This window comes from Cajanus cajan, chromosome 3 (genome assembly GCF_000230855.2).
Source record: "Cajanus cajan strain Asha chromosome 3, NIPB_CcT2T_4, whole genome shotgun sequence".
NCBI classification, from domain to species: Eukaryota; Viridiplantae; Streptophyta; class Magnoliopsida; order Fabales; family Fabaceae; genus Cajanus; species Cajanus cajan.
The window spans coordinates 68,885,883-68,957,971 of record NC_138519.1 but is presented as its reverse complement, the minus strand read 5'-3'; the positions used below and the strand labels follow the sequence as shown (position 1 = coordinate 68,957,971).

The 72,089-nt window shown below is 29.7% G+C and overlaps 4 protein-coding genes across 5 annotated transcripts; 2 read left to right on the top strand and 2 right to left on the bottom strand.

The window, feature by feature from the left end:
• Positions 1-11,162: 11,162 nt before the first annotated feature.
• On the bottom strand, positions 11,163-14,132 carry LOC109795490 (GDSL esterase/lipase At5g45960). The gene is made up of 5 exons (XM_020355014.3): positions 13,775-14,132; positions 13,000-13,130; positions 12,362-12,595; positions 11,693-11,966; positions 11,163-11,614 (listed from the first exon to the last, which is right to left on the bottom strand). The coding sequence occupies exons 1-5, from the start codon at positions 14,043-14,045 to the stop codon at positions 11,421-11,423; spliced, it is 1,104 nt and encodes a 367-aa protein (XP_020210603.1). The 5' UTR covers positions 14,046-14,132; the 3' UTR covers positions 11,163-11,420.
• A 39,116-nt stretch (positions 14,133-53,248) lies between these two features.
• Positions 53,249-54,354, top strand: LOC109795311 (ethylene-response factor C3). The gene has a single exon (XM_020354768.3). It carries the CDS (start codon positions 53,513-53,515, stop codon positions 54,272-54,274), a length of 762 nt encoding a protein of 253 aa, XP_020210357.1. The 5' UTR covers positions 53,249-53,512; the 3' UTR covers positions 54,275-54,354.
• A 5,331-nt stretch (positions 54,355-59,685) lies between these two features.
• Positions 59,686-66,219, top strand: SNI1 (negative regulator of systemic acquired resistance (SNI1)). Of its 2 annotated transcripts, XM_083071157.1 has the most exons (17): positions 59,686-59,788; positions 59,925-60,066; positions 60,337-60,403; positions 60,569-60,662; positions 60,764-60,847; positions 60,961-61,050; positions 61,837-61,908; positions 62,330-62,399; positions 62,481-62,530; positions 62,763-62,987; positions 63,285-63,355; positions 63,476-63,545; positions 63,908-63,973; positions 64,125-64,277; positions 64,942-65,075; positions 65,217-65,293; positions 65,887-66,219. In XM_083071157.1, exons 2-16 carry the CDS (start codon positions 59,952-59,954, stop codon positions 65,287-65,289), a joined length of 1,434 nt encoding a protein of 477 aa, XP_082927283.1. In that variant the 5' UTR covers positions 59,686-59,788; positions 59,925-59,951; the 3' UTR covers positions 65,290-65,293; positions 65,887-66,219. The 2 variants fall into 2 exon arrangements, with proteins under 2 accessions (XP_082927283.1, XP_020205777.1); XM_020350188.3 differs by lacking the exon at positions 59,686-59,788 and having other exon boundaries at positions 59,795-60,066; positions 62,772-62,987.
• A 99-nt stretch (positions 66,220-66,318) lies between these two features.
• LOC109794923 (Peroxidase superfamily protein) lies at positions 66,319-70,089 on the bottom strand. The gene is made up of 3 exons (XM_020354351.3): positions 69,678-70,089; positions 69,087-69,287; positions 66,319-67,113 (listed from the first exon to the last, which is right to left on the bottom strand). Exons 1-3 carry the CDS (start codon positions 69,933-69,935, stop codon positions 66,535-66,537), a joined length of 1,038 nt encoding a protein of 345 aa, XP_020209940.1. The 5' UTR covers positions 69,936-70,089; the 3' UTR covers positions 66,319-66,534.
• Positions 70,090-72,089: the final 2,000 nt, after the last annotated feature.

The following is a 72,089-nucleotide window of genomic DNA, read 5'->3' as shown; positions in this document are numbered from 1 at the left end:
AAGTTTCCTTAGAGTTAGGTTTCCATTGTGTTCTTAAAGTTTTCAAATCACTTTCCATTGAAAAATCTTATAAAAACATTTATGATTCAAAATTTCAAGTATTTCTAGTGTATTATCTTTGGATTCAAATTTTAAAAAAAATATATATATTAAGGCTGGAAAAACAGAGTTAAAACAGAGCCTAAAGTGTTCAAAAGATCAAAAGAAAAGAGTTCATAAGGAATCCAAATCAAAACCTAAAGACTAGTGCACTAGTTTCTCAAGTTTACTTGAATTTTGACCTAATTTTTGGCTAACTTGTAGTCTCGATTTCTATAGCTTGGAATCTTAGAAAAATTTGAAACAAAAGGCAAATATACTCTCTGGACTCTTAACTTGAATATAGAAAAAGAAAGAATTAAAAAAAAATAGAGAAAGCATTTTAAAGTGAAAAAGCCGAGAGGTGTTCATTGATAAAAATCCATTTGATTCCTTGTTATTGTTTTGACTACTATTTGTTCTATACTTATCCAATTGCTTTCAAATTTTTTTTGTTTTGTTCATCTACTCTAGTACCTATCTAGGAACATTCCTAACTGAGTGCTAGCTTTATTTGGAGTCTTATTTTCCAGTTTTACTTGTTGAACCTCTTTGAGTCTTGTCATATATACATATTACTCTTAACTTTTGGTATAAGCCTTTCAAATTGTGCTTCTATTGCTTGTCTAGTTTTCTTTCAATAATTTCCCTGTGCTGGAAGTGGCCTCAAATCCTTGCTCAAGGATCAAGCATTGCTCAACAAAGAGTAGGAAAAGTTTGGACACTAAGACCTAAAAATTTGACCTAATTTAGTGACCAAAACTTCTCCTAAACTTCCTTCACTTGAGTGACCATTCCTTTCACCTTGTGAGGCAGCCACCATTAACCTTTTTTGTTGTGATTCTTTGCAGGTCCAGGAGCATCAAATTTGAAGGATTAGTGGCGGATTAAGACACTTAAACAAGTGTTAGAAAAGTTGAACACAAAAACCGTCACTAAATTGGTCACCAAAACCGCCATTTATTGCTTTCTAGGCTAGTTTAAATTTTGCAATCTCTCTTGTATTTTAAAATCAATTTGTAAAGCTTGGAGGGAGTATTAAGAAGCTGGTCAGGTATATCTAACTCCTTGTTAGCATCCTCACGTGTAGTGCTAGTGGAAGTGGCTTGGAAATTTCATATGTTTCAAGCTTCCACTTAGGATATCCGACTAGTTGCTTACATTGTTTCCTTTAAGTTCTTTGTCTTTTAATTGCTTTATTTTGTTGCCTTGAAACGTCTAGACTTGTGTAGATTTACTTGCTCACGTTTAGTTTAGTCTCAAAAAACAAACAAATTGTGAAAAAGCATTCAAAATTTTTGTGAAAAGTTTTGGGGAATTGGAGATACCACAAAGGAGTTTAGTGATTTCCACTTGAAAAGGCTTGGTTATTAAGTGGCTCTTTGTAGCTCACCTCCCTTGATAGTGCAACTTGTACACTTAGACTTCCAAGTGTTATTTTCATTCCTAGAAAATACCAAAAACATTTTATAACTTTTTGCATAGCATATACAAAAAAATTCTTTTGTTTAATCATGAGAAAATATTTCTCAAGTGGTAGTGAATTAAGCTCTCCAAAAGGTTTTTCACATTCTACTCAAAGGCTTAAATTACTAACACCTTGGACAAAGCAAGAAGCTTTAAAAAAAGAAAAAGAAAAACTTGAAAAAAAAGCACAAATTGCAATTTTAGAGGAAGAAATTCACATTATTAAACAAAAGAGAGAAAAACTTTTAGCAAAAGAAAAATTGAGAAAAACAAGAGAAAAAGAAAGAAAAAAAGGCATTGCTCTTAGGGAAGAGTAAGGAGGAAAATAATTCCTCTAAAGGACTTGTGAGTGAAGAGAGTTGTTCTACCACTAAAAATCATTTACAAAATACTCTCTTCATAAATAAAGACCTTAACTCTTACCCTAATCTTACCACTAGTCATGAAGTAGAGATTCAAGAACAAATCATTCTAAAGAAAAATGAATATCAACTTCAAGATGTAGTGAAGAAGGAGTGGACTACATTTAGTTCCACTTCTTGTGCTACTTCCTTGGAGGTGCCCAAGGAAGATAGCCTTCCTCTCTTTAGGAATCCTTCTACCATAGTTGTTCTAATAAAGCACCCAAATTTTGGAATATATTGTTTGATAGATACATCTTGTCATATTTCATATTCTATTTTTGATCTTATGGGAAGTTCATCTTTATTTGAACTTAATTTGCACCCTTCCCTACAAGACAAAAATAGTTTATATGAGTTTTCAAGATTTTCCAAGACATTTTATCTACCAAACAATATGATTCAAAATTGTTTAGGACATTTTCTAGTATTCTTTTCTTTATATTTTAGGAAAAGCATAGGCTACCATTTAGGGTATTTTAGGCAAGATATTGTAGTGTTTAAAAATCAGTCTTTTCAGTGTCTTAGTCATAGTGTTCTTACATTTTTAGGTTTTACTTCTAGGTTATGCTTAGAAGAGGAGCCTATTTCTAGAGAGTCTAATATTTTATCTTTCTTTGTTAGGTTAGATACTAGGACTCCTCTTAGGATCCATGATCTTTTATCTTATCATGTTACTTCTTATTCCTTGCATGTTTTATATGTAGGTGTTAATTTTTCTTCTTCCATTCATCCTCGAGATTTGAGGACAAATCCTTTTCAAGAGGGAGGGGATGATGGAATCATGCTTTGGAGTGCAAGAGGTGACATACTCAAAGAACCAAGAGGAGTTGGCTAGACATGAAGGTTTGGGCCAGTCAGGGTCCAATGGGCCTGATGGGCCTAGGAAGGCCCAAGTTGAACTTTTCATGGGCCATATTTTGTTATAGCTATTTTCATATGTTTTGTATACATCATGTTAGTATAGGTATCATATATTTTGGTCTTGTATTTTGGACCACATAGAGTAGCATTTTAAGTTTTAGGCTAGTTGGGCCTAGTTTTGGGCTTCATGGGCCTTTGGGCTTTTGGTACCCAATATTGGGCTCATTTTCATTCTTGTAATTTTTCCTTTCCATTGTAATTGTTTGACCAATGTAATTAGGTCATTAGAATAGGAAAATACAAGGAATACTAAAGTATGCTAATTAGGTTAAATTAGGTTTAATTTGGAAGTCATTTAAGTTACATTTGAGTCACATGTTTAGCACCATGGGTGGCTGAACATGTGCCACTCAAATTAACCCTAAATGACTCTCAAATCACACCTAAATGCACCTTGGTACCTAAATTTTCGGACTTACACATGTGCACCAAAGTTTGAATTCAAAATTCAAATTTGAATTCAAACTTTAGGCGCCATTTTGTGAGGCTTTAGTTTAGGCACCTATGGGTCACAATTCCGTGCATACTTAAGCCATTCTTTCACCTTTTGTATTCACTTTGAACCTTATATGAAATTTGAGAGCCAAGAGCCGAATTTCCTTTTCAAAGTCTTCTTGAGAATTCACCTCAAAAACCTAGGGAGTTCATCTTCTTCCTTCTCTTTGAAGTGAGTCTTCCATTGATCTTTGAGCTTGGATGCTTCCATCCAAGGCTTGAGCCTTCATCCATCCATGTTGCTTCATCAATTAAGTTCCATTTCATTCGGTAATATCTCCTTGAAGAGGATCCGTGGCTAGGAGGAGCTAAGGAGAAGAACATTCATCACTTCTCACTAACCTCTTCCATCACCGACATTGCAAAAATTTAATTTATTAGGGACTAAATTGAGACCAAAAATTAAAGTGGAACTAAATTGAAACAAACAATTATAATAAGGGACCAAATTAGGTTTTTAGCTTACAAGAAAACTTTCTATAAAGGTTGATGTTTAACCCGACATAGAAAACTCTTTTATGTTGAATGTAATTACATCTATCATAGAATGTATTGATAAAGGTCAACATTTAAGTTGATCTCTACTTTTCTATGACAATGCAATTAGATCTAACATAAAAAGAGTTTCATATTGTTCCTTGTAACCCTCCTTTTCTTCCTTCTCTTTGACAAGATTATTGTGTTCCTTGCATTCATGAACGTGTTTCCTTCTCTGGCAACTTCAATGCATGCATTTCGACCACCACCATGACCCAATGTCATTAGTTACTATATGCGTCTCCTTCTCTTGCATGTGTCTCATCCTGGGTTCATGGAGTTCTCCATTTTCTCTTTTATTTTTATTGCATTAGTATTGATTTGTTGGTGTTGTTTTATTGTTGTTGAATGATTTAGAGAGATGCTATGATAAAATGGTTGTGGCTTGGGGTTTGTTTTTATAATATTGTTGTTGAATGATTTAGAGAGATGCTATGATAAAATGGTTGTGGCTTGGGTTTTTTTTTTTTATAATGCATATCAAGTGCTCGTATAAATGTCGAAGCCAATTTGTGAATTATTGGCAAGTTGATTTTGATTGATTTTTGTGGATTTTAGTGAATTGATATTGATTATTTTTAGTAGCTTATTTTTTTGTTGATTTAAGGATTGATGATATGGTCTATTTGATGGGTGTTTTTGGTGAATTTGTGAACTGTTGGTGAGTGTTGAGAGCTGATTTGAGAGTTTTAGTTCATAGTTGATTTGGAGTTGGCATTGTGATAATTTATATGCACATAGGGGTTATTTGGTTTAGGACTGTTTATGAGCAATTTTGGGGACACATTTGTCACTTTTGTAACTCTTCATTATGGATAATTTGGAGCACTATTAAGACCATTGTTAATAAGATTTTGGTTTGTTACATTTTTTGTTGTTCTCTGGGTGGATACTTGATTATGGTGAATTTGAAGTCATCACTTTCATTTTGTATACTTAGGAACCAATGTGAAATGCCACTGAAATCTTGTCAAATTTAATGTATGAAACTTGACCTTTATGTATTAATCAAGTAGAAAGAATTATATTCTTGAATGGGTAGGGTCACACTTAGTATTAAAGAATGAGGTTTAAATGGATTATGTTAGACAAATGAAATGATAGATCAAAGCTAGATTAACTATTTATGCACAATTGTTGAGTATGAGAATGGAATGGAAGAGTGGTGATGATTTTTCACTCTTGGAAAGCGGACCAAGTTTCATTGTAGTAATTTGATATCGTCTCTAGAGATTTGGTGATGCTAGTAATTTTCTATCTTGTTTATGGAGAACATGGTTGAAATATTGATTTAAATTTATAATAGAGCAAATAAAAGCAATAGTGTAAAATTAATAGAAAACTTTATATGAGAAAGAGATTGGATTCAAATGTACTTTCTAACTCTTTAATCTTCATCAAATAAATATGATTCCAATTCTATTACTTCCACATTCATTAAATAACTTAACTAGATTCCTCAAAATTGAGTCTTAAGGTGATTAATTCTAAACATGATTCCTCTATGATTTAAGATTAACACCTTGCATTAAGAATAACAACTTGAACAAAAGTGGCTAACAAAATCAAGTCTATTCCTAGAACAAGAGATTGTTAGGTGTGTGATTCAGTTCAGACTTTTGAAAACGTTTCCCAACAGAGTTCAAAACCCAAAAATCATAAAACGGGTGATCAAACTGAATTAAGCATTAAAAGAAGAATCAAACACAAGTAATGGAACTGAATATCATATAAATCTAAGAAGAAACAGAGTTAGTAGTTATAATGAATCCAATCCAAGAAAAACTAGCCGCTCATGGTGAGGGCCATAATAAATACAAAGATGAAATTACACAATAGAAGAAAAAGTGAATATCGGTTCTCGTTCCCAAGCAATCCAATCTTCAAATATGATCTTCACGCTCTCTAGTTCTCCCAGAGTTTTTTCTCTATTTGTGTCTTTGTGTTCCTTTTCTCCCTCTTTAATCCTTTATATATGTTCTATCCAAAATAGGGGAAATTTGGGATTTTAAACCCAAGGCTGCAGCTCTGGATCCTTCACTACAACTTTAGAAAGTACTTCAGTACGAAGAAAACTCCATAGTTGCAGCTTATTTGAAATAAGGGTCATAGCTTTGGATGTCTAGATTGTCCACAATGTTCTATTTCCCAAGGCTGGAGCTCTGGCTTCGTGGCTAAAGCTTCAACTTTCTGGAATACTTTTTTTTTGGCTCAGATTTTGTGGTTGTAGCTCTAGCTTTGGAACTATAGCCTTAGATTTCCAACTTCATCAAAATCTACACAAAAGAAAGATATTTTCAGTTAAATAAAACTACACTCTTGTAACTTCTTAGATTAATCTCAATTTATCTACTTAGGGGGTCAAATACAACCAAAATTAATTACATCTCTCCCAAAAAGAGTGCTAAATTAAAGATAAGAACATGTAATTTAGACACTTATAAAAAAGTTTCTTTGTTTGCACAAAGGAATGTTACAAATAGTAATATAAGGTTTTATTGTTGTTGTGTGAATTTTTTCAAATTGCAAAAGCATCCAATAAAGGTTATACAAGAGCATGTTTTGTGTAACGCCCACCCACTTGTTATACCAAATGGAAAAAGACTCAATAGAAGAAATCAACGCAATACACATTAGAGGAAATTCAAGTTGTAGTAGAAAGGATTGTAAGTATCACGCGCCCTAATGTTTGATGAATTACTAATCATGGCCTTATTAACATATTTATTTAAACTATTGCAATGTAGAATGAATTAGATGAGCAAGTCATGCATGGAACATTTGTTCTGGAGGAGCGTGAAGACATTTTGATGGTTGCCATTGGTCGTCTAAAACATTCGAGTCATGTTCGTACAATCAGATGAGGTAAAGGCATTCACATTGTCTTTGGACCTCCTTTTACCTAGGCATGTTAATAGACTACTTATTAGTGATGCCAACTAGGAATGCCTTAAAGTTGAAGTTCAATGAAAAATGTATCAAGACATAAAGGTGAAGCTATTGGATAACATCATAGCAAAGCTTGTATCGATGGGTGTGTTTACAAAGCCTTCACAAGCCCCTTCTCCTTTAGAGATCTCATATTTCCCTAGGCATGTTAGCACGAAGGGGAGTTATGTTACCCCTGAAGCATCGGGGGGAGGATGTTGCCAACAATATCCTATTAGATTTGGATTATATGTTGAAGGTCTCTTGGAGAAATTGGTGGCCACAGGTAAAATGCACATCTTCGGATCAACCATCCACCACCAGACAATTCTAGATGATGTGGTACAAGTGGAGGTTGTCAAATTTAGAGAGCACAATGCTTGAGTCCTTATGTCCACTATAGAGGTTTAGACAATTGGGAAAACCTTGGGGTACCTTTATTCTAAGACCCACATGACTAAGGTAATCAATATTTCAATTTACTTGATTTAAAATTAATGTCTTGTGTTTTATTAACTTATTAATTTGCATTCTATGATGTTTAGGTTGATTTTTGAAAGGGTAAAGAGGTTGCTACTACAAATACAACACCTCCTAAGCTTTCTTTTCTCCAATGCCTGGTTGTGGCAACACTAGATATTGAGAGGCATGAAATAGAGATAAACATGCCTCCCGAATTCATTGGTAGGAAGGAGTTTATCCTTTCCTTTTTATGTTAGTGTGATGTCATGGACATCATTTTTGGTGACAAACCTCCTTTCCATATTAGTGATGCAATTTTAAATATTGTAAGTATTGATTGTAAGGATTTTTATGCTCATGTATTCAATTACAACTTCCTAACATTAAGTTTATTTTTCATAACTTAAGGTATCTTCATCACATCTGCATCGAGATGCATAATGCATTTTATTGTAGATTCATTAAACTTGTTGTCATCCAAACTATTGGAAATAAATACATTGATATTATTGACTTGTAAGTATCTAATTTGAATATGTACATATTATTTTTTCTTATATAATTTCATTATAATAATTTTATTCTTTAATTATTTATGAATTATCATTAATTGCCACAATTCTTTGGATGCAAGTTTGAGGTTGTGGGAGCTTCCTTAGATAGCTCGAAAGAAACTTCAATATATTGTCCCAAGAGTAAGTTAAATGTCAATATAATAATTAATTACAAATTTAAATATATTTAAATTGTATAGTACCCACATCAATAAGGGAATCATGAGTGTTACATTATAAAACACATGATCATCATTAACTCTAGGAACATTTTTAGAGACTCATAGAGGAAAGTAATACATATATAAGTCGAGTTACTTCAATTGATGTTTTATTGTTTAGTCATTGATTGATGTTTAACTTATCTCTATTTTCAATTTGTAGGTATTCAATAATCCAACTTCATTCACCAATGAAGAATTGGATGAAATCCGTACTAGATGGAAGTTGTTCAAGGTTTATTTGATACAATCTTTTTTTACATTATTATAGTTATTTAACATTATTAAAGTACTTGTTTACTTTAGTTTGGTGTATACTTGTTTTTCTTTGGTAACTTTGTATTTATGAAGTTTAAATTGTTTAACATTCATTGTATATTATTAACATAGTTATCATATATTATTATAGTTCATGTGTTACTTTATAGAAATATTATATATTCAGTACTACAAGAAAAATGTAAATTATCGATGAATAATTTTCGACGGATACAAATCTGTCAAAAAATTGATATTTTCAACAAAAAAAAATCGTAGGAATAGTTATATTATTGACGGATAATTTCTGACAGATACAAATTTGTCAAAAAATTTATATTTCCTACGAATTTTACCGACGGATAATTTATTACAGATATAAATCTGTCAGAAAATTTATATTTTCGAAGGATACAAATTTGTTGGAAAATTTATATCCGACAAATATATCTGTCGATAATTTCCGATAGATATATCTGTCGATAATTTTTGACAGATACAAAATTTATATTTTCGATGAAAAAAATTCGTAGAAAAAATTACATTACCGATGGAATATTTCTGACGTTATATTTGTTGAAATTGTAAGAATTTTTTACGGAAATTTTTTACAGATGCTTAAGTCAAAATTTTTCGATGGAATGTTACTAACAGATAATGATTTGTCAAAAATTTGATCGGTCAAAAATGTTTAATAATCTATCAGAATTTACATTCATCGGAAATGTTTAATATTCCATCGGTAACAATAAAGATAATTAAAATTGACAATCATATATTAAAAAAGATCAATAAATTTATATATATATATATATATATATAGAGAGAGAGAGAGAGAGAGAGAGTAAGAGAGAGAAGAGAAGGAATCAAATGACTCACAAAATAACTCTTGGTAAAGTTATTCCGCTCAATAACTCATGGTGTATGTTGAATTTTATCGATCCAAAATTGTTAAATTAAAAGTTATTAAATTTTACGAATAATTAATTTAGAAAAAAATTGATTAGCTTTGGGATAAATTATTTACTAATATAGTTGAAAAATTAATTATTTTAAATTATTTTACTTGAAGCTTATTGACAATTTACTATATGATCTTGATATTTTTATATAACTAATATCTGGTTTTAAATTTGATATATGATATAATTAAATTAAATTTTAAATTATTCTTTTATTAATGGTTGATAATTAGAAAATAAAACAAGGATAAATACATTTTTTAAATTTTATATCTTACATTTAAGATAAATTAATATATTAAGTTAATTAATAATTTATTTAAAATGTTAAAATTTAATTTATAAGTATGTAATAAATAAATATTTATAATTTTATAAATTATATTAATATTTTAAATTATAAAAATAGTATTTTAAAATATATAAATTATTATTTAAACTTTTAAATTTATAATAAATAATTTAAATTATATCATAATATTAATTTTAAATAAAAATAAGTAGATTGTTAATTATAAAAGTAAGTATATATACAAATAAAGAATAATTAAATATAATATAATTATTATTGATAATATAATTATTATATATATATTATATTTCTATAACAGTCCGGACATACCAAAATGAAAGGGATCTAAAGATAATACAAGTATGAGATTGTATAATTGATAATGACTTAAATGAATTAATTTGTACTACCTATACTAACAATATGCATTTATTTTTCGGTAGCTTATGTCATTAGAACTTTACATTAAGCGTGTTTGGCTTGAAGTAATATAGGGATGGGTGACTTTCTGTGAAGTTTCCCACAAATTATGCGAATAAGGACAAAGCATGCTAAAAAATGAAGTGTCGTGAAATGAAACCCTTGAGAGGCCAATATGAGAGGTGTTACATTAATAAATTTATTAAAATAAAACAAAAAATTTCCAACGGATTTATTCATCAGAATCACATAAAGATTTTCAAATAATTTCCGACAGATTTTTTTTCTGACGCCCCTTTATTCGACAGATTTGCATCTGTCAGAAATCTATCGAAAATTATCTTTTTCAACGGATATTCCTTTTTATCGACGGATTATGTTCGTAAAAAATTTGCATTTTTCTTGTGATGATTATATAGGGTTGTATTAAATTGGACAACTCTATATTGCATTTAGTTGTTTGGAAATTATTTTTTTGATTTATAGGTTTGAAAAATGTTTAAAAAGTATATAATATTTAAAATTAAAAAAAAAAACATACATTTATTATGTCGAGCAAAACTATATCCAATTGTCCTAACATAGAAAGTGATACTTATTATGTTGAGTGAGGCCACACCTAACGCATGTGACATATAGACTATGCTCATTCTATGTCGAATATGATTTTACCCAACAACATAGAATACATGAATATAAAATGTGTTAAAATATCATATTTGACACTTATATTATGACAAGTATTGACCACCTACCATAAAATGTCTGAAACACTTGTCATGAAAGGTCTCTAGCACACTAATGAAGAAAGTTAATAAAAATACCTAAAAACACTAATGTTAAAAAAACAACTAAAAACATTTTCGTTCAAAAATAATTCTTAAAAACACTTGAATTCAGGAAAATTATTCTAATTTACATAAAGAAAAAGATATCAAGAGGATCATTATTAATAATTATTATAAAATAATATTAAATTTAATTTTAAAAAAATGAAAATGATATTTTATTAAAGATACACAATTATGAAGAAATCCAAAAAAAAAAATGAACCATTTAAAAAAGAATAACTAATAGCAATCTTGATAAACAATAAAGTTTAAAACACACTCTAGTTAAAGATAGTTATTCTAATTCAATATAAAGAACTGATACAAAGTTAGTTATCTATAATAAGTAATGTTCACTTAAGAATTAAGTAAGAAATCAAAGTTAAAAGACAATTTTGTTTGATGATCTTGAAAACACACTACTAAAACATAACACCGAGTAAATGACGCTAGAAAACACAAGGGGTGACTTATACAAAATAGTTGTTCTTCTTTCAAATTTTCCAATACAACCCCCACCCCTTTTTTTGTTCTAATTAAGTATATCTAACTATTGAGGGGGCAGAATATATATCATTCATTGTAGGAATCTTAGTCGTTGATAAGGGCATCGATTTTGGGACGGGCTGCCAAAAATAGGTCATAATATGCCTTCTCCGTAGGGTGAATTGAATCCCAGAAGACAAATTTTGATGGATCAGAGCACACATACGAAATCCCATCACACAGAAAACTCGCTTCGATGTAACCACTTCCACAACAACCGCGATCAACCTCATCAAAACCTGCCACACAAGCATATAAGAAGATTAATTAATTAATTAAGGTTATCTAATTAGTAAATGGGATTAAAATTGTCTTACCTAGATTTTGACGCACTTGAATCATGTTGTCCAAGGGTCCATATGTGTCGATGTAAGAGATTTTAGCACCAGCAGGATTAGAGAAATTTAGTTGCATGAAGAACAATTCATGTTGAAGCATCATATTGTGATCTCTTGCAACAGATGAATACTTGTCTACACAACCACGTTCGAGAAAGACATTATGGGAATTGAAGGTGATCATGATCGGCAAGCATCCTATCGGAGGTAGTCCAAGCACAGCTATTTTTCGAGCACCTTCTCTCCATAAATTCTAATCATAAATAAACAAGACGAATTAATTCATCTAGCACCAATATCATAAAGCTAGTGTACATGAATGTCTCTAAATGATGTGATGAAAAACAAACACAAAATTGAACTTTACAAGTTATTGTATAAAATTATAAATACTACATCATTTTAATTTCTAAAACTATAGTTGCCCACTTTCTCTCTATGTATCGGATGAGTTAGGATTTAGGATACTGAGGTTTGTGATTTCAACGTTTGTTGGATCACATCAGCACTGTAACTACCAACTACTCACATTCTTTATTTCATATGGTATGGAAAAACTAAAAAAAGTGCTGTGTGTGACTCTATATGATACTATATCAAAAGAAAAAAAAGAAGCATGCGTGCAGTGTGATTCGACCAGATTCAAACCTGTATGAAATCTTTTACATGTTGAAGCAAGAAGTGGCCGTAGGTTAAGGTGGTGTAGCTTTCTCTTCGTATTGGCACCGGAAAATAATTAATGACGTAGTCGTTTGTACCCGCGCTGATGAAAAATACTGCATTCTTTATATGATTTTCGGTTCTTTGCTTACCAAGCACACCCTCTATCCTCTTTTTGTATGCTTTGAAATATTCCAACTGCTTTGGTATTGGAATTACATTCTGCCAACACAACAACACAAAACTAGTTAAGAATATTATTATATGGTATATATTAATATCACACGATACCAATTCATGGATAATGTATATATATTGTAAAAAATATATATAAAAAACACGTATCCTATTAATTAATTATTATACATACATCTTAGCTAGTAGAACCGCATGCACAAAGAAAATGTCTAATTACAAAAAGTCATCGTTATTTTTTGGACTGAAAACTTATGTCATCCATTTGAGGCAAATACACGGCAAAATGGTAAATGAAGAAAGCCTGACACTGTCATATTTCTTTTAACATGGTGAAGCTGATCATAATAAGTGTTGAACAGTTAATAACAATAATGGACACGCAAAACGGAGAAAGCTGAATGTAGAGAGACAGAGAAAAATAGTTATACTCCCAGAATTGGAGTTAGTGGGTCAAAGCCAGAACCAGCAGAGGCAAAACTGACACCCGTTACAAGTTCTTCGTCGCTGAGATTTGGATCCAAATATGGTGGCAACAAATCTTTTAGGCCTAAATATGAAGCTGCATCAAGCAAAGAGATATCAGTTTTCACCATGCATGGCCCTTATCAATAAGTTGCTATAACAATTTTTTTTTTTATGCAGTATTCTTTGAGAGACTAATTTCTTCACTCAATATTGTAAGAGATGTGTTACTATTTTCTAGTAAATAAATCATTATCAAAATAGATGAACTACTCCCTACATCTCATAATAAGTGTTGTATTTAAATAATAAATTTTTTAAGTGTCATGTTAATTTTTTAATGTAATATTAATTACATTTTTTTACATTTAATATACCCCTCATAATATTTTGTTAAGTACAAGATTCACACATACATATTTTCATATTGATAAAATATTATCCATTTTGAATCTAAAATCTTCATGATTTTATTTTTGATAATCTCTCAAAAAATTTATTACCAATGAGACATTCATACCATTATAAACTTATTTTTATCATCTTATTTTGGAGATGTGTGACTTGAATTGTAATACAACAAATTTTTTAGTAAGTTATTACTAGAATTGTGTCATTTCTAACAAAGAAAATTAATCATAAATTTAATTTTGTAAGATTTATATTCTCTTTTATCTATGTATTAATTTTGTGGTCACAACACTTAATATGCAAAGAAAATGAAGTTAGCTATGACTTTACCAATAAAATCAGTGCCAAGTTTGCCGTTGGTGAACCTTCCGGTGGGAGCTTGGTTAAGAAAATCTCTACCGTAGGGTGGAAAATCGCTTCTGAAAGCTGTTTTTATGAAGTTGTTGTTTCCTGGGTCTACTGTGGAGTCTCCAAACACATACATGGCTGAGGCTCTCTTTTTGGAAGCTTGAATTGTGACCACAAATAGTAGCAAGCAAAGCACGAAAAGGTGTGCATGAGAGAGAAAGGAATGTGAATTAGAGGCTCTCATGATAGGCATTCAGATGAGCAAGGGAGGGACCAGAATAAAGAGTAGGTGGTGATGGAAGAGCTTCCTTCCTCAATCCTGAACAATAAAATGAAGTTTTGGAATATCTATCTATCAATCTCTTTATATAATAATATGGGCATGCCGGTGTTATGGAGTGAGTGAAATACCGTGTTGATTTTTCCATGACCAAAACAACCCTCAAAGTTATGGGATATTTCACAATTTGTCAATTACTATTTACTAGCAAGAACTTGTGGGTAAGCTTTGGTTGTGGAAAGTTCACCAACATTTCAAAGTTTCTCAGCTTCTTTAACAACCGTGATTTCTTACAAATATGGATTAATTCATGTGCTAAAAAGTTTTTTCTTCTCTTTCCAATACTTAACTCAAATATTTATGTATCTAAATTTTTTAGTTATCCTATACTTTCCACAGGGATAATCTTTTCTTCAAATTCCTAGCTAGACTAGTTTCTGTAAATTAAAGAAAATACGATAATATATAGTTTAATGAATTTTTATCTTGCTAAGCTCTTAATTAATGCGAGCAGGGATTAAAAAACATATATATGTTTTCTGATCTTCCAAGAAAACGAAGTGATACTACACATATCATGCACCGAGCTAGAGTCTAAATTGTATAATTTGTCCAAATGTTGACGCGATGGATGGAAATGCTTCTAGCAGTGTAGAAAATGAGGAAGTTGGTCTCTCAAGTCTCAAGCCAGTGTACAACATCCTTAAATTAATATATAAGAGTATGTAATTAAAAAGAGAATCTACCTAGTAATTAATTCGAAGGAGATGTTCTTTTTATAACGTGACTTAGAAAGTTAGAATGACTTGAATGTCGAATATTTTCGGTGCGAATGACTTGAGTAATTAATATGACATGAATCTTTTATTTTGGAGTGTATGGAAGTATTGTAGAATACAGGACATGTAGTTAACATTAGTAGGTTAATTAATTTTTAGTTATATATACACTTCTTAAATTTCAACCCACTTAAGAAATCGGGCATAGAGATCTAGAGAGTCATTTTCTGGACTAATTAAACATTTTTTTTTCCTAAAGGATAACTTGATGAAGTCTTTTTAAAACTATTAATAATATTTTATTAAAGTTATTATATTTTTATTTAAAATTATTTTCTACATAAAAACACAGTCAGTTATTATTGTAAAAAATTAGCTGATAAAGAATTTTTTATAAATACTAATAATAAATAAGTTTTTGTTGGTGGGCGCAAAAACAAGAATTAGAACCGACCTGGCCACTTTAAGTTGAACTTGATCAAATTGGGTCTAAGCATGAAAATCTTGAATATAATATTTCTTCTTTCGTTTTAATAATACCAAAAATTCCATATAATTAACGTAATTTCTACCTGATCACAAATCATTATAAATAGTTAAATTATATAATTATGAATTTATGACACACTAATTTGATGATAAAATAATATTAAGTGATAAATTTAATAAATGTCATTATTCTTATTTAACATCTTTAACAATGTACACTTATCTATTTACATTTATTAAAATGTTCCTATAGATTAAATTAATATATTACAAAAATAATTTTTTTAAGAAAATATTATTATAGATAAGATAACATTTTTTTTATCTTAATACTATTTTTTCTAATTTTTCTCAAAATTAAGTTTTGCATCAAGTAAAATGCTAACATATAAAAAAATATATTTCTTCAATTTCTAATTATTTTTCAAAATTACAGTCTCGCATTGAGTAAAATAATATCACATAAAAAATACATATAGTCTTAGAGTGAAACTTAAGATAAACAAATTATGTAATGTAGATTTAGTAATGACTAACTTATGATTTCTTCTCTTGAAAAAAAAAACTAAAAATATTTTTAACTTTAAAGGACTTCTAGACAGTAATCATAAAATATATGTGATAGTAGAATTTATATTAATCTTAATTATCATGTTATAAAGTTTACAAAAACTTAATAAAATTATTAAAATGTTGCAAAATACTATTTTAGTAGCATTTCTAAAAATGTTGTCATTAATATATAAAATATTGTTAAAAAATTTAGTAACATAGATTTTATCTTACATTTAATAAAATGTTATAAAAGTATATTAGTAATACTTTCTCATAATTAAGAAATATTTTTTTAATATTACTAAAAGCTGGATAAAAAAAATTAGGTGTGTTAGAAAATCCTAATATATTGAAGGATTATATAAATTATATTCATTTTTTTAATATCGGATCCCTTATCAATGTAAATTATTTATATTTTTTCTGATAAAAAAAATGTGAATAGTTTGCATTTATAAAAAATTGTGACATTATTAAACGATGTTACACGTATCGGTCATTCAGCTAGCTATATATTGATTGCATGCATTAAATACAAAAAAGTGATTAGTCTAGAAAGTTCAAGTTCAAACGGTTGAAAACTAGTGGGTCTAATGTATTGGCAATAATTTTATTAATGTTTGATTTATTTTAAAATATTTATAATTTATAAATATTAAACAAATCATTAAAATATCTGATAAATTATAATGGTTGTGTTATTTACAAATATAGTAATTAAGATATATTTATTTACTATAATTTAATATTTATAATTTATTTTTAAAAAAGTTTTAAATATATTAGACTTATGAATTGTAAAAAAAAAAAAATAATAAATCAATGAAGCAACTATCACAAGAATTTACTATATATTATTTTCTTATCAAGATATCATAATATTTGTTAAAAAGGCTGAAAATAAATTTTTTAATTTTAAATATCTTACTAAATATTGTAATTTATCCTTCATTATCCTTTTTAAAACTTTAAAATATATTAATTACAATGTGATAAAAATAAGTTGACAAATAATATCTCTTATAATTACTTAAAGATTACATATAAAAGTTAGACGATAATGATTAAGAAATTCTTTGTTCGTTTTACTTTAACATTCATAAATTTCAATAAAAAATAAAATAAAATATAAAATTGTAAGGATAAAGACTTAAATATTCTATCTTAAAAGGAATTGAAAAATATAAGTATAAAGGATAAAAAAGTATATTTTAAACTATGTAACCTAAAAGATAAAGTAAGTGAAAGATAAAGTAAGTGAAAGTGTAAGAATTAAAAAAGTAATTTAATCCTTATTTCATTAGTGTAATTTGACTTTTCCATTAATTAAAAAAATTAATTTAATTTCTTAATTTTTGAAAACAATATAATATAATTTTTTTTCTAATTAAAACTAATGAAATTATTTTTTTCACATGTAGTGATATGGTATTTTTTCAATTGTGTTACGCATAAAAAAAAATCAAAAAGAATAATTTCACCTACAATCGACAATTTATTAAATAATTTTTTTTTATATTTTTCTCTATTATGTTATTTATTATATTATATTTAATAAATCACGTGTATCAAGTTTGATTATGAATTATATTTTATGGGTTAAAGATAGCTAAGGAAAAGGTATATATTATGGGTCATCTCTTTATGGAAACAAACTCAACCATTATAATTTTTCTACTCAATAACAAATGCACCAAGTTTCACCCTAACGTTATGTTGATGATTTTATTGTTAATTAATTTTTGCAAACACGTATTCAAATAGTCCAATCAGGTAATGAACAATAAGATAATATTGTCAAATATGATCTCAACATCAATGAAAAATTAAAGATACTTTATATATTGTTTGATTGTATCTATTTTTATTGGATCTATTTTTCTTTGTTTACAAATACAATAAAATATATTTCTTTTGTGATTTTTAGTTTGTAAGTTTTAATTCTTTTGTTTAAAAAAAAATTATCAAAGACAATTTTTTTCAGATTATTCATTCATTAAATGTTTATAACACTTAGTTTTTAAACTACGACCCTTACTTCTTTTTTTTTTTTTTTTTGAGATTTCAAAATATTTTCACAAGTATCACTTTACATGTAGACTATAATTTAGAATTCAATTAATCAAAAATATGTTTATCCTTTTAATGTATCATATAAAATGTTTTAAAAATTTATTCAACGTAAGCAATCAAAATATTAGATCAGTTGGTAAGATAATAAATCATTAATTAAACTATAACTCAATTTATATAAATTTCTTTTAAAAATAATTCATATCATATATATTTTATTTATAAATTTTTATAAAATTTATAACATGTCTCCCAAAAAAAATTATAATCAATATAATGTAGAGAAAACAATCAAATTATATAATCACAAGTCATATTACTTTTAAAATGTTTATATTTTGTGCCTAAAACTCATTATATATATAGTTTGTGCATCCATGTGCAAAAAATTAAAATATAATTATTAAATAATGTTAACCAATAATTCAACTCTTATTTCAAACAAAAAAAGTTGAATATTAAAATATAATTTAACTTTATAAATATTATATACTAATTAGAAATAATAATTCTATTACTATTAGTAAGTATTCTAATTAATATACAAAATAGTATAGTAATTAATTAACATTTTTCACATTCAAAAATTAAGAAAAAAGTAATCAATTTTACAAATATTTGCTATAAGGATAATTAAGAGAAAAAATAAAAATAACAATTCACATAATTTTAACCCAAGTCATATGGTCACTAATTGCGATACAAATTGAAAATCAATCTCATTAGAACCAAAGTTGTATATAAAAAAATTGAATCAAAACAAAAAAAAAAGTAAAATCTTTCATTAATCAAATTGCATATTCTACTCGGTGCTTATTTGCTTAAATTTGGTGTTGTTATAATAAGCATTTTCTAGCCAAATAATTTTGCTGATAGAAGCCAAAGTTCTAAAAGTACAGTGATTAAATATTACATTCATTGCACTAATCAAGTTTTAGACCCAAAAACCAATTATTTATTTTTTTGGAATAATCATTACTTTTTCATAGCATTTTCTTCAATCACTTCCACCTTTTTTAATGGAATAATTTTGTTAGCAATGGAGTATACATTAGTAGACAATATATCATCAATATATCCTCAAATATATTCTTCTTTCATTCTCCCAAAATGTACATGATCAGGTTGTTGCATTCTAAATGCTAATAATATATGTTCAGTGATGAGTGATTTAACATATTTGCAATCAAAAAAACATGCATGCCAAATTCACAACTTTGTCAATTGCTATAGTAACAAAAGATGCAATTCATATATTGTAATATCATTTTAGGCAGATGATTATCTAAACTAGAATTGCAATGAAGCAAAAAGTATATTATTACAAGTTGAGAGGGACTTGTATAACTTGAGCTATTATCAAAAGTTGCTGCTTCACAACTCCAGCAAATTCCCAAAATCATCATATTTTTCACAAGGTGAGATACTATTTCAAGCTAGAAAACAAATTATCTCAGAAGCATGATACGTGAATTTTCATCCCACATTCGTATCAGATATGTATCTGATACGGATACGTATCTCAACTGTATCTACAGTGATCTTATTAAAAAAACTTTATAGATTTGTTGTGATTCGTTGCAATACGTATCCGTTATTCAAAACTCAAGCATAAATAAGAAAGAAAAACACATAAATTTGAGACGAAGATCCTCGGATGCAATTTCAAAACTTTCGTTTGCATTGTTAAAGGCTTCCGCCAGCCATTAATGTGCTAACCGGCTCACAAGGCGAGATCAGGACGCGTTGCAACGTCGTTAATTAACTAGGCACTAGATCAGATTCAGCAAACAGTCAAACACCAATGACCTAGGTAAAGAAGTTCATCTCCGATTCTCCATTGTTCTTCTTATAAACTTTTTACAACACCTAGTTACCCACCCAACCCAGACACCCATTTTTCTTGTTTTTGTTGAAAGAGCATGCGTATGTTTTTGGCATTGCTGAGCACATGCGTGTGTTTTTGGTCGCGTGTAGTTAGTAGTGCTTTGTTGAGCATTTAATTTTCTCCTTCTGGTTGATAGATTAGATTGTTTTTTACCATTTGTACATGCCTTTGTTTGTTTTTTATTTATTTTAATTTTATGATTTATTTAAAAAGTTTTAAATTTGTGTAAAACTGTAAATTAATAATAATTAGAAATTATTTTTTTTAATTCTCTTTTAGCGTCTCTAAAAGGTATAAAAAATTGTAAAAAAAATTTAATTTCTAGTTTTTAAACTAACAAAATTCCAATCTCACATAAATGTTTTTTTTTAATTTTAATTATCTTTCTTAATTTTAAATTTTTAATATATACTAATTTAGATGAAATTATAATATTAAAATAAGTTAAATACTTAAATACTCAATATTTATATAATTTTTTATATTAATATAAAATTATAAATAAAAAATATTTGATAATATTTAATTTATTATTTTAATATTTTTAAGTTATAATACCTTTTGTGAAGTTACTTAATATTTTATAATTTATATTTTTATCATTCAGAGTGATTAAAATTTTTAAGTTGTATAACTTATTTAACAATTAACGATTTAACATAGATATAATTTTTTTTTGCAGAAGCATAAAAATTATTTATGTATAATGTCAACACCAAATGCTTTTGGTTCTGATTCTAATGTCAATTCTAAAATTTCAAGTACGTTCATTTATACCGATGTTGTACAAGATGATCATGCTCCTCTTTTGGTGTTATGTTAGCATATTAGATAAAAGTTCAGAAAAGGGAAGAAATAAGAGTTGGTCTTGTAATTTTTGTCAAAAGGTTTACAAAAGTTCTTATTCGGTAGTTAAAGCTTATTTGTTGAGGATTTATGGAACTGGAATTTCTGTTTGTGCAAATGTAAATGATCAATATTTGGTTGAATTGAAATTAATTATTGAATTAGCTGAAAATAAAGTGAAACCTAAGCATGTCTCATTGCCTACAGAGAAAAAGCATCAGAGTTCTTTATTGAGAAAGAGAAAAGTTGGTCCTTTGGAGAAAGCATTTAATTTAGAAGATAGAGATAATCTCAAAGCTCCCATTGCTAGAATGTTTTATTCTTCTGGATTATCCTTCAACCTTGCCAGAAATCCTTATTATCTGAATTCTTATTCATTTGTTGCAAATCACATGCTTAATGGTTTTCTCCCTCTTGGATACAATGCCTTGAGGACAACTCTCTTACAACAAGAGAAGGCACAAGTTGAGAGGTTGCTGAAACCTATTAAATCGACTTGCAATGCAAAAGATGTTAGTATAGTATGTGATGGATGGACAGATGTCCAAAGAAGGCCTTTAACTAATTTTATGGCTACAAGTGAACGGGGTCCAATATTTTTAAAATCTATTAATGCTTTTGATGAGATTAAAAAAAATATTATATGGCTGATAAGACAATAGAAAATATAAAAGAAGTAGGAGAACAAAATGTTGTTCAAATTATAACAAATAATGCTCCTGTATGTAAACGTGCTGGAATAATTGTTGAAATTTCTTTTTCTAGAATTTTTTGGACTCCTTGTGTTGTTCACACATTGAAACTTGCATTGAAGAACATATGTGCTGCCAAAAACACTAAAAGGAATGAGATAGCTTATGCTGAATGTAATTGGATTACTCAAGTTGTTGATGATGTTTCTTTTGTTAGGAACTTTATCATGAATCACTCAATGAGATTGACAATTTTTAATCACTTCTCACCTAAGCACGCTTTGCATCTATTCTAGTGATGTTAAAGAGATTTAAACTTTTGAAAGGTGTTTTGCACTCGATGGTTATTAGTGAAGAATGGAACTCTTATAGAGAAGATGATGTGGGTAAGGCTTGAGCTGCAAAAGAATGTATTTTGAATGATGTGTGGTGGGAAAAAATTACATATATTCTTAATATTACCGAACCTATTTCTAGTATGCTTAGGGCTTGTGACATAGATAGTCCCACACTTCATTTGATCTGTGAGATGTGGGATAGTACGATAGAAAAAGTAAAGACGTTTATATATAGATATGAAGGAAAAGAGTTAAATGATACATCAACATTTTATGAAGTTGTTTATTCTATACTAATTGATAGGTGGACTAAGAGTTGCACCCCTCTCCACTGCATGGCTCACTCTTTGAATCCTAGGTAAAATTAGCCTATCAAATATTTATTTGTTTTCATTATTTATTTATAAATAATTTGATAGTTACTAAATTTTTTTTATCTATTAACTTTTTTATTTATTCACAGGTACTATAGTGATGAATGGCTTCAAGAGGCTCTAAATAAAATTTTTCCACATGAGGATGAAGAAATTTCAGTGGAAAGAAATAAATGTTTAAAAAAACTTTTCACAACAGGTGAATAAAGAAGAAATGTTTCTCTTAAATATGTTAATTTTTCATCAAAAGCTTATAATTTTGCTTATTTCGACTCAATTGAAGATAGATGGACATTAGATGCTAAATCCTGGTGGGTAATGCATGGTTCTTTTGCCCCTCTCCTTCAAAAGCTTTCTTTAAAGCTTCTTGTACAACCTAGTTCTTCATCTTGTTACGAAAGGAATTGGAGTACTTATTCTTTCATTAACTCCCTAAAAAGAAATAAGTTGAATCCTAAAAGAGCGAAAGATTTGGTTTATGTACATACTAATTTGCGACTCTTGTCTAGAAAAAGTGAAAAATATATGCAAGGGAGTATTAAAATGTGGGACATTGGTGGAGGTGCATAGGGTAGCTTTGACGGTGTTGAAAATCTTGAAGTGACGTCATTATCTCTTGATGAAACAGAAATGGAAGTTGTCTTATTTACACATGATGGTCAAGGAGGGGATGAAATTGATACTATTCCTATTTGTTGACAATAAAAAATAATTTATAATTTTTTTAGTAATGTTTAAAAACTAAAAAGCAAGAAATGTATTCTTAATTTTAATTTTTGAATGATATTTATTTGCAATTACTATTTTATATATATTAATTTAATTTTTGTTAATATGTATCCTAAACGTATCATATTCTATATTTTCAAAAATTGACATATCGTTGTATCGGATACGTATCGTATCTGATATGTGTATCGTATCCGTGCATCATAGCAAATTATTGATGGTTGAGACACAATTCTAAGCAAAACAATATAATGTCAATGCAGTCTAAGTATATTAAATTAGCAAAACTAACTTATCATTTTGGGGAAAGTAAAGCCTTTTGGATTCACAAAGGTATGAGGATTTGGTAGAAGGTGGTTCCTGAGGTAATCCTTATGTCTTTGTAAGCATTAATGATGAAATGACACAAAAATTAGAGTTAGAAGACTCTCTTCAAAAAACAACTAGTACAATTGGGTATCATGGAACTAACCTTGGTTATCACACAATGTTACACCTTCTTAGATTTCTCCTCTTTATCCAAAGTATTTTTGCACTTATCCTTGTCAGATCCTTAGAAGGAAAATTAAAGTGTTAAGCAATATCATTAGGAATCATTAATATAAAATTATAAAAAAAATTATTAGAAATGAAAGGAAAATGGGGAAAAATTGTCACCAATTTAATGAATATCCCATCATTGTCTTTCTTGTTTGACAATGGTTGCATGGAAGCAAACTCCTTGATAGTGCCTACAAAACCTTCCTTCTCTCTTCCAACACTTTCTCATACTCCTTGAGTGTCCTCTCATACCACACAATTTAGATTCAATTTAGCAATTGATGAACAACCTAGATAATACAAATTTCAAATATAACAAAGAGAAAAACAAAATGCATGAGCAAGAATAATAAATGCAATTGACCTTAGAGTTTTGGGGTTCAAGGATAAAGTCTATGTGCCTAGTAATCCCTAATTAAGGAAGATGATCTTAGAGGAAGGACATAAGAGTACTCTTAGCATTCATTTAGGAGTTACTAAAGATGTATCATGACCTCAGGGAGATATTCTGGTGGCCTAAGGTGAAGAGAGGAGTAGAGGAATTTGTGTACTCGTGTGTAGTATGCTAGAAGTCTTTAAGATTTTTACAGCCTTTAGATGTCCCATTTTGGAAGTGAGATGGTGTGTAGATAGACCTTGGTTGTAGGTTTGCCTAAAGATGCTTAAGAAAATTGATTCTTTTTGGGTTATAGTAGATAGACTCACCAAGTTTGCTTGTCTTACCCTTATTGAGAATAGATATTCCTTAGAGAGACTGGTAGAGTTGTATATCAGTGAGGTAGTGAGGTTATATGGGTTTTTCTACTAGTATATTTTATGATAGGAAACATTTAGGAAAGTGTTATTTGGGAGTAAAGAGCAAGATGCATGAAGTTTATACGTTCTTATTTTTGGTAAATTTTGGGGACACTACTAGAAAGATTGTATTCTAAGTCGGTTATTTTGTCATATCTACATCGGTTCTAAAACTGACTTAGATGAAGGCGACGTAGATGAATGATCATATTTACGTCGGTTATGTAAAAACTGACTTAGATGTATGTGTTGATCTAAGTCAGTTTTCATAAAACAGTCTTAGATGTATGTGTTGATCTAAGTCAGTTTTTGACAAAAATCGACTTAGATATATGTGTAAATCTAAGTTGGTTTTTGTCAAAAACTGACTTAAATTAACACACACATCTAAGTCAGTTTTTGTGTAGAACCGTTGTAGATTATATTTTTTTTAACCAGGTTAATTTTTAAAATAAAACTGACTAAATTATAAATATGTAAAACTGATTCAATAAAACTAACCCAATTATCTAATGTGAGAGAAGTCACATCAAAATCCAACATAAACCAAAAGAGGCCAATATGAGATCCTTATCATTATAGGAATGACTCAATTACATCATTATCATTATATAATAAATAATACTAAAGAAGCCATATACTCAAAAATCAAGAGAGGCCTATCTGAGATCCAAAAAGAAGATTTTTTTCTTACAAAGAGAAGAAAAACTCAAAAAAATTAGGTCATACTACATTAGACATGTACTTATAGAATGCTAAAGCCATATTCACCTATTTCTAAATTTTACGTGTAATGATCTATTTCTAAATTTTTCTAAAAAGAAATTTCCCCAATGAATTGAATGTCTTCCAATTTGGTTTCCTCCAATGGTGTAGCATCTTCAAAAAGCTGCAACATATATATATATCATATATTAGTTACATCATAATAAACATTAAAAGAAATTAACAATATTTTTAAATGTACCTCACTCCAACCATTTGTCACACCCCCTTCAATTATTTCTGACATCCAATTCATGACATAGTATCCACATTCGTAATGTCCTTGTTGTTTATAACTCTAAAATGAAAACCAAAATTTATATAGGTTCGAAAAGTAGACTATCAACTATAGAATCTAGAAAAATTGATCGTTTTTAACTAATTTAACTATTGTTGGTTCAAAAGTTAATTATACCAAAATTATTAATTCTTTAATGCTATAGCAACTATTTATATTTCAATAAAAAAAAACAACTATTTATATATTTTTTTTGTTTTATTTCATATTATATACCAGTATTCTTGTTCCCATCTTGATTACATGCTGCTGTTTAAAAAATAAAATTAGGAATAAGCTATCTGTTTTAGTAGGATAATGATTTTATTATCATGGCAAATTATTTTTTAGTAGTATTTATATTTTTCTTCATATCTATTCTATTTTCACCCCAAACTCATCCCATTATGGGTAGATGAACATCATCAGTGTTCAAGGAGATAGCTTCTAGGAACTCCGTAAAATACAAGACGTGCTATTTATGTAATATATGCCCACACAAAAAGAGACCTAGTGCACTAGATGCGTTTCTAGGAACATCATCAGTGTTGAACGACCAACACACCAAGGGCACTATAAATTTGATATTTATTATCTCTTTAGGCCTCATTCTCCTTTTGATAATAATTTGGTTGGCATCATAAATTTATCTTGTTTACACTGGCTGTTACTTTTTATTACTTCAGTCAGTAGTTTAATACTATCCTCTAATTTGCAATCAGATATATGAAATTGGTGGTGGATCTGGAACTTGTGCCAAAGGTATAATGGACTACATAATGTTGAATGCTCCTGCAAAAGATTATAACAGTATGACTTACACGTACGTGCAGCCAATATAATATATATTTTATTATAATTTATAAAGCCAAATTATAATGTTAGACATAGTTTTTAGTTATTTTTGTAATGATATTGGGTTGTGCTTATATTTTATGTACCTCAATTTTCCATGTAATTCATTTTTCTATGCTACATAATTCTCTCATTAGTAACTAACTTATATTTAGGGCCATTCTTTAATTTTTGGACTTTTACTTTCTTTGGAAATTAGCTAGTTGTATCCCTTTTGATTTTACTTGATTCTATTATATTCCTAGCTGATTCAGACAGGAGGGTTTGGACCAATTCTGCTGGTAGTTTTGTTGTAATTATTCTCTCAACAAGAACTAGATATACTATGTCTTCATAAAAACTTCTCATAATGATCTTTAGAGTTGTGCCTACATGCCAACCAATTTGATCTATATTCCAAATCAAATTTTCGGTTAATGTTTCATCACAAAATGTGAATCAAGAGGGCACCAAACTTGAATGAAAATGAAACCAAACTTCATTAACAAACTTTGTCCATTCCCATTCCCAAGGCCAGAAAAGGGCTTTTTCCCAAAGTGACGTGTTCAATATTGTTTTAACACCATTCCCATTATCTTAGCTCAAGTTTTTGGGATACCTGATTCTTGTACAAATTACAAGGATTTAGGTAGAGAAGGAGAAAAAGAAAAACAAAATATACTATAAATAAGATTTTCTTGTGTATAATGGTGTTACATAGAAGACAAAACACTGACCCTTTTTATATTAATATTAATCCTAATTAAAAAAGAAAACAAATCATGAAATATTATGAAAGATGAAAACCATTTCCCCAGTTCAGAGAGACCATCTAAGATATTCTAAAAGTAGTTTGATTCAATTATGATATTTATGAGATATTTTCAAGATATTCTAACAATTCTTGACATTGATTATTGCAATTGTTGAAACAAAACAAAAAGGGTAAAAGAGAAACATTGATCCTGAGCATATTTTACTATATATCGCATCAGGGCTAGCTCTAAAAACACAACAATGAGAAAAAAGAAAAGACCTGTTCAAACTAACACCAAATTAGCTTAGACTCTACTACTCTGCAAGGGAAATTGGAACATCTAAACCAGAGCTTTTAGCAGATCTTGTCCACAATGCTTATAGGACTGTTATCAAGTATTGACACTCCATATCTTACAAATTACAGAGGAAACGAAACGTTTTGATTTTATTAAGTTGAACATTCGTCTATGAATAACCTAAAAACTCATTTGTATCGAGCATAAGCCATGACAAGAGCAACAATTTATATCAAAGGCAAAAAAGAATTTTGGACAAAAAAGATCATCAAAACCAAGACAATCTTAGACACATTTCCTAAAGCCAAAAGAAGTGAATAGATCAACTTTCAATTAAGAAATTTACTAATATGCCAAGCTGATCTACATATAGGAATATGATTCCTAACCTGTTGTTGTTGGCTACTAGAGAAAATGTAAGGAGACAATGGCTGGTTAATCCCTAATTTGATTCTTCCACAAACTTCAGTTTTAGTCCCTGCCATTCATGATATAAAAAAAAGGTGTGCTATGAAAACAGAATCCAGTATATCATTCCTGAAAGATTTACCAAATAAAAATTCAATGCTAACTTCCACTGTGTAAAGCACTCATAGACTTGCTTTATCAAACAATAAGATCAATTGGAGCTCAATAATTAAACTTCAACAAATCTAGGGCCTTTCAAGTTACTTTGGTCCAGGTACTTTTAGCTAACCTTGTGTATGGTTTTAATAACACTTGTTTGGTGCTACTATCCCCGGTTGAAACCCTATCACTTTTTACTCCACCAAATGCTTTTTCAGAGCTGGTCCATCATAAAATGAAAATGAAAAAAAAATAGATACATAAATACACATGGACAGTGGACTTGGTTTTTGTTTACACGGGATTAAAAAAGGAAAAAAAACTTAAACTGACGAGAAAAACCAACAGAAGTAATAAACGAAAAAGATAAAGAGAAATAATGATGCCTCCGTCGAGTAAATGTAGGGTTCCGACACATGTGGGAGGCGTAAGCAGAAGAACAAGTGTGAGAGCAATGCGAGCGTTGGTTCAGCGCATGGCCTGTGCCTTCGTCGAGGTCGAAGGCTGCATCGTCTTTGAGATTGGCCCCGACCTCCCTGTCCCGTTCAAAACACCTCCGGCCACCGTCACTGAGAAGTCACACGAAACGCAAGAGGTTGAGAGTCCTCGGAGGGCCGTCGCTGAGAGATTGCACGCAAGAATGTGGAGAGAAGTCAGAGAAAACTGAGAGAGAATGTGGGAGAGAACTGAGAACTGGGAGACCGAAGGGCGCGCATGGATTGAGAGAGGACGCGCGCGTTAGTTTTGGTCTCCATCTAAGTCAGTTTTACACAAAAACTGTTATAGATCACTTAACATCTAAGTCGGTTTTACTATAAACCGTCATAGATATATTTGTGTAGGCTATTCTACTACGGTTATTTTTTAAATCGTCGTAGATTACGTTCATTTTATTTACAAAAATGTCACCGCATCTTATTTTATATCATTTTATAATAAACCGTCTTAGATTAAGTGACTTACATGATTCAAATTGTAGCAGTGGGACAAAATTTTTAAAAGGGGGGAGAATTGTAACACCCTAGTTTTCATACCTTATAACAAGGGAATGAACTTCTATTATCAAAGAAAGGAGCTCTCAAAGCATGGGAACAACATGTTATGACATTAGAAGGCCCAAAGCCTAATAAGGGTGTTTTAGTAGCGCAGAAAGGGCTGTTCTAAAAACGGAACGAGTCGTTCCCAAAATTGGAACGAGGCGTTCCCAAACTGGAATGGGTCATTCCAAACTACTAAAAATGTCTAAAACCTAGTTGAGAACGGACCGTTCTAAACATGCACGTTATGAGTTAAACTCAACTCCAGAACGAGCTATTCTGGTTTAAGAATGGGTCGTTACGTATGCAAATTTAACACATGATGAAAGGATCCAGAACATGCCATTCCAGATCGGAAACGGGTCGTTCTGGCCACTTCTGACATCTATAAATAGCAGACTCTGGCACTGCTCCTGGACACAGTCTTTGAAGACCAAGGAGAACCAAGAGAAGGATATCAACTAGATTTTGCGCTAGCTTCATCTTTTGCTTATCTTTTGTTTTCTGATTGTTCTGTTGTGTTCCTTGTTGAATGAAATGTATGAATATGTGATTAATTTTGAAAATAGACAAGTTTTGATATGAATTAGAATGCTCTGTGGGTTCTTGTGGGAAACCCTTTGAAGTAAAATTAGGAATATGACCTTTGGATGATTTTGAGGCAATATATGTAAAATTGATGATGGCTTCATGTTTAATTTCTTGGTATGATTTATGTACTATTTTGATGTATATGATTGCGAGAAGTTTCTTGTATGAGACTATGTGAATATGACGTGAGAATGTGAAAGGTAAACATATGATATGTGATATGATATTGTGAAATAATGTGACATGAGATATGATGAGACGTGATAAGTGAAATGTTGAGTCAATGAAATAGTGAAAGTGTGACATGCATCATGTGCATATATGACTCCAGGTGTGCCACTTAGGCCGCATACCAGTGATGTAACAAGCTATTCCAGGTGTACTTTGGGTCACTAGTGATGAAATGATTTATTCCAGGTGTGCTGCTTAGGCCGCATACCAGTGATGTAACAAGTTATTCCAGGTGTACCTTGGGTCACCAGGGATAAAATGATTTATTCTAGGTGTGCTGCTTAGGTCGCATATCAGTGATGTAACAAGCTATTCTAGGTGTACCTTGGGTCACCAATGATGAAATGATTTATTCCAGGTGTGCCGCTTAGGCCGCATACCACTGATGTAACAAGCTATTTCAGGTGTACCTTGGGTCACCAGTGATGAAATGATTTATTCCAGATGTGTCGCTTAGGCTGCATACCAGTGATGTAATAAGCTATTCCAAGTGTACCTTGGGTCACTAGTGATGAAATGATGATAAATGTGAAACTTTCGTATGGCGGCGCCGCATGCATGCATTTATGAGTCGAGTCCATGACATTATTGCATGATAAGTGAATGTATATGCATTTTAATGTATCTATAACTTGAGAGTTATGCTTGGTTATGTGTAACTTGTGTGGTATTTTTTATGATTGTGTAAGCGTTGCCTAACCTTTATTTCTGCACCTAAACCTGAGTGAGATGTTTCTCACTCCCTTGTTGTTCTATGTGTATTTTATTGTGTTGCAGGTAATCATCAACATGAGGATGTTGGTGATGAGGCTTAGGATTCAGTTGGGCATGCTCTGATAGGATATGTGACATCGGGGCGTAGTTAGGACTAGTTTAGAATGTTGTTTCCATTGAACTATTTTGAAAACTTCAATTTCTTTTCTTTGTAATTTCCACATTGAAGATATTGTTTATGAGTTTATGAATGTGAATCCTCTACATAAGATATTTGAGAATTTGGTTTCATTTATAAAAGATTTTAATTATTCCTATTTATTGCGTAATCATGAATGTGGGGTAAAGGGTGTCACAAACATAACTAAGAAACATACTCAAATAAAAGGAGTCCCATGAGTCTATAGAAAACTCACATGTGGCTTAAGGCCATCCGTTAGCAAAAAATTGTTCACAATTGAAATCTAGACTTGAAAACACAAATGCAATCTGAAAAACACACAAACATAAAGAAAAAATTTTGACCCAACAACTTTAATCGCATATATAACTAAACCAAAATACCCATCATGTCACTACTAACTTTCGGCCAAGTCTCAAATTGCTAAGAAAATACACAACTCATATCCAAGTTGTAACAAACAGACAAAATCATAGATCAAACAATGTGAAAGATAACCCAAATTCAATGTACAAATTAATGGATTAACCTAAAAATCAAATAGATCAAAAAGGTGAAAGTGAAATTGCTGAATAAATGAAAAAAAAAGCTCCCACTCATTTATAGCGAAGTAGAAGATCCATGACAGAAGATGAAATTCATTCCCATGACAAAGAACGCTTCCTCCGCACACAAAACTATTGTCACACTTCGTGACATGGTTTTCAACTTGTTAGCTAGAATTGTATGCTTACAATTCCTCAACAACATTATTCCATCGTAACTCATGTTCATCGACAAAATCTCTTGAGTGCCTTCAACAAAATGAGGGTCAATAATAAGGCTGACAGAGTCATACTCCATTAGTCCCACCAAAGGATGCACGACCCACTAACCGACCAATGCACTACCCACTGATGCAAACCCTAAACCACCATGTAAAAGCATCGACCAACACCTCCAAAGTGAACATTGTATGATACCCATCGCAAAGATAAGGATTGAAAACAATCTAAAGTCAAAAACCAAAAATCGAGTAAGAAAATGTATAAGCACGAAAATAGGGTACGGAACTTGTTAAGAATGTGAAGAAAGACACAAAAAGGATATGTATGAACTTTGCATTCAAAAAGTCAGCACAAAAATAGGGAACAGATTAAAAAATCAGGAAAAGGCACCACTCAAAGAAAGGAAATATTTTATGGACAATAATGCCCTTTAACAAATAAAAAACACCAAAAAAGTCCCCAAACAGTAAAACTATACTAACTTAAAAAACATTGGATTGTATGTTGTATTTGATTATTGAGTATAGTTGTACAAGTGAGTGTGGATGGATCTCTTTATCTTTTGTTCTTTTTTATCCATTTTTTTTTATATAGAATTAGTTATTTAAATCTGACTAATCAAAATCAAATATATTAAAAAGTGGTTAGTTCAAGTGAAACTAGTTCAATTCCTTTAAATAAAATTTTGAACTTGAGTATCATAAATAAATAAAATGTGGTCTTAAAAAAATGGGAAAATATCATAAAAGATGGTCAATCATATTTTTAAACAGAGATTATTAGTCATCTACAAAGTAGATAAATACAAATTTCAATATATAAAAAGTTAAAAATATTCAAAAAAAATTCTCGTTGAAAAAAAAAAACACATAAAAATGTCTTCCATAAAAAGAAGTCCTTGAAAACACTCATGTACAAAATAATTATTTGCATTTAATGTATACTTTTAAATATTCTTGTGAATGTTAGAGTCATCAAAGGTGTCTTCCCCCACACCAAGATAGAAATTAATCGTATCAAGATCAAAATTTAGATCATTTATTATTGTCTATCTTGTACTCTATCTATCTCATAATAATTGTTTTGTTTGAGGAAATTTTTTTCCCAAATAATTGTCATATTAACTTTTATAATATATTATTAATTACCTTTTTTATTTATTTTTGTCATAATATATATTATATAGAAAGAAGTTATTGTAATCTTTATTGTGTCATTTCTAATAAAAAAAATTAATCACAAAGTTAATTTTGTAAAACTACTATTTTTTTTATAGTAATTTTATATAAAATAACTTACTTATTATGAAAAGAAAGAAATATTTATTAGAAGTATTTAAAGTTAAAGAAGGATGATACTCCTAGGCCTTATATTCTTCATTAACAAGTTTTGAAAATTGCATTTGTTTCCATTTCTGTTTTGAGACAACATGCTAAGATTAGTGTCTCATTCAAATTCCTATATATTGTTTCTCGAACTTATTTATAAGAAAAATATATAAATTCACATATGTTAAAAAATTAGTTAAATTTATTTAATTTTATTGATTTCATATATAACCTCTCAAAAAAAAATTTGATTTCATATATAAACTAAATTTTACTTCTTAATCTACCCTTAATAATATTTATTAAAATAACAATCACATTTAATTTAAAGGATATTTTAAAAATTATAGCATTAAATAGAATCTAGTTAACTAGAATTTACTTATATTTAAATTAAAAAAAATTTAAGTCCTTTTTTACTTATATATATATATATATATATATATATATATATATATATATATAGAGAGAGAGAGAGAGAAAGAGAGGAGGGTTCAAACGACACCGGTGTAACTTTTACTAAGTGTTACGCCACTCAATAACTTTATATTAAATATAAATTTTGTAAATTCAACCGTTAGATTGAAAATTCATATCACTTTATATGTGTATATCAAATTTTGTTAAAATTGAACAACAACTTGAGGGTAATCAAAGTGTTCATATTTTAGTATATATATTTTGAAATAAATATATTATGTCAATTTTGTTTTATAAGAATGAAGTATCAAATCATCTTGGATTAATATAAAACTTTGTATATATGATTTAAGAGTAAAAAACTTTCAATCTAACGGTTGAATTTACAAAATTTACATTTAATATAAATTTATTGAGCGGTGTAACACTTAAAGTTACACCAATGTCGTTTGAACCCTTCTCATATATATATATATATATATATATAAGGAGGGTTATAATAACATCAGAGTAACTTTTACTAAGTATTACACCGCTTAATAACTTTATATTAAATGTGAATTTTGTAAATTCAACCGTTAGATTGAAAGTTCATATCACTTTATATGTTTATGTCAAATTTTGTTAAAATTGAACAACAACTTGAAGACAATCAAAGTGTTCATCTTTTAGTATATTTTGAAATGAATATATTATGTCAATTTTGTTTTATAAAAATAAAGTATCAAATCATCTTGGATTAATATAAAATTTTGTATATATGATCTAAGAGTAAAAATCTTTCAATTTAACGGTTGAATTTACAAACTTCACATTTAATATAAAGTTATTGAACAGTGTAATACTTAATAAAAATTACATTAGTATTATTATCTCTCCATATATATATATATATATATATATATATATATATATATATATATATATATATATATATATATATATATATATATATATATATATATATATATATATATATATATATATATATATATATATATATATATATATATATATATATATATATATATATATATATATATATATATATATCTGTGTGTGTGTGTGGGTGGGTGTGTGTATCCAAAGGGAGTAACTTGTTATTTATGATGAGCCTCGAGAGTTTGAGAAGGAAGTGGTGAATGTCAGATGGAAACACTAGTGTAAACAATGAATTCTACAACAACCTTTTATATGTTATAAATGAATGATATAATATGAGACATGGTGACATTTATGAAATTATTTTCAAATTATACTACATTGACTATAATTTTGTTTTCCATCACAAAATCTATTTTTTGGTTGGTTTTGATGGTATGTTCTATTGCTTGGTTGAATTTTCTGGTTGTGAATTTGTGATATTTTGGTTTGTTTTCAATATTTTGGTTTCATTATTATTAGTAAGGTGTTATTTTGTTAGTTTTGATAGATGCACGTGAGTTTTATATATGTTAAAATATCTCTAAGAAAAAAATGGTAAAAAATTTAATCCGCCAAACTTAGTCTATAACTTAGTTACATTAAACTATATTAAAATAGCCACCATAAACTCACATAAACGCAGTGTTTTAAAAATCAGATCGGACCGGCCAATTGGACCGGTTGAACCGAGAACCGGTGGTCGGTTCAGCTGGTTTGAATCTTAAGTTAGATTGGTTATGCATTCGACTCGTTTCAAATTGGATTGAACCGGTTAATTTTTTGATCCGACCAATGAATCGGTGGGTCAAACCGGTTCAACCATAATTTTTTTTTAATTTTTTTTAAGAGACCACAAACCACAAAATTAACAATGAAAATTAAATTTTTTAATGGAAGAGCAAAAAGTCTTATTGAACATAACAATAACTACTTATTCTAACGTATTTGTTTGTAAAATATGCAACTTAAATAACTTTTATAGTATATTATCAATTTTAATTATATATTTAATAATATAATATCTATGTAGATATTACATATATTATTTTGTGATATCAATTGCAAGCATATTATATAGTACATATTATTTATATTTTTAATTTGTATTAATATACAATTTAACATGTAATTTTTTTATGTATTTCTTTATGCAAAATAAAAATAAAGATAATTTTAAATAAGTTGGAAATTGAAATTTAAAATAAGATATGAATTGATTGAAATTTATAAGTATAAAATATATTTAACATAAATATTTTTAAAAAAATTAATAAAAATTGAGTTATGCAATTTAATTAGTGACCCCTCGGTTCAACTTTTGACCCATTGACCCAGTACATTAACCGGTTTGATGACCGGTCTAGTTTTTAAAATCATGCATAAACATATATAATATCTATTTGATCTCATAACAAATGTCATCTTATCTTATTTTATATAAATAAAAAATATAATAAATAGATATATAAAAGTTTACAAAATTAATCTTAAGATTATTCATCTGTGTTATAAACTATCTATAACACAATAACAACTACGTACTTTTTAAATAATATTACGTCTCTTTTTATGTATAAAATTCAATTATGTGATTTATCAAAATTAAAAAAGTAATTAATTTAGTTAATAACAATAAAAATTTTCCTATTTATATAAAATAAATTTATAAAAATATCTTATACTACTTTTTTTTTTCTTCTAATTAATACTTATATATCTTTTAATCAATTAGAATGCATCAAATCATTTTTCTCTCCTAATTAACATTTATCTTTTTCTCTAGTCGGTTAGAGGACATGTTCTCTAAAGAGTTTATAATTAATAAATTTTATCAAATTAAGAGGATCAAGAACACACTATAATTATAAGTATTTTAATATAAAAATAATTAATATATGAGATAGTATGAATTGAATCTTATATAAAAGAACAATCAATTATTCTAAATTGGATATAATAAATAAGAACAAATATGGTATTATTATTAGGGGTATAACTTTAAAAAAGATACTTAATATTATATTAAATAGCTAACATACTATTTATTTTGGAACTTATTTTCTCTTCTAACATGACACTTATTATGGAAGAGATAAAGTACGAGACAAAGTATCACATTTTGACACCATTTTTTGACAACTATATAATCATCATAAAACAACCATAAATTTTAGGTTAATTAAAGATAAAAAAACAAAAGCCAACAAAATTTTGTTTTGCAATAACACCAATAACATAATATATATATATATATATATATATATATATATATATATATATATATATATATATATATATATATATATATATAGGGAGTGTATCAAGTAAGAGGAAATTTATTATGAGAGATGAGAGGGTTAAAATATAACTCTTAAATTAATTTTATGAATCCCCAAATTTTAGCATATCAAGCAAGAGAAAATTAATCTAAAAGTTATATTTTAATCCTCTCATCTCTCGTAATAAATTTTCTCTCACTTGATATGCGCCATATATATATATATATATATATATATTAAACATTCTAAATCATGAATTCATGATGAAGTATATTACAAACTTCGATCTCCAATGTTCAAGATTAAAATAGATGAAGTAGAGACAAAGTCACTATTAGAATAAGAGATGTAAATGTCACATTATAAGAAAAAATTATCTTGCAGTGAGATATATACTACAGTAACATAATATTTATCACTAAAAATTACTTTTTTATAATTATATTTTCATAATAAAAAAAGTGTAAGTATAACTTATAATGACACATAATATATGTTGTTGAATCTTATTCAAAATTAATAGTTAAATTATGTGTAGTTATATATCAAATAAATTTACATCTATATATATTATATGCATAGTAACATTTTTTATATCACTACTTATAACATTTTTTGTAATGTTGCAACTATCACTAGTTTCAAATGCCTATGTATACACCTGGGCATCTTCTTGAAGATACAAGAAGTAAGTGTAAAATTGTAAAAAAACTATTGAAAATCTCTTGTTTTCTACAAATACCTTTATGCACTTCATTGTAATATTTCAATTTTTTTTAACTCGATAATTTTTGTTAGTTTTTCAAAGTACTTTGTAGGTGGGAGAAACATAGAAAAACTTTGTATGTTAAAAAAATACTTGATTCTTGAAGTTCACAAAGATTTTGTGTAAAAATAATATCTTTGTAGAGTCACAAATGAATTGAGAAAGAATACTTGTACAAAATTGTATTTAGTGAAACTTGATCAAAAATTAAATGCAATCTTAGTGATAAGAAATGAATTAGAACAAAACTCCATACCATTTGTTTCACATGTTATGATAGTTGAATCATGTTCTAAACATGTACAATGGAAATAAAAAGATCTACTTTATGCTAAAATTATACATGATAATTAATAGAATATCTATGAAAGCAAGTAAAGTTTACCCGGTTGAAGTTTGAAATTTAAAAAATTCCCTTCAAAATCATGAAGGTCCCACGTGTATCCACACCGAGACTAATCTTTGCTTGTCAACCTCTTAACCGAACAATTTTTCAGCCAAGAATGACAAGAGAGAAAAGAACTAATTTTCTTATATTTTTTTTGTGTCTTCATCTTCCACAGTGGAGCTGTATATTTATAAATACGTAAACATATTTATTCTCTTAGCAACAACATCCATATCCTATCTTCTAAAAAATAGGAATAATCAAATATCCAAACAAAAATTAGTTTTACCTTTTCTTATCAAAACCACTTTTGACTAGGTCAAAATTCAAATTGAATCTTTCAATTTGAAATTGAATCTTTCAATTTGAAATTGAAAAAACTGACGTGTTTTTCTATCTTAATAGAAACAAATATTATTTATATTTTGATGCTAGTCAAAAATAAATAAATAATATTTTATTTATAAGAAAAATAATTATTTGATATAATCAAATTATTTAATTTAATTATCAAATAATAAATTTTCTTAAGCAAAGATTAGAACACTCGTTAGTGTGTGACCATGTAGGTTCAAAACTAAACTGATAGTAAATTAACTACATTAATTTACTAATTAAGGTTGGCGTCTAGCAACACTCCTTAACGTCCGGATAGTATGAAATAATATTTCCAAAAACCTTTAGAAGATTAACATAAAATTTTCTTCCATCATTTTACGGCTCTAAATTAACTTTAGAATATGGTTTAATTGTCAAATTCTAATAAGTTAACATATAATGAAAAATACAAGAAAAACCTCTTTTTCTTTATTATTTCAATTACCTTGGCCAAGGTCCTTATTTTCATTATAAAGCTCAAACTCATTACCAAGAGTTGATGGATCCTTTCTTGATTAATCATTTAATTCTACAATAATTTAATTACACCCAATAATCATTCAACTAACACCTTTAGGTATTAGGTGTCCGAAATCAAAGTATAATAAATATCTTGTTAATTATTATGATAATCTCAAGTCTAAAGAAATTATATATTTCTTCTTAAGAATTTTCTATTGACAAAATTTTAAGGTAATACATAACCACTAGGAATTCTCCTTTATAGAGTTTGTTCAATAATTATATCCCTATATGCACTATTTATATGAGTAATTTAATAAATGAGATCTATTAATCTCTATCCAATAAAGACTATTACACATATATTGATCTATGTGGATTAATGATGTCCTATCCTCAATAATTCTACGACAAAGAATAATTTAGATTAAAAAATACTTGTTTTTCTCATTATTATACTCTCTATTATAAATATATAAAAAAAAAAAAAATCTTTAATTTTAATCAATGACTTTATCATATTAATTATTTCTCATAATCAATAAATATGAAAATAAAGTACAATCTTATTAATGCATATAAGATAGATTGGATCTTGGGCATACATCTTATTCTCAACATGTTATCTATATCTGTTATGAACTTTGTTTGAAACTTGTTAGTAAAAGAAAAGAAAAGTTTAAGATACTATTAACCCCTGTTAGTGTTACTTTTAACCTATGGATTTAACCCAAAACCTTTAGTATTGCTAGATGTTAACACGAGTAGCGAAACCCTTCACATACACTTGTAAACAATGAATCACATCTCAACCAAAAGTAAATTTGTCTTGTTGCTACACTATGACATGACATTTTTTTTTTTCTCATGAGAGGCCTTGAGCCCCATTCTAGGAAGTCATATTCATCTCTAACTCTTAGATATACCACCAACTTCACTATATGTATATATGGTAAGCATTTAATACATATCGTTATTCTGATGAAATTCTTACTATATTCACTCATTTGTCACAACTTCTTAGTCTCAATAGAGTACTAGCCGAACTCAAGAGATTTCAAATTATGGTCCACTTGAATCAATACATTAGAGTCAGTGCCTATTATGTAGTCCAATCTTGAACCAATTGTTCATCTTGGCACATCACCAATATATCTCAAGCACATCATGATGTCTATCTTGAAATAAAAATATAAAAATTAATAAGAGAAAAATTCGAGAAAAAAAAATAAACATTCATATGAGAATCCAAAATAAAATATTTAATTACTAATTAGAGGATGATCCTAAAATAAAATTTAAAGATTGAAAGAACAAAATGTATAATTCAATAAATCTAATTATTTACTTATCTTTTAACTAATGGCTCAGCTAAACGTCTGAAACTTCATTTGCTAATTTTGGTAGCTCGTTAGTTGTCCATAACATGTGCCATACTTCTATTATTTGAATAGTAACTACCATTTACTACATTTCATTAATGGTGTACAATCTAAAACATACAATGCTTCCATGATTTTGTATTTTTAACATGGAGAAAAATGTTATGAACTAACATTGTAATCAAATCATAAACTATCATGTAGAATAAATTTATTGATTTTATAATTGTTTTAAAAGTTATATATATTAACGATGATTTTTTTAATGAATTGAAAGTATAACTTTTTTTTACACTGAACCTCTATCACCATTAAATCCTTTAACAAAACGAAAATGTTATTAATATTATTAAAAGAATCAGCATATATTCGGTTCAGTTTTTAAAATATTATTTCAACTAATACTAATTCTTTCTTAAATTATCATTGGTTCACGGATAGTTCTAGAATCCAACAACTACATATTTATATCTTTACATTCACTGGTAGCTCAGCTGAAGGTCTTTCACTTTTGCAAGGTTGGTAGTATTAGTTGCCATACATGAGGCATTGAATTTACTTACTCGTTTTGCATTTATTGCACGGTGAGAGTTTCTAAACCGATCGATGCCATTCATTATTGTAGGATCTGTAACTTCAATTTGATTGGCACCATGGTTCAAGGATTTGGTAGCGTTTGTTGCATGCAAAAGTCATTGAATTTACTCAACACTCCCCCTTTTACATTTATTAGTCACCTCGTTTATGGAGTAGGAACTTCCATGTGTACGTTACCTTGTTTCCATGCATCTATATATGATTTTGTATTACTAATATATACTATTTCAATTTCCTGATTTAAATATATTTAAAAGAAGTTTAAATATAAGTTTAATAATATTTTTTTAAAAAAAATTGAATATAAAGAGTTTTTTCGATTTAAAAAACTCTATAAAAAAATCTCTCTTAAACTTGTATTCAAATGGACTTTTAGTCTTTCTAACTACGTTTCTTTTTTTTTGTTTCTATAGAAAAAAAAAAAATTGTCTTTTATCCGGGACGGTTCAAAAGTATGACATAGGAACATATTTTTTAAATAATAAATCATAGTCATTAAACTATTTGAGTCAAAGTTTAAATAATATACATAAGATCTTATATTTAAATTTTGATATTGTCATTATATTTTTTATGGATAAAAAAAATTATAATCATTAAATACATCATGTTGTTTATCTAACTTATAGATATCATTCTTTTAAATTATAAAATTCATCAATAATATATAATATGTTACAAAATTCAATTAATCTCTCAATAAAAAGAAAACAATTAATTAATTAAAATTTATCACTCATTTTGTTCTTAAACTTATTTGTCATTATCTACAAAGTTAAAAGTGACCTCTCAATTATAACAAATAAAACATGAAGAGTCAAACTCAAACAAATTAAAGAATAAATTAAATGTTTTCCGTAATAATTGCCACATTAGCAATTGTAATAATGTCATCATACCACGTTATTAAGGATGTCATAATATCAATAATCTATAAATAAATACACATAAAATAATTTACAAAGATTAGAAAACAAAAGGTAACATATTTGTAAAAACTTACATTGGTGTTCATTGGAAAATAATCTTCATTGAGTATATTGGTGTTCTGTTATAGCACATTCACTTTTTTTTTAATAAAAAAAAGTACATTGGTGTTCATACAGCTTTCCATGCTGAACCTATTTGCAATCAATTTTGCGCATGAAAAGGGTTGGAACAACTTATGACATGAATGTGATTCTATGTTGGTGGTGGCGGCTTTTGAAGAACGCAATCTTGATCCTCGAATCATTCGTCGAAGGTAGAAACTTTGTTTTTCCCTGACATCACAAATGCAATTTTTAACGTCTCATATTTTCAAAGAAGTAATCATTTTGCATATGCACTTCTTAAACATTATTTAGTTTCTCGGGTGAATTTTACTTGGTGGGAATTGCCTCCTCTCGTGTTAGGGATACTTTTCATTGCAACCATATTGGATTGCTATCTTTTAAATTTTGTTAATTATCTTTAGTTTTGGCCTAGTCTCCTTAAGCTTTGTTTGTTTTTTTCTTAATAACATTGTGGTGCTTGGCAAATGATTGTTAGGTTTAGATATATTAATTTAGTTGGGTGTCCTTACCCTATAGTGATTCCATTTGCACCTCAAGCTTTATTTAATATATATATATATATATATATATATATATATATATATATATATATATATATATATATATATATATATATATACCCGCACGAGGGTATTTCGGTAATTTTGTTATTCATGTTAGGTCTTCATATTTCATGATGTGTCCTAGGAAAAGAGTGGAGTACCGCTACATAAGACACTTCAATGCTTAAGTCAATCCTCAGCATCAAAGATCTCAATGTTAACTCAAATTGATAATTATGAAAACGTACTTTTTTCGTTGTTGACTACTTTTATTTATATTAACCTTAATGAGCCCAAGCTCATATGCAAGCCCATGAGAGGACATTAGAGTTTATTTATAACAACAAGTTAGGTAGGTTATTTTATCGGGTTGATAATTTTTTGGTGTAATAATATTGAAGAGTTCTCGATCATCTTCTTGTACTAACTTGATATTCATGCCTCTATCCAGTATAATATATATATATATATATATATATATATATATATATATATATATATCAAGCCTTAGCATCGGTCGGCTACGGCCAGTTTCGGACCAAAATTCTTAAATTCGTCCTAAACCGATTAAGAAAAATCAAGGGTCATCTCTGACCGACGAAGAACTCGGGTTTTGGTGGGTTCAATCCGTGCGGGTTACAGGTTCATCGATTGGGTTCATCGCTTTGAGAAACTTCTTCTAGGGTCTCATGTCGCCCTCCATCGTCACCCTTCGCCCGTCTCCGTCACTGCTTCGTTGGGGGAAATCGCTGAGTTTCAGAACTCTACATCACCACCCTCGTCAACCAGCAAGAACAGGAGGCTTCTCAGCGGTGGTAGCCATGGCAGGGAAAGGTTGAAGAGAAGAGGATGTTTACAGAGTGAAGAAGAAGAAAGAAGACAAAGTAACAGAAGATGGAACGGAGTGAAGAAGAAGAAAGAAGAAAACGAAGTAACAGAAGAAGATAAACGGTCAGATTCGGGTTTATCGGATGAGAAAATTTCAACACCGAATCCGACCGTTCAAATCTATTTGAACCCGAAAGTTGCATCTGAAAAAATTCGAAATACCTGAGAATCAATCCGTTTCATCCAATCTGACCGTCGGTTTGATTGGATTTGGATTGGTCAGAAAATTTTGTCCAGGCCTAAAATATATATATATATATATATATATATATATATATATATATATATATTAAGGTTAAATTAAATATTAAAATAAATGCTTAAATTCCTATCATACGAAAATTGACCCACACAACTATTAATACTCTTTCATACAAAATAATTTTGGTGGAGAATTTTGGACTGCACCCACTTTCTTTAATTTGAATAATTGAGTCACCATGAAAAGCTTCGACATCAAGCTTATGCAAATTCCCACCCTAGTCCTTAACCATTGTATCACCCTTAAACATGTCAAAGAATATACAAATGACTTATAACTCGCTAAGCATGGTGATATCAACGGAGAAAGGGAAAGGGATTGAGTTTAATTAAAGGAAAAGACAAAATGGAGAAGGAGAAATTGAGTTTGAGAAATTGGGTTTAATTATTAATATACGTTGATTTGAGTTAATTCAACGATATATTAATTAAAATAATTTTTAATTTTCTTAAAAAATTATAAACTTGATCTATACATTAAATTTTTTTAATTTAACGATTGGATCATTAAAATTTAATATAAATTATGAATTATTGAATAAAGTAAGTTTAGGTAGATTTATTTTTAAAGTAACTAAATCTCTCCTTTTAATTTTAAAGAAAAAAATTTTGGACCTTGCAAGCATGTCACTTTTTTTAATATATTTTTTAATTAGGAGAAACAAAATATTTCATTTGTATGTTATTTTTTTTATTTGTTTAATCCAACCTATCCAATTATTTTTTTTATAGAAAAAAGTACTTTGATCAAATTGGATGGATCGTATAATTAAATAGATTGATAACACACTTATTCTATCTTATTTTAAAATTTAATAGATAATTTAATAACACTTTATGAATCAAAAGTAGTCCAACATAATTTCTTTTCATATTTGTTTACTAAGTTTGTTGATGATAAGTTAGGAAACATGCATGATTAACTACTTTTAGATAGGTTTTTTTTCTTTCAATTGTTTATTTTATCTAAACAACTTGAACTTGAGACCTTATATAAAAATTTAAATCAAATTTTATTCAATCAAACAACAATTTTTTCTACCATAATACATAGGGTGACAAAATGGGTCGTGACCTATAAGCTAGCCCATTGACCTGTCAAAAATTGGCGGGTTAGGTCCTTCATTCTAATTCGTCAAGTCTGTCCCGTCAAGCCCGCCAACTTGCTGAGCCAAATGGTGGGCTAGTCTGTCACAACACGCCAAGCCGCATTTGAGGTTCTTGTTAAAAAAATAGTAATTTATAATTTTGTAATTTGATTTTGATTTTTTTGTAAGTAGACTAATTTTTATTTGATTTTGTTGTAAGTTTGTAATTTGCTTTTGTTGAACATATATTATGCACAATATATATGTATTTTCAATTTCATGTGGTTATATTTATTTATTTGTAATAATTTTTTTATTTGAACATAAAATACATTTTTTTTTGCAAATATCTTTAATGGTATGTGTTGAGATTTCCGTTGAAGTGCTTTTGTTAATATTTGTAAATTCGTTTAATTCTATCAACGGTCTCAAACACGGCAAGTATACCGGCCGTTCAAGTAGTAAAAATATCGTATCCACAGGGATTAGAAGGTAATATAAGCATTTATTGACTATTCGTGACTAAAGAATAATTCCAATTTCATAGTTTGTGCAGTGAATTCAAAGTTGTGACTATTGGAATGAAAGCTGTAAATAAATATTGTTTTGTGAGTGCAAAAGGTAAGGAATGGTATTGTGGTATTGTGAGGTTGTGGGGGTCAGATTTCACCAAACGTAACACTAATGTATCCTTAATCTCTTGTTGAATTCATTGCTTAGTCAACCCAAGAGTTTACTCAAACCTAATCCCTTAGAGAAAGAGCCTAGGTGCGGATATTGAATATCAATCCCTTGAGTACCCAATATCTACACCCGCATTACGGGCTAGGGTTTAAGACTACTAATGGGTCAAGCTCTATCCCTAGATACAATCACCACTAGGCATATGTTTCAGAACTAGTTTCAAAGTTTATTTTCCAATACCCATGGAACCTTAAATCATGCAAAGGGTGATCAATCCAAAGCAAGCATTAAGAATAGAAACAAACACAACAAAGAATAAAACAACATGTATATATATCATTAAAACCGTAAAGATTACAATAGAGTACGTTGGTTACATCTAACCCCACAAAATGGGTGAAACCACTCAACAAAGAGGGCAAATACAAAATAGAGATGGAAGAGGAAGTGAAAAACCGAAGGAAAGATCCGCACACAGACGATCCCAAGCCCTGGGAATCCCTTCCGCAGCTCCTAGAGGCGCCCAATGTGAGAATGGAGAGAAAGATCCCCGAAAATGGCTTCAAATACGAGCCTGGGAGATCAGATTAGGGTTCCGCGCTCGGCGCACAATTCTTCGCGCCTGGCGCAAGTTCTTCCAGAGAAGTCAAGCACTCTCTGTCTCAACACAAGCCCGGCGCAATTTCTTTTGCGCCCGGCTTAATTCCTTTTGCGCCCGGCTTAATTCCTTTTGCGCCCGGCGCAATATAACTGGCAGAGATGAAATACTCTGTTTTTGTCACGCCCAGCGCAGGTTATATTGAGCCCGGCGCAGAACCTCTTCTCTGCTCCTTAGCTTCTTAGGTTTCCAATCCTAAGAGTCTTCAATCCTCAAGTCACTAGCTCAATACCTGCACAAAAAATGAGGTGTATTAAGGTATTGTTAGCTGAATTTGGGTTAGTTATATCTGCACACAAAATGAACCAAAAAGAGAACAATTATATTGCAATGGTTCAAAGGATGAGTGAAATTTGTTCAATAAGTCTCATCCAAAAAGAGGTAAAATTGAGACTTAACAACTCCCCCAAACTTAGAACCTTGCTTGTCCTCAAGCAAAAGGTAATTAATCTAGCAGATAACAAGCAATGCAAGTGAGTCAATTTCTACATCCTAGTTCACTTGTATCTTCTTTTCGCAAGCATGAACCTCAGATGAATTTCCAATCACAATTATTGCACTAGAACATGACAAGGTGCAAACAAAGGTTTCAAAAGAGATCAAAGAGCTGAGAAGAGTAATGACTATATGTGTAAGCATCCTCACTAGAAAAATGTTTCTCTCTATGTACACTAGTGTATCAGGGTGAGTGTTTCTCTCTAGTCTACTACTCACGCCACATAATTCAACTTTGCTCTTCGTTTCCAAATGAAACCAGTGGTAAAACAAATGCAGACACTTATCACAAGGTCTTTATTAGGGCAATCTGGGTCAAGCAGGGTCAAGCGGTAGCAGTTTTATGGTTTTTCAAGGATTGAAGGTGCTATAGCTTAAGAGAGAAAATAAGATTTTACAATGATGTCCCTCTCCATACCCCATTACAACAATTTGGCACATGCCCTTTACCTGATCCAAGCCATTAGCCTTTATGAGATGCATATTTACATTTTTGCATCTTAATATTTTTGTTTTTGTTTTGCTTTGTTTTTCTCTTCTTTTTTTTTTTTTTTTTTTTTTATTTTGTTTTGTAATGGCTGACCACATACTTTCTTCTTCCCAAAATTCCCCATTCTTCAACTCCCCCAAACTTATTTGATGTCATCAGTTTGCTCTCTTAACCAAAGCAAGGGTTATGGTTAATTTTTCATGGTTTGGGACAAGTGGAAGGTGTGGTGTTTAGGCTTAGAAAGGTATGGGTCAAGTGAAGAGTGGAGATGGCTTTTTGGCTTAGATGGTTACAAAATAGAGGAGTATGAATGCCTTGATCATATAAGTGCACAACATAAGCAAACCACCAGGGAAACTCAAGCAAAGTCTATCATGCAACCTAAGTGTAGTTCACTCATAGGTATTTAGGCTCACACCTCCCCCGGCTATGCATGCACAACTATCAAACTCAACTCAGTTCTATGATCAACATTGAAACCCGTATGCAACTAGTTATGAACTAAAGATCTAATGTGACTTGAAAATGTCTAGGGTACATGCACCATAACATCAAGCAAACTACAATCCAGAATTGACCACAAGCAACGCAAGTATCAACAAGATTAAAACCTGTGCTAAAACAGAATATTCACAAAAAGAACCAACAGTGTAATCACCAAAAGAGATAGATATAAAAATAGTTAAAATACTGAAAATAAAAGACAGAAAAATAAATTGCAAGAAACAAAGGCAAACTAAGGTGAGCTCCATCTGCTTCCATCTATGGGGTCTGGTCATCATCATCTCCAAGAGCTGCTCCACCATCATCAACTCCATCAACCTCAGCAGCTCCACTCCCCCAAACTTAGGAGCCTGGTCCCCAGGCCAACCAGTATATGCCTGAAAGTTCTGGTAACCAGAAGTGATTGCGGAGTATAATCATGAAAGAACATGGTGAGCACAAAAATTATACACATTGATGACCAAGCAAATATAGCAAAAAATGGAGAATATCCTTAGACCAAAATTAAGCACAACATGCATGCACACGAAATTGGACGATAATAATGCAACATAAAGCACACAAACATACAACATACAACAGAACATAAAGAAACATGATTGAAAACAGATAAATATTGGGTGTCAGGGGTGTGGTGCGCCGGGCTTAACACAGATGCGCCGGGCTTCATATCAGCGAAAATCAACGAGGTTTCAAAATCTGATATCGCGCCGGGCGTGCGTTAAACGCGCCCGGCGTGGTGGTTCCAGAGACCAAAAATTGAGTACTAGGCCGGGCGCAAAAGAGTCACGCCCGGCGCGTAGTCACTTTAAAAGGTCAATTTGCCCAGGTTTTAAATTAGGATCAGGTCTTATTTCCACCTAGACACAGAATTGCCTCATTCCTCACATTCCAAACAAGATGTACCCTATATTTACCCATTCAAACATGATTCTAACAACTAACACATAACACAAACAACATATACCACAAAACATATAAAACAAAACACAACACATAATACAAAACAACACTTATAACACAGGACAACATGCAACAAAAATCTAAAACACAGTTCAGATCTCTGGGTTGCCTCCCAGGAAGCGCTTGTTTACTGTCCCGAGCCTGACGGTGACCAACTTGAAGTGCTCTACTCTCCTTCTCCTCCTGTTGCTCTAGTTCCTCCTTGCTTTGTGCTCAATCTCATGATTGCTCAACAATTGCTCAGAGGGATTGGTCAATCTTGTTCATAGTACCTAGCATACAAGAGAAAGTAGAGGACTAGAGCGCCCAGGTCAGCTTCAACAATTCATTGCTACCATAAAATGAAAATAAAAGTAAAAGAATAAGTCACAAATAGCTATAAATACTAAATCGCCATTCTAATCCCCGGCAACGGCGCCAAAAACTTGTTGAGATTTCCGTTGAAGTGCTTTTGTTAATATTTGTAAATTCGTTTAATTCTATCAACGGTCTCAAACACGGCAAGTATACCGGCCGTTCAAGTAGTAAAAATATCGTATCCACAGGGATTAGAAGGTAATATAAGCATTTATTGACTATTCGTGACTAAAGAATAATTCCAATTTCATAGTTTGTGCAGTGAATTCAAAGTTGTGACTATTGGAATGAAAGCTGTAAATAAATATTGTTTTGTGAGTGCAAAAGGTAAGGAATGGTATTGTGGTATTGTGAGGTTGTGGGGGTCAGATTTCACCAAACGTAACACTAATGTATCCTTAATCTCTTGTTGAATTCATTGCTTAGTCAACCCAAGAGTTTACTCAAACCTAATCCCTTAGAGAAAGAGCCTAGGTGCGGATATTGAATATCAATCCCTTGAGTACCCAATATCTACACCCGCATTACGGGCTAGGGTTTAAGACTACTAATGGGTCAAGCTCTATCCCTAGATACAATCACCACTAGGCATATGTTTCAGAACTAGTTTCAAAGGTTATTTTCCAATACCCATGGAACCTTAAATCATGCAAAGGGTGATCAATCCAAAGCAAGCATTAAGAATAGAAACAAACACAACAAAGAATAAAACAACATGTATATATATCATTAAAACCGTAAAGATTACAATAGAGTACGTTAGTTACATCTAACCCCACAAAATGGGTGAAACCACTCAACAAAGAGGGCAAATACAAAATAGAGATGGAAGAGGAAGTGAAGAACTGAAGGAAAGATCCGCACACGGACGATCCCAAGCCCTGGGAATCCCTTCCGCAGCTCCTAGAGGCGCCCAATGTGAGAATGAAGAGAAAGATCCCCGAAAATGGCTTCAAATACGAGCCTGGGAGATCAGATTAGGGTTCCGCGCCCGACGCACAATTCTTCGCGCCCGGCGCAAGTTCTTCCAGAGAAGTCAAGCACTCTCTGTCTCAACACAAGCCCGGCGCAATTCCTTTTGCGCCCGGCTTAATTCCTTTTGCGCCCGGCGCAATATAACTGGCAGAGATGAAATACTCTGTTTTTGTCACGCCCAGCGCAGGTTATATTGAGCCCGGCGCAGAACCTCTTCTCTGCTCCTTAGCTTCTTAGGTTTCCAATCCTAAGAGTCTTCAATCCTCAAGTCACTAGCTCAATACCTGCACAAAAAATGAGGTGTATTAAGGTATTGTTAGCTGAATTTGGGTTAGTTATATCTGCACACAAAATGAACCAAAAAGAGAACAATTATATTGCAATGGTTCAAAGGATGAGTGAAATTTGTTCAATAAGTCTCATCCAAAAAGAGGTAAAATTGAGACTTAACAGTATGCAGGCTAGTCTACTGATTTGCCAACCCCCCTTTAAGTAGGATATGCCAACATTTCCAACCCATTTTTCGATGGCTGGCCGGCCCAACCTGATCCGTCTTTTGTGGGCCATTGATAGGTCGAGTCAAAATGGACGATCCATTTTGCCATCCTAATAATACATCTTTCATTATAAGATTTAGAATTAAAATTAAGTTAGTCATATATTTCTATTATTTTTCAAATGATGATTTAAATTTAAAATTAACTTTATTATAAATTGATGTTGATGAATCTTTTAGACAAAGTAGGATGCAAGTCTCTTGTGTTGATATTTTAAGAAATGAAAATGGTAATTGGCGTGGTGGATTCTTGACAAATTTTGGGATCTACTAATAATGTTGTTATGAAGAGCTACTTATACTCCTATTTCTATCATGGAATAAGGGGTGAAGAAACTTGTAATTGAGTGATTTAATTGTTATTCTGTTTGTCAGGAATGATGTGGGAAGGTCTTGTAGGGCCCGTTAGTCCACCTGTTACTCCACCATAGTATGATATTGTCCGCTTTGGGCCTAAGCCCGCACGGTTTTGTTTTTGGGCTCCTTCCCAAAAGGCCTCATACTATGTGGAATGGTGGACACTTATAAACTAGCCAATGTTCCTTCATTTTACCGATGTGGGACTTGGGATGAATCCCAACAGGTCTCACCTTATTGGTCTTTAGTCCAATTTATTAAAGATTGGACCCGAAGGGTATGGAAAGTTAATTTTTCTCCTCTATTTAGTGATATTAATATGATAGTTGACTGCATGATTTCTTTAACTCATTATAGGCTAACATACATTAGATAATTCACCTACGGATTGTTTACTTTGTTAATAAGAGATGAAATGGGTCTTGTTGTGACACGTAGTATTCTAATGTAATTTTTTTTAAGTCTCGACGCTCCTTAATATTAAAAATAAAATCATATTATAATGATTTTTTCTAACTTTAAATAAAAATTCATAAACTCGTAGTCCATCTTAATTAATTAAATTTTAAAAAATTTAATATTGATATAAAATTGACTAAATTATGTTTTTGTCCTTTATTTTATTTATTAAATTTATTTTGATTCTTTATCTTTTAAATATTTATTTTGATTTATTATTTCTTAAATTTGGATCAATTTAATTCTTTTTTAAATAATAATAATTTTTTATTTTGTGACATGATTTCAGATTATTTTTTGACTGATATAAGATTTGAAACTTGATCTATTAGATTCACTTATATAAAAACTATTAAGTTCAAATAAAGAAAATGTTACAAATATAGTAACAATTGCATAAAAATAAGTTCAAAAAAATTAAAAATATTAAAAATATATATAATTTCATAATAATTTTTAGTTGTTTATAAGATATATTTTTCATACAATTTTCATTATGTTTGTAGTCTTTTGGATTCGAACATAGATTGAATTTCATAATTTGAATTTAATGCTTCAAGTTTCATGTTATAAATCAATTGAAAATTAATTCAAAACTATGTCACAAATTTTTTTAAAAAATTATTATTATTTTCAAAGGACCAAATTAATTAAAATATAAAAAATAAGTATAAAATGAATATTTTAAAAGAAAAAAAAAATATATATATAAATAAAATAAAATTTAAAAATATTATTTAAACTACAAAATAATATTTAATTAGCAAAAGTTACACCACACCAACATAAATTAATCTTTAATTATTAGTTATCAATCAATGCGTAGATTGTATATATAGAAAAAAAAAATTTGTTCTTATAACTAAAAATACTACTTTATTTTATAAAGATTGATCCAATAAAAAATAGGTATTCTTTCATATATATATATATATATATATATATATAATTTGTGAATAAAAATAAATTATCTTTGTGGTGATGGTGAGTCTGATGACGTTGTACATTTCTATTTTTATAATACCACCGTGCCTCTTGGCTTCTATTTTATATATCATCCACCAATTATCAATCAATCCCTTTCTTAATCAATCTCTCCTCTTGGGGTTACTTCTCACGCCACCTTGTTTTGACTTATAATTCATTCAAAATTATTTAAATTTATGTGTACACACCCCTCCTGACTCATGTATATATGGAGATATATAAGCTATAAACATGTAATGGGTAATAATATAAAATAACTTAAGTGAAGTGGAACAATGCTTTTTTAAAAAAAAATTCTTTTACTAGCGATTGTTATTTTTAATCAATGTAATTATTAATTTGTATTTTTTAAAATTTATTTAATATTTTCATATTCAAAGACTATGAATCTATTTATGTACAGTTTAAAAGAGTTTATGAACTTATATACTAAAAATAAAGCGTACTTTTTTTAATGAAAAAACTTTTAAAAGTTTTTGGAAACTTGTATCAAAACATTCTTTAATACAACAACATCTTCTAAATTAAAAGATCAAAATAATCAATTACTCATTTTTTTTATTTATAAAATTATAAAGCCAATCTTCTAATTTAATTATGATAATAATTAAGAACACAAGGAAGTATTAAACTTTCAGCTTTTCCATCACGTGGTCTTCTACCCGTCCATATATATTCCATCTAAACAAAATATATTATTGATGAAACTATTAAGATCTAGTGATGAAATTAAAGTATATAATATCGTAATTATAATTGCTAGCTATCGAAAGACGTATCATTGACGGACCAAGCAAACATATCATTGTGTAAGCAATGTTCCACTGCTAACATTGCTCTGATAAGTTATACAATACAAAATAGAGTACTGTTTGCTACGGATACTTCACTAGAATATTCTATAAATTCTATTTACTCTACATTTTATTTGATAATTATGTAATTTAAGAGTTAAATAAAATTAAAAAAACTGACAGAAATCATCCCACATTATTACGTATGACACTTGTACATTAAATTTTTTTATAACAATTAACCATCATTCCCCTACAAAATAATTAATTTGATTTAGAATGTTTGGTGATGCAACTACATTGATGGCTTGAAGTGATTCACACGATGATTCAAAAGAACGATGAGGAGTATCAAGAGGTTGACAGAAAAAAAATAAAAAAACATTATATGAATTAGGTAGGAATAATACTTGTGCAACGGTTGTGATGCTCATTTCGAGTCAAAGAAAATCATTGGATTAAAGTAATGTTTGATTGTCAATTTTAAAATATTATATAATCATGTCCATATATATATATAAATGAATTATGTGGGATAATATAGGAATGGAAATGACTTTTCTTAATATGTGTAGCTAGTTTAAACTTGACATGTATTTATCTCTCGGGTATATATTTAGTATTTATCTAGGAAAAAAAATGGACGTGAGATTTGAGTATCAACTTGTATTGTGAAAATTTGACATGAAAGCATCCATTGAGTTATGTTGAGATGATGGGGGAAGGAGGGTTAGCATCCATTGAATTATGTATTAGCTGTTCTAAACCAAAGAAAAAGCAACCAAGTTCGCTGTCGCCAGCTTTGAAATGCTTCTGCCCCTTTGTTTCTGAATGTTTGATCGATCCGTGTTAGCTTAGCTAGACGAATATATTCCAATTCAATGCATAAAGCACGCATATGATATGCATGGGGTGAAGTTCCAAATGATTGAACAAGCACACAAGTCAAGAAGGAAGCAATAAAATATTAACAAAACCATTACCTCAACACCTTTCTTAACGTTGAAAATCCTCCTTATATGGTCTATCTGTGGATTAAAACACAAGTTTCCAACTAAGTTTTCGTTCATTTAGCATGATAAACCCACGCTGAGCTGTCAAAGAGCCTCCACATTTCAAATATATATTAATTTCTTCCCTGACATGATATATATTAAAGACTAATTTCATTTACGGTACTACTATTAGGGAAAACGACATAGATAAATATATCCTTTATATATCTTCACATTATATATTCCTTCTCCTATCTTAATCTTATTCACTTATGTGACAACCAAGTTCACATGGCTATTCAGGCATCTTCTGAAGAGATTCTAGAGAATGTGTGGGCTAAAATTATGAGCAGTGACAGAAGAGGTGATGCATCAGTAGATTCTCCTCACTCTTTGGAAGAACAGCCTAACCCTGATGGAAGAGAAGGGTCAATGGAAATTCTGAAAAGGCTTCCAAGTTTAGGGAGATGGATATCAATGGGGGCTGATTTCTGGGAACAAAGTTTATATAGTATTCTAACTGCTGCAACCAATACAGAAGATTCTGGTGACACCATTATGGGAATTGGCACTGCTACTAGACACAAAAACAAGGTGGAAGCTGATGGTGTGAGAGGAGAAAAGGTGGTAGCAAAACACTATAGGGGAGTAAGGAGAAGGCCATGGGGTAAATATGCAGCAGAGATTAGAGATTCATCAAAGAAAGGTGCTAGAGTTTGGCTTGGCACATTTGAAACTGCTGAAGAAGCAGCTCTGGCTTATGACAAGGCTGCTTTGAGAATTAGGGGTCCAAAAGCATACCTCAACTTTCCACTTGAGACAGTTGTTGTTGCACAGGCTTCAGAAACAGGTCAGAAAGGAGCAGGTTGGGACACAGAAAAGAGTTACAATGGCATGAAGAAGAGAAAGGAAGGGTTTGTGGATGTGGTGAATGAAGAACCTGTAACCAAAAAAATGGCAAGGTTGGATAGGGTTCTGGAAAATGAACTTGATGTTTTTGTGTTTCAGGACTTGGGGAGTGATTACTTGGACAATTTGCTCTCTACTTTTTAACATAGTGATTAAGATAGTCATTGAAAGTGGTTACTCAGAAATATTTGAAGCAATTTATCACTCACATGTATTCTTTTTAAGTTTGTTTTGGTTAAGTTTTCCTTTTTTTTTATCATTTATTTATATATATATATAGTTAATCACTTATATACTACCGGTGTAAAAAATTTTTACACTGGTAACCAATTAGATCTTTTAATTGTGTTATGTCACTGTTAAAAGTAAATGTGTTTATAGTGACATGACACAATTAAAAGATCTAATTGGTTGCTAGTGTAAAAAAACTTTACACTGACATGACACAATTAAAAGATCTAATTGGTTGTTAGTGTAAAAAAACTTTACATTGAAAGTGTATAGGTGATTAACTCATATATATATATTCCTATTATTTTTTATGAGTTAATCACTTATACACTGTCAGTGTAAAGTTTTTTACACTAATAACCAATCAGATCTGTTAATAGTGCCTTTTTTATTTTAATTTAATTAAATGAACAAATGACATGATATTATTAACAGATCTGATTGGTTTCCAATATAAAAAAAACTTTACACTAACAGTGATTAACTCATTTTTTATTATTTTTATTTTAGCCTACGAAGTAAACGAGGTTGAAAGATAACAAATATCAGACTAAATTACTCTCTTGTTATCAATTTTTATTAAATTGATTCAATTTATTCTGTTTATCACTGAATTTTAATTAGATCTCTTAATTTTTTAAAATTAGTGTAATTGAATTTTTTTCATAAGACGTGTCATTTATTTTTTATTGTATCAAATACATAAAAAGTTAACACCGTCATTTTTAATTTGATGAAACAAACTAAGGGGGGTGTATTGGATTAGGATTTTAAAGGACTTTTTTAGTTAAAAAAAATCCTGCGGATTTTAAAAGACTTTGCAGGATTTTCATGACTTTTAAGATTTTGCAGGATTCTATAAGACTTAAAATCAGGATTTTAATGGATTCTGCAAGACTTTTAAATCAGGATTTTAATGGATTCTGTGGGATTTTGTGGATTTTGTAGAATTTTTGTGGAGTTTTGACATTTGATAAGATTTTAAAAAAAAATTCATACATTCAAATTTAAAAAGAGTCAAAGACAAAAATAATAAAAAAAACAATAATGTCTAGATAAATAATAATAATAATAATATTAATTGTCCATAATATCCTATCCTCTTTTTATAGCATCTACTATCAATTGTAACAATTCATCGGAATCCTCCTTATTCCAAGCTTCATATTTTTTTCTCTTTTCCTTTTCCTTTATTATTTCCTTGTAAATCTCCCATTTGAATTACTAAAACAATATATGTTGAAAACTAGTTATATAAATAATTATGGATAAGAGACAAAATCAATAAAATTATATTATTATTTTTAGAAGCACACCAATCATACAAGATCAAATATATCTTGGCTATCCCAATGGATCAAATACCTCAGCCATTATAAAAAAAAAAACATGCAAAAACAGAAATATAGAAACATAAGATAATTTTTTATATAAAAAAAATCAGTATATTTGATACTGGGAAAATATTTAGATATATAATTTTTTTTATATAAACAAAAGTATTTAGATATAGAGAATATATATATATATATATATATATATATATATATATAATTTTAGTTATATATTATATGATAATTTTTAACGATATTTATAAATGTAAATTATTCTAACAAATATTTTAACAATATTTCCTTTTTTTAAAAAAAATAAGCTAATGAAAGCATAAATCCTAAACCCTAAAAAATTATATACTACAATGTCTTATGTTAATTTTCTTTTTTTAAAATATAAAAAAAAATCCTAATTTTACAATATAAAAATAAAAAGAAAAATTCATAGTAAAAAAATAAAATAATTGTTGAGTCATAAAATGAGGAAGGATAAGAGTAACAAATTAAAGGAAGGAGAGAGATCGCAATTTTTATGCTGAGAGGGTTCTTCTCCCAATTAAGATCCATTTTCATCTCATTCTACTCATAGAAACCCTAACAAATTCATCTTATATATATATATATATATATATATATATATATATATATTGTATATTGTAGAGATTATGATATCAATTTCATCTTTCACCTTTTCTTTTCTTGACGTGTGTTATAAAAAAAATTATCACTTGAAAGTTAAAATTTCAATCGTTTTTTTGTGTTATATAAAGGAACCAATTCAACTACATAGAATAAAATAAAGCAAGTCAATTAAAGAGAACTAACAGAAAAATATAACAAGTCAATGACACTATCATTTACATATCAGAGTTTCACAAAATAGGGGAATGAGATGAGAACAGTACTACAATATTATATATGAGCAATGAATAATAGTGTAGTATTATTAGTAGAGAAAAAAATGGAGAAGACAGGAACATAGAAAAAAAATATGAAAAATTCACTTGAAAATTCTTGAAACACTTGAAAAGTCACTTCAAACAATCCTTCAAAATCCGATGGGTTTGGATGGGATTGTTTTCTGAATCTGGTATTTATAGATAACACTAGAAAGTCCTTCAAAATCCCTCTCATACAACAATCCTTTAAAATCTTTATATTTTTGAATACCAATGGATTGTTTTTAAGTTGTAAAAAATCTCAAATGAATACCAGTGGATTTTAATGGACTCTTTAAAAAATCTTAAAAATCCAGATTGAATACCACTGGATTGTTTTTAAGTGACATAAAATCCTGATTGAATACCAATGGACTTTTTTACTCAAAAAAAGTCTTTTAAAATCCTACGAAATCCTAAACCAATACACCCCCCTAAATTTCATCATTTTTTAAAGTTGACGATCAAATTGAACTTTTTTTTATCGATAAAAGATCAAATTAAATGAATAAGTGGAAAAAATAATTTAACCTACTTTAACATAAGGATCAAAATAAAGAAAATTTAATATAAATATAATCTATATAATTTATAACTTTACAAGTACTCGAAAATAAAATGAAAGATTTTTTTAAAATTTTACATCGTTAATTAATAAAAAAAATTATTATTTATATAATTTTTAAAATAATTATAAAAAAAATTAATAAATTTATCACAATATTTGTGATTAAATAATAATGTAGATTTTATATTGTTAATACATATCCTTTATCTGTGTAAAAAAAACTATTCTAATTATTATTAAATGTGATTGATACATGTACTTCTTTTTCTTTTTTGTTAAATTGATATGGTACCTAAATTATTTTATAATTTATACTACGTATTTATATATATATATATATATATTTTTAAATTTGCAAGAGTCCTTGTAACATGTGAAGAGAATTTCTCAGGACTCCATAATTCACCGAGCACTGCTACAGAAGTGGAAACGATTCATCGTCTGAATTATTAAAATATTATTATATTTTAATAAATTTATTATAAAATAATTATTTTATTTAATTTTTTAATAATTCGAAAGAAATTTCGGCGTCTTTCTTTCAGAGGCTTTTTGACCAAAGTGGAGTTGTTTTAAAAGTTTATTACGCAAATGGGGTTGTTTTGAAACTATTTACGCTTTTGGGACTGTTTATAACGGTGTCGCTATGGCCCATAGCGACACCGGTGGTAGCATTTTTTTTTTTGATCTTGGTTGGCTGGAATGAGCCACATGAGTGTCGCTATAGGCTAGATCACCACAGTTGATGGACTAAGAAAAATAACTTAGCCCATAGCGACACTCTATAAAGAAAAAAATAAAAAAAAAACGAAAATAATAGAAATGTAAAATAAAAATAATAAATTGAAGTATTTATTATATATTTATAAAAAGAAAATTCAGTTTTATAAAAATGTAATTTTAAATTAAATTATATGTATTTTTTAAGAGAGGCGCTATGGGCCATAGCGACATGGTGTCGCTATGGGCCATAGCGCCACACATTTTGTATTTTTTTTTTTGCAAAAATGACATTTTATTTTTAATTTTGCGTTTTTATATTTATAACTAAAAGTACAGAAACTAAATAATTAAAATAAAAGTATATTATAATATGTTAAATTTTAAAAAAATTGTGGAAAAATAAGTAAAAAAATAAAAACGAAAATTATTTTATAAATATGTTAATTTTTAAAAAACTGGGGAAAATTATTTATTTTTTAAATATTAACATTTCATTTTAAAAACTTAATTTTTAATATTTTTAATTAAATAAGTACAGAAATAAACAAATTTAATTAAATTTATATTTTAAGTATTTTGTTTAATATAATTAAAAATATATTTTCAGTAATTTGTTAATAAATTTAATTAAAAATAATTAATTGTGTAGTTTAAAGAAAATTTATTATTTAAGTGTATTAATAATTTTTTTATATGTAAATTTAAAAAAAACTGGGCAAAAAATAAGTGAAGGGAAAAAATGTAGAAAAATACAAAAAAAATGAATTACAAAATAAATTCTAAAAAAAACTGGTAGAATAAATCTGGAGAAAAAAATGACCCAATAACCAAAAAAACAAAAATTTTAAAAAAAACTGAGGTAAAAAAAACGAAAAACTAAAAAAAAAAAAAAAAAAAGGCTGGTCGCTATGGGCCATAGCAACTTTTTGTCACTATAGCCCATAGCGACTTTAAGTAGCAAAAAAACAAATTTAAAAATAAAAAAAGCTAGTGTCGCTATGGGCCATAACGACATTGTGTCGCTATGGCCCATAGTGACACTAGCCTTTTTTTTTTTAATTTTCATTTTTTTGGTTTATTGGATTTTTTTTTTCTCCAGATTTATTGTACTAGTTTTTTTTCTAAAAATTATTTTGTAATTCATTTTTTTTTTGTATTTTTTATTATTTCCATTTATATAAATAAATTCTGTCCCTAGAAATTTTTTTTTTTCATTTTTTATTATACACTATACACAATTTTTAAATAAAATATATCTGTTAAAAATTATTATATACTCAACATTCTAGTAAATTATTTTACAAAAATTTATTTAATTCCAATAAATTATTAACTTAAGTTTTTTTTCTTTCAAATTTTAATTTATATTATCAATTTCATATAAATATATATTTATAAATTTATTATTTCTATAATTTCTTTATTTTATACATATTTTTTTTCTTTTTTATCTATTTAAATATTTATAAAAGTGGCGCTATGGCCTATAGCAACACTGTGTCGCTATAGGCCATAGCGCCACTAATTTTTTTTTATTTAAATTATTAACTTAATTTGTTTTTTACATTTGAATTTATTTTTTTTTAAGTCGTTTGGTGGCGCTATGGGCTATAGCGACTTTATTTAAGCCGTTTAGTGGCGCTATGGGCTATAGCGACTTTAAATATATGGCTTTCATGGCTTCCCTGAAGTGAAAAAAATGTCACATGTCACCGGTGTCGCTATGAGCTATAACGATACTATTATAAACAATCCCAAAGGCGTAAATATTTCAAAAACAGCCCCATTTGCCTAATAAAGTTTTAAAAGAACCCATGGTCAAAAAGCCTCTATCAGAGGATGCAGCATTTTCCTAATTCACCAGGTTAATGTTTAACAAATTTTGGCGGGAAGTCGAAGCAACTCCTTTGTTTATTTTTCAAAAATTCTGTTAACATCCATCAAATTCTCAGCAACACCTGTGCGAAAATTGTGATTAAATTTCATATTTGTTTGTGAAGAAACGGAAAATAAGCAAAAGCGGGAAAATGGAGAACCCTAGCAGTAGTGAAAGATGGAACAGAGCAGGGATCGATGATAGCATGCTGGCCATGTTCGATGCCTCCGAAACCAAGGATGCTCATCAAGATGCCCTCGATGATCGTACGAATCACACTCTTTTTCTTCTTTTATTTATTTTTAAATAATTTTATATTTGTTTTATTTCTTCCCATTTTCACTTGACACCACCGCGTTTGTGCCCATGAAGAAAACCAATGTGTTTTGGCTAATTGAGCTTTTGGGTATTCGGAAAAATTAAAACTTGAGTAGAATTTGGTTTTGGGTTTCTTTTGAAAAAAAAAATCTATTTTATATACGAATGTTAAATGTCCTATTTTTATTTTTTTTTCTTCTGTGTTCATATATATGCAGGGATTACTTTTCTTGATGCTGTTCGTGCTTCTTCAATTGTGCCTGAACATGGAAAACCACCCACTTCGTAAGTCGCTCTCACGTGTGAATTTCTAAAACTGATGCTCCATTTCATTTATTATTTTTTCACATATATGGTTTATTCTCCTACTAGAGCAGGTTGTGTCTGAGAGGGTAAATTGTATTTTGTGTCTAATACTGTCTACTGAGGTTTTATTTTTCACTTGCCAAGAAAAATTTATGGGGCGATCTTCCACATGCTGAGGACAGGGAAGTCTTTAGAGTTGATTGTGGGAAGTTATAAGCTTCTAGTTGACTTAGACAAGGTATTTGGCTGCCACATGAGACATGATTTTCTATATTTATATTCATAGGTTCTGAGTGTAACTCATACCTTACACGTGACTTCTTTTTTGGGGGGGTTTAGCGCTTCCCTCGTGTGTATTTATCTGGCACGGATGATTCCAGGTCGTCATCTAACTCTTCATCAAAATTGGTTGTGGTTAAAGAGGTACAGATGAGTATAAGTCATCTCAATATGTTGTTTTTGTTCTATTCTGGGTAAAACTTGATTGGTAATATGGATGCTGATTGAACTTGCAAATTTAAAATATTTTCTGCTAGGCATGGTCTCCCATCATTGATTGCCCGGATAATGCTCATGCTGTTGGTGAAGCAGGTGACAAACGGTCTGGTGAACCTCTTGACCCCTCTGTGAGTTGGTTTCTTCTGTACTCTATATACTCCTATAGTGTTTTTAGTTCTTTCATTTAATTGCAACAGTTTTCCCTGTCATGATGTCATTTTTTCCTATCCTTATGTGAGCCAAAATAATCTAAGTATTTCTTAATCTTAACTTTTCTTGAAAAATTTATCGCTCTTGTGCATTTCACAGTATGATACAGGATTACTTCTTATTTTTCCTTAACTTTTTCTCTCTTTTTTATTTTTTGGCACATTCAAATTTCATTCATTTTTTTTATTACAAAATTTATGAAAATCTATTTAAGGATCTGCTCATATGATTGCTGTATTTGAACTAATATTATAACCAACATGTTTCTTTGTCTGTAAGTACCAAACTTTTTTCTCAAAACATTTCTATGAAATTGCACTCGGTGAAATGCACAGTGATACATCATATCACACGTGTCTACCTTTTACATGTTTAGTAGAAATTCATGCTAGTTTAGAGTACTGTATTGGCATTAGGCAAGCAAATAAAGTTATCCAATTCCGCCACTTTACTCTAGGTAATCTATACTAATTTTTATGTTGTTGCATAATATTAGAAAGGACAAACAAAATTTCAATAGCAGTTTTATGATTGATAAAAGCACTGCAGTTCAATGAACTTTTATACATTTTAAAATTTGTATTGTTTTGTTTATAAATTTCAGCCTCCACAAGGTTCTCTCTCAAATGTCTTCTGCTAAATTGCATTTTGATATTTGAATTTTTAAACTCGTTTTTGTTCTTTATGTTCTCCACCTACTTTAGAGCTTTCACGTCCTGATTGAAGAGCTCACTGAAATTTTTTCTGAGACCAAATTTCAAGCAGCAAGCATCGAGGTTAGTTCACCAATGTTGTAAATTCCTATCTGGAATATGTGGATACATGTTTTGCATCTGTCTCTTAGAGTAGAGACACTACTTATAATTTTTCATTTCCAGTTGAGGTTATAATATGTAGTCTACTGTTACCTATATTCTGCATTTGCACGTTTTAGATTCCATAGGGAAGTATCTAGTGAGAAAGTCATAGTCATTTTTATACAAGAGTAAGAGGAGCAAACTTAGCTGTTTAACCATCAACGGATGGTCAAGATTAAGTGCTAATTAAAGTCGCATGACTTTTATGTTTTAATCTTGATCAGTAAGGTCTAATGATCAAGATTTGCCCTTTTTACTCTCATAGAAAGAGTCCTCTCATCTGTTATGTCCCCTTTATGGGTGGATGGGTGTCTAATATCTTTACATTATCTTGTTGCAGCCCTTGAGGAACATGTTACTCTTTCAGTACCTTGTCATTGTTTTTGAGGATGATTTTCTACCTCGCAATGGTGTGTATGAAGTTAAACTCCTCTGCTGTCACCATGTCTTAATAAACTACTAATAAATTCTAAGTATCTGTTTTGTTGCAGCAACTTTGAACTGGAGCATGCAGAGGGAGTCTTTGCTCAGCCTGCTACTGGTATTTGTTTTATAAGCCAATAGTATATTGGTCATATTGTGTATAAAAAGATTTTGTGCGACTAACCAATCAACAATTAAACATATTGATTTTGGTGCTAAGTATGTGAGAGCTAATACTCTTCTTTCCATATGTCTTGTTGATGTAATCTTTATGCATCTTGATTCCGATCTGTCACCTTGAAAGATTTCTTTTTCCTTTTTGATTTTGCCGAAATATATATCTTATCTAGTTTTTGCAGGGATCTAGGAAAATAAATTACAAAGGCTTGATGAAGGATTGCATGGCAATTATTTGTCAACTATCTCAAATTCTTCAAAGTGAACTCAGTAATCATTTGGAGCTTCAAGAAAGTTCTGAATCTAAGTTATCCAAAAATTGTCATAGTGCATTGTCTCTTGCTTTACTCGGGGTTTTAAAGGACACGTGTGTCTCAATTGAGAAACTTTTAGTGATGGTAAGTTCATGAATAATTTTAGGAATGATTTTAGTCCTTGAACTTTTATTCATTTTTACTTTTAGTCCCTAAACTTTTTTTTTTACTAATTTTAGTTTTTGCCGATTTTCAATTTTAGACCTTAAACTTTTTTCCTATTCACATTTTTGGTCCCTGACGTCATGATTTTTTGTTTATGGAGGAAAAATGTAGGGTCTAAATCAAGAACTAAAAACATAATTAATCCATAATTTTATTCATTGTATATATGTAAACTTTAAACGAAGGTTCTGGTTCTTACATTCTAAGTGATTTTAGATTATGGATCTTGACATGGCAAGGAAGAAAGCAAATATTGAAGGTCACACTACGAGAGCGGACAGTCCAAGGTAATTTACTTTCAATTTTGTTTCTTTACAATGTAGCTTTCAGTTGATTTTCTTGTTTGTTTATAGGCCAATGCTCTGATGAATCACATGTGATATGGTATTTTGGTGTATTTGGTACAGAACACCCTTGATCGACATAATTCTGGATGAACTAGCTTACTACAAAGATAGTGTCCCTGTTTTTCTTAAGGTGGTTCCAAATACTGTCTCTCTATTCCTTTCACTCACTTCTCTTTTGTTGCGCATAACTGTTTGTACTTTGTATATGGGGTTAGATGAAGTAATAATGCATAAGATTGGGTTATGCTTTTCCTTTAAAATGCTTTGCTTGGACATACTTGCTGATTAACACAAAAATCAAACCAATCTCTATATAAGATACTAGGGTTTACCACTATCTACATTGTATTTATTATCTTATATCGGATGGATTGGCACTTCCTACTAGTGTGGTTACTAGTTAACCTTTCCAAGTTCATATTTCAAGTCACTTTTTGAGGGAGTTATCATGTGGCTGATAGTTTCTTTTGCTTTTCATGAGAATGGCTTCAGATCTTCAGTGAACCTAAATGGAAGCTGGAAATAGTTGTGCAATATCTGTGGAAATACATAACCAAGGTAATCAACGGGTAGACTGTTTTCAAATCTATCGTACTTGCTTAATGATATATATTTTTTTTTCCTCCTGAAAGGAGGCTCTGTTTGTGGTAGGCTAGTGGCTTTTGATAATCTCTTGATTTAACTACCTTTGTTTTATACGAAATTGCAGCCTTCTGTTCGCACTCGTAAGTCAAATGATTATACCGAAGATTCAACATTTGTTGGGGCTTTGAAGTGCTTTTCAAATAAAACTAGCACTAAGAGCTTAATAAAAAAAATTGGTGTAGATGTAGTTCAATTCCTTCTGGCTCATGGTTTTCAGGTACTTGTCTCCATTCAACAAATCAGTTCACAATATATAATGATTTAAACAACATATAGAAAAGCTATTGTAGAGGAAAGGAATACAAAGATTGAGGATTGTAATACAAACCAATAATAGTTTGGAAAAGTAAGGTTTTATTGATAGCATGAGATTGGACAGAATATAGTAGAGAGATGTCTCCTCCTAGGATTTCTCCTTTCACAAAGAGCAAAATTCAACCTGCAAATTGATACAAGATAGAATGAAGTTTCTCCCCTCTTACATTCTCCTATATTTTTAACTGCCTAACATCTTAACTTACTATGATAACTATCTTAACTAGTGGTCATTACTCCTAACTGATTGGTAATCCTCCTAAAGAAGAAACAAAGACGACAAAAAAAGAAGAACATCACAACTAAAGGCATACCAACCCCTTAGCATAATGGACTAAGAGTTCCCTTAATCCCAGTGGTGGGATATATTAACGACCACTTTGTTAGCTATTTATCTCATGGGATAGGGGGACTAACCAGATGTTTTGCCTTCTAATTTTTTCTCAGCATGAAACTATTAAATTTAGCTCTTCAGAATCTAAAGTATTAATTCACACCCCTTGAAAAATATACGAGGAGCTTCTATAACAAGTTCTTTTTTGAAATGGGTTTTTACTGGACTTCAGGCTCAATTGTCAATATTGTCAAAAGGAAATGCTGATGACAACATTGCTGGTAACAAAGAAGGGGGAGTCAGTGCTCTTGTGGATTTGTGTCATACTTTCATCTCTGCTTTTGATAATTTGAGAAGCACGGATGAGTAAGGGGACCATTTCTGATGATTTTAATTTCCACAATGCTTGCGTACTTTTTCTTAGACTGATTTGGGATATTATGGCCATTGATCATATTTATTTTCTAGCAAAGAATGATCGCAAATTTGTTGTGCGTCATGGTGCAGGCATATGGAGATATTATCAATAGGAAAAGAGGCACTATTTACTGCAGCAACTATTATCTCCATGAAATCATAGGAGTGTAAGTAAATTGATTGATTTGTTCCGTCGGATAATATATGATCAACTTATTCTGTCCGATAATAACTGCTTTGACTTGACAAACTCATTCTTTATGCAGAATCTAAGGCTTTAAAATGTATTGATATACTTTGCCTAGGGGGAAATTTTACATCTTGTCTAACTGAATGATAATGCCCCAAACCACTATAATAATTTCTGCTTGGGGAGTTAACTGTCTTCAAAAGACTCTTGTCAAATGATATCTTGAAAGTTGAAAGACATGAGTGTGAGTGTGACCCCTGATATGAAATGCTCGTGTTCAAAGATAAATTTAATTGCTGAAATATCTTGTGCTGAGAACTGAGAATGACAATCATTAATTGACATAGAACGACTATCAAAGTGAGTATATGCTACTCAACCTCATCACTAGATCTTTAATGAGTAATTCACGGCGACCCTGTTGAAATAACACCATTGTTTCAGTCTGTATATATATCTTTGATTTCAATTCCTAACGACAATAACCATGTTCAATTATTCATGTGTTTTAGTTTTGACATGAAAAATTCTATACTTAATAGTCATTTTTTTTATTTAATTCTATTTCAGGCTATGCCGCAGCACTGTATAGAAAAATACAGCCTCTTTTGTAGTCAAGCTTGGGCTGGGCTTATGTAGCTTGGAACCACGTGTTATATAAGATACACGTGTGCAGGTAGTCCCAACTGATGCATCATCTTGAAGGAGGTTTAATTTTTTACAATTGTTTGTTCAGATTTGACAACAATGCAGATAATGACACCATCTTTGAGATTCTTTAATCACATGATATGATTCATCAATTTTCAGGGCAATGTATTTTTTTTTTTTAATGAACATGATCTATGTAATATCTAAAAACTGATAATCAATAATTAATCTGTTCAATGTTTATAAGTATAAGAGTAATGTGTAAATTCTAATGGGTAAAAATAACATTTTTTTAAGATTAAAAAAATAGCATTGTTTCAACTTTAAAACCCATTTTCTCAACTCAAGGAATAGTTTTAAACAACCGGTTAAGTACAATATTGCCTCCAGTCTAATCGAAACACAATTACACAAAATGAAGAGAGAAAAAAGTAATTAAAAGACTAATGTTAACAAATAAGAATATTTAAGCAACTATTTCATTTATAACTGCACAAAACAATATTAAACTCCACGAAGTATGGTATGAGTTATAAATGCAAGAATTGCGTAAATTGCACCCCACTTTCACGTATGCATGCTACAATCTCTTCTCTTTTCCCCATGCCTTTTCCCTCTCACCACTTTCACCAAACTCATTTTGTCCATGGCCGCCACAAAAGCTTGAAAAAACTTCTGCTTATCCTTGGCAAGGTCTTGAGCAATGGGCCTGGTTCGTGGGTCCAAAGCCAAAGCCTGATCAGAGGCAAGGAGGCCCATCTTCTTCTGCAAGTTGGCATAATAGGCATGGTCAAATATGAATGGGGTAGTGGCATCAAATGGGGCAACAATGTCCGAATTTCCACCGAAGTTCGGACAATACATTCTAAGTGCATGAAGTAGTTTTGGGTCCATGTTTGGGTCCGGTTGGGCCTTGCCTCGGTAACTGTAGAGGCGGGCCACGAAGTGCTTGCAATGGGCAAACCCAATTGTGTGGGCCCCCGAAAGAGCAACGAGATCCTGTGTGGTTAAGCCTTTTGAGTTGAAGAGTTTGATGAGCTGATCAACGGTGGAGTTTGCACGAGGGATGTTGGAGGCCACCCTTGATGCCGTTGATATCTTTCCATCCCATCTTCCCTTCTTCACTTGGTAATACGGCCCTCCGGCCTGTATAACACGTTATATTATTTATAATTTATTTAAAATTAATATTTTAGCATGTTTATTATACAGGTAAAATATTTATTATATATAATTAAAATCTATAATAGATTATATGTACAAAAGTATATAAATTATGTTTCAAATTTGTATAAATAAATATTTTAAAATTATAAATTATGTTTTAGATTTAAAATAAATAATTTATATTGTGATACAAAATTATTTTTAATTATTGATAATTTTTTTAAGAATATTATTCATAAATAAATGTGATAAATAAAAGTTTGAAATTGATAAGAAATTAAAAAAATTCTAAAAATACAATTGTTCTTTAACAAGATTTAAGTAACAATAAATTAATTTAGGAAAAAATAATTAACGATATTCAACTACATATCATATGGAAATCAGTTGGAACCATTATAATATTAAATTTTGTGTTAGTAGTATATTTAGATGAAGACTTAAAAAATTGTGGAAAATTTCCACACTAATATTTATAACAACTTGATGGGATCAACTACATTTTCTTTCAATTAAATTTAAAATTGAAGTTCCTACAATATTCAGTAGATACAGGTTTGGTTTGGTTATAAATGGAATGTCATCAAAACTAAACTAACAAAAATTTCTACTTTGGCACTCATCAATTTGTTTATCACTACATAACCAAAAAACCCAACTAATCTTAATTAATTCAGTTTGGTTCGATCAGCTTCTTTTTCTTATGGACCTCTTTTTTTTTTTTTTTCTTCTTCTTAAAAAAACACTAATTTGTCTTTACTTCCCTCGCTTTCCAACCCATCAATCAATTATCTATGAAAACATAACCAAAGTAATAACTTATAAAATTGTATAAAAAATACTACATTAAAATACAATTATCTATAAACATGTAAATTACAAATAATTAATTTATTATTGCAAGATTTCTACTGATATGACAAAGAAAAGGACAACACTAAAACTTAGACCTAAGATTAAGAAGCAGCGATGTGTTCGATGCCCAAATAATCCAAACATATAAGTACAAAAGTTGGGCAATTTTGGAATCCATTATTGATTCATTATGCCCAAATAATACCAAGCAATTCATATGAGAATATGAAAACAATCCTCTAAATTGACTCTATGCGAATCAATACATGAAACAGCCACTCTGGTAACTGCTACAAAACTACAATTAATATTATAGGAAGGGCCTTTTACTTATTTTGATGCAGGAAAATGCTTCGACCAAGACCAACTTGTCCGTTTCCACATTCTAGAGCTAAATTAAGTTACATTGGATAATCTATCTCCGAGACCAGCCTGTTCCAATGCCTAATCAATTCTGTCTTTTTCACTAGGCCATATAACTGTTAGCTCTTTTGTTTTTTTTTTTAGAAAGATAAAAATGGGTATATTTTTTTTTTCTTTCAATTTTTCCTTTTCATTCTACAGTGAAAGAAGCTCTTTCCATCAACTAAATTATATAATGTCATCATGAGTGGCAGACAGATAGGCTGCAATTAATCTAGCACACCTTTTCTCAAGTACCATAAGACTTTGTGCCTGGATATTTATAACTTTTATTTTTGGCATTGGTATTTTATAATATAAACTCTTTTTCTTCTTCTATATAAGCAAAGCTGCTATGTAAGAGACAAAGAAGATATGATAAGTGAAAAGGAAGAAAATTTGAACTACCACTCAAAAAATAGAAAGCCTAATGTGGATTTCTTGATAGCCAAATAGCCCTTGTCTGTGGGCAGTTTAAGTGGACCACATTTGGTTATTTCAAAGACCACAACAACAACATTAATGATGCCTATGAAACTAAGAATGCTTTGGATTTGTATTGCATGTGAACTGATATGCCTGAATTAAGATGTGGCAAGAGGAAGAAACCAAAAGGCAGTGATGGAATGAAAAAATATAAAGATAACAGAAAAAAAAATGCATGGTTAGCATGCATAGGAATTGCAATGACTTACCAAGTGTACATAATCTCTGGCTGCAATTACAAGAATATCCGCACATGACACCACACCTGGACACTTTCTCTCCACTAGTTCCTTAGCCTTTCTCACAGTCTCAAAACCTTCCACCTTCAATTCTCTGTTATCCTCTGCATCCTTCTCTACCAACTGTTTGCTTCCAGGCTTTGATGCTATTAAAATTGATGCATCACACCCCTGCACTCACCCATTCAAGAATTATCATACTCCCCAAGAAAAAAATAAAGTTAGCATCACACCACAACATTCACCACCAAACATGGATGAACACCTAGTCATTTGTTCTTAAAAAAACATAACTAGTGGATCAACACTAGAAAATGAGCTTTTCTTTTTGGTTTTAAGACTTCAAATAATTTAGAAGAACAAGCCAATGCATGCATGCAAGTGCAAAGCTAAATTCAGTGGTGGTTCTAATTAGATAAATTTCTCTGTAAGTACTTGTAAGAGAAGAAAATAAGAAGGTAAATCATCAGTTAAAATTAACTTATTCGCACTTCAACTTTTGGATTATAACTCATTACTCATAAGTTTATCTAAATAGACTCTTATTCTGTGTGAACTTACTCCTACAAAGCAATCATGGAAGAGGAGGCGAATGGTTGCAGGGCCAGAAACAGGTGACACTTTGAATTGTTGAGAGGTGACTGAGCCAACAAGCTGTTCTAGCTGGGGGCATGATTTGGCATAGTAATTTACTGAGAGTTGGCGATGGGGGCGTGTAGTGTTTGCATGTATGGCTAAGCATGATGAAGTTCCACTCAAAGTGAAGAAAACACAGAAAGATGTGAAAAGGAATGAAAAAGCAGAAGAAGGGACAGACATGATGGGGTAGTTTAAGGACAAAGAAAGGGGAGAGTGGTGTGTTGGAAGATCAAAAGTGAAGGCAAAGTTGAACTTAAATGTTTTCTTTTTTTTTAATGGGTTATGGGATATAGATTGTCAAATCAGAATAAAGGGGTTTAAAAATTATAGGGAATCATTTCCCGTGAGCCTCATAGAAGAGAAAAACGAAGCTGAATTAATTTCTGGTATCTAAATGCAGAAAGGTCCTGACAAGCCAAAAAAAGAAATAAAAAAATCCATAAGACATCCCCTTGAACATCTTTCAAGGAGATTTGAAGTCCACCCACCTGATAATACCACATTTTTTGTTCAATCATAATGGGTTTATGCTTATAAAACGAAAAAAAATAAATTATAATGGGTGTATTTTGGTCTATTGAAAATGTAGGGTCTACCTAGATGCATGATGTCTTTTTTTAATGATATTTGAACTTTCTCTAGGTTGAAATATTAAGTGATGGTTGATCAATGCGAACTGTGAACATTTGGAAACAGTAAAACTGGAAAAGATTAAACTAGTAAAGAATGAGGACATAAACTACCCTTTAAGTGTACCTCAACTTGTGGTAAAATATTAATTATAAACGTGATGATGAGATTCATTCACATGTGTGTATGCAATTGATCTTGATCGTTCATGATTGTCGAGGTTGAAATTATATTGATTGATGGGGACTTCCTAGCATAAAATATCAAACAACAATTCATTTTCTAGCTCATAAAATTGTAACTTTTAATTATAGGAGAATTAGAAGCACCGAATTTGATACGGATACTTGACATGACATGAACATGTATATCAAAACATAATAAATGTCTAAAATGTAGGATGTGTATATATAAATTTTACAATTTTTATATTATAACGAATCTTAAAAGATGGATCATGTTTCTTAAAAATTAAAATATCAAATAATTCTTATAAAAATGAGTATGATAGATAAAAAGAAAATATTAAGAGTTTTACAATATTTATGAACAAGTTAACTTTTTAAATTTATTTTATAATAAGAAAGTCAATTCTTCATAATAGAAAGGTGTTAAAATTATGTCATATAGATGTCTAAATGACAAAAGTAATTTTTAATTGTAACGTAATATAAATGTATTACACATCATGTAAATATATCTAATAAATATCGTTTCAGAAACATGTTCAAACGTATACTAACAAGATATTCTATAGATGTATTTTCATATTATAGTTTACAATTAATAAAATTATATGAAATTGTGCAAATTGATACGGTGATAATTACAATTGCAACACAGTTGCATAAACTTCAAAAATGAAATTTATAATTATAATTACAACTTCAAATCGTAACTTAAAATCATGCCAAACTAATAAATAATAGTGACATTTGGCATACTAAGGACTTTGCAAGGAGATGGAGATGGAAACAACATAGAGATTTCTATTGTTGTATGGCACATATATTTCTCTAAGGCTATCTTGTTTGTGTTCAATAGGATTATTAAAAACGATATAAACTTTTTTTTCAAATATTTAACACATATATAAATATAAAATTATTAATAAATGATATATTAAAATAATTTCATATAATAATTGTTTCACCTACCGATTGGTAAACAGAGATGATCTACGACTACAAAGGACAATGATATTTGCACGTTATGGTCTCTAACAATATTTTGTGCACTACTTTTAACCTTTCGTACAAAACTTGTTTGAGAGCCAAGTGCACTGTAAAACGTAATAGAGTAAACAATAACATAAAAGTACCATTTTCAATGTAGCTAAGAGCTCTGAAGCAGTAATTGGATAGAGTGAGTGAACCCCACCAACAGCACCTTGATGTAGCCATTGCATGAGTTAATAAATGCAAAGCATGTGCAAGCAAAAGGGCCACTAGATTATAAATAAATGAAGGTCTTGAGAGCAATAACTCTAGTTTACTTGCTTCTCCATCCCTTTGTGTGCACATAGAGGACTAAGTACTGAGTTGCTTTTCCCTTTTCAGGTTGGTCTTAAGTGGGGGGTGCCTTTTGTTGTGACCACATTAAAAAGATGGAGGACCTTCATCTCACCAAATTCATTCATCCTCTATGTCACCTTAGTATACATATTTTTTCCTACTTCAAAGTTGAGTTTCGAGAACTCGCGAG

Excerpts from the sequence above, each read along its gene's own strand:
- LOC109795490 (XM_020355014.3), bottom strand. The coding sequence starts at position 14,045 with ATGCCTATCATGAGAGCCTCTAATTCACATTCCTTTCTCTCTCATGCA. Across the intron at positions 11,967-12,361 it reads ATGTAAAAGATTTCATACAG|AATTTATGGAGAGAAGGTGC; the intron begins GTTTGAATCTGG and ends ATTTATGATTAG. Across the intron at positions 11,615-11,692 it reads TCAAGTGCGTCAAAATCTAG|GTTTTGATGAGGTTGATCGC; the intron begins GTAAGACAATTT and ends CTTGTGTGGCAG.
- LOC109795311 (XM_020354768.3), top strand. The coding sequence starts at position 53,513 with ATGGCTATTCAGGCATCTTCTGAAGAGATTCTAGAGAATGTGTGGGCT.
- SNI1 (XM_083071157.1), top strand. The coding sequence starts at position 59,952 with ATGGAGAACCCTAGCAGTAGTGAAAGATGGAACAGAGCAGGGATCGAT. Across the intron at positions 60,663-60,763 it reads TTCTAGTTGACTTAGACAAG|CGCTTCCCTCGTGTGTATTT; the intron begins GTATTTGGCTGC and ends GGGGGGGTTTAG. Across the intron at positions 61,909-62,329 it reads TTCAAGCAGCAAGCATCGAG|CCCTTGAGGAACATGTTACT; the intron begins GTTAGTTCACCA and ends ATCTTGTTGCAG.
- LOC109794923 (XM_020354351.3), bottom strand. The coding sequence starts at position 69,935 with ATGTCTGTCCCTTCTTCTGCTTTTTCATTCCTTTTCACATCTTTCTGT. Across the intron at positions 69,288-69,677 it reads TCCATGATTGCTTTGTAGGA|GGGTGTGATGCATCAATTTT; the intron begins GTAAGTTCACAC and ends GGGTGAGTGCAG. Across the intron at positions 67,114-69,086 it reads CCAGAGATTATGTACACTTG|GCCGGAGGGCCGTATTACCA; the intron begins GTAAGTCATTGC and ends CGTGTTATACAG.